The sequence below is a fragment of the Arachis stenosperma genome, chromosome 8 (assembly GCF_014773155.1).
Source record: "Arachis stenosperma cultivar V10309 chromosome 8, arast.V10309.gnm1.PFL2, whole genome shotgun sequence".
Lineage (NCBI taxonomy): Eukaryota > Viridiplantae > Streptophyta > Magnoliopsida > Fabales > Fabaceae > Arachis > Arachis stenosperma.
The window spans coordinates 34,422,692-34,490,009 of record NC_080384.1 but is presented as its reverse complement, the minus strand read 5'-3'; the positions used below and the strand labels follow the sequence as shown (position 1 = coordinate 34,490,009).

Here is a 67,318-nt window from a genome sequence, read left to right as displayed (position 1 = left end):
TTTATGTTAGATATAACAGTTATTTGTCTAAAAAAATAAAATAATAATAGTCACTATACCATCATTTTTTATGTCTTTTTAGATAAAAAAATAATAAATTTATTTATTAAATTCTTATGTATATATTTATAATATAAAAAGTATATATATATATATTTATATTAACTCAATAATAATAATAATAATAATAAAATTATTATTAGAGATTATTGTATAAAAAATTTAAGGTTAAAATTATTTGATATTTTTATATTTAATATAATCAAAAGATGTCCTATTTTAAAAAATATGTTTGTATTAAAAGAAAATATTTTAATTTAGATTTCAAAAAATCATTATTCACCTTACTTGTTTCTGACGAAAATAGTGTATTAATATGCTAGTGTTATCGTTCACATACACAAAGCTAAGTTAATAATAATAATAAAGGTCGACATACAGTAAAAGTAAAATGAACGGAGAACTGTTATTTCTGATAGAGAAAACGTTGGAGATTGATCTACGTATTAATTTTTTGGTGGATGAAAATGCCCACTTTTAAAATTTTTAGGAACTGATTTAGGTAATTATTTTGTCGAAAAATAAATTAGGGATTAATTTGTCTACCAGAATAAAACCTTAGAGATTAATCTGTATATTAATTTTTCTTAAAAACTAAAATATTCACTTTTAAAATTCTTAGAGATTGATTTGGGTAATTACTCAATTAATTATCATACATTAAATATCTAAAATTTTAAAAAAAATCTCATATTTAAACATGGTTTATAAGTTTATTACATAAAAAGTCTTGTACTTGTTTATTATTTAAAAAAAAATCTTATTATCTTTTTATTTAGAATTTAGATATAATCAATTAATCATTTTTTTTATTTATCGTAAAGTAAATAGTTTGCACCTAACTATCATTTTAATAAAAAATTTTGTTTTTGACTGAGATTGTATGAATGAGTATTTATAGTTTACTAACTTAAAATGAAAGTAAAATTGATTAGAGTGTATATTTATTTTTTTCGCCAAAAAAGAGTGTGTATTTATTTGCTAATATTTTTTACATCGAAATTATTTAATTTTGTTATTATAAACTATAAAGTGTTAATTCATCTTTTTTTTAACTCACATATAATTATTTTTATATAAAGATAATAATTAAAAATTATTAAATATATTAAATTATTTAATTATTCTCAATTATCAATTTTATATAAAAATAATTATATATGAATTTTTACTATTTTAAACTTGTATGCTCCAAGTTCTATATATTGAATGATTTAAGAAAAAGCAATGTTCAACAATGATATAGTGTCCGAGGAATAGTGGCATTTGAGTTGATATATAATGGGTCTGAAAAGGGAAGATGACATGATGAGTATGACCTCAATATTTAAAGAGAGCTTACAATCGAATTGAGGACGGTAGTAGAACCAAATTTCTATGTGAAGTCATTTTTGCTGGTAATTTACAAGAACCTGGACAAATATGGCGAGCAGAATATGTTTAGCCGAAATTTGGCGGGAAAAAATCAATCTATCCACTTTTGACCTTAGCCAAGTCTCCAATCCGAATGTACTTTTGAAAGATAAAGAATTTCACTATTTTTTTTAGTCATACAAACACACACACGCTCACTACTTGAACTATGGTCTTGCATGTTATTATTCTTTTTTTATTATGATGAAATTATTATTTTTGTTTTTGGTTTATCACGATATCTCCAATACTTATTTAAGATGATGAATGAGCTCACTACGGATTAACTCAAGTTAGCTAGCTATTATTCTTGTTGACAACTCCGTTGTATGTTGGACATAGCTTGGGTGCACTCTTGTTTGGTATATAAATGGGGCAAAAGCCCAAAAGAAATTGGGTGGATGGAGAATTTAGTTTGCGTGCACCTATTATTGATGTTATTTTCTTTTTGTCATACAAACACACACACATTAATGACAAAAAAGACCCACTCATACACTCATCTTAGTCATCTACTTACACGCACAACCTAGCCACTGCTAAAAATCGAATTTGATAAGGCTGTTTTTGAGGCAAATAGCTTGGCCACTTGAACACATGGCTCAGCCACATGATTATTCATTTATTCTTCTTAACAACTTCTTTGTATGTTGGGCCTAGCTTTTTTTATTTTATTTGTCCAAGTGAATGCTTGAAGAACAAAAAAATAAAAGGTAAAGCAGAGAAAATGTATATAGTATATGATCTGAATAGAATTGCTATTGTGTGCATAAGAGAGAGTTAGCAGTGCTTATCTAAGCACTATCTGAGGTAACACACAACACACATACACCCTCAAGTAGCTATGCATAGCCAAGCCAAAATAACTAATATAACTGCCAATATCAGTAATAACAAAATCTGACTAAGCTTTATCCTTTGAGCTAAAAAGCCTACGGGTATGCAAAAGGATACATTCATCAATTACATCTGTATATTACTATATTTATTGAATAAAGACTCAGGCCCAAAAAGACTAATATGAATGGAGAATTGGAGATATGCCACAGGAAACTTTTTTAAATGTTCGTGGAACGTATTTCAATCATTTTAATCTTTGATTTTAATTAATATATATCATATATATTTTTATAATTAATATTAATAATAAAAAATATTAAAATACTGATATTTTAAAAATATTTAAATTTTTTTTCATATCATATATCAAATAGTAAAATTATTTTCATTAAAAAAATCAAGTTTAATCAAGTGATTTAGAGTTACGCATCATTTATAACAAAATTTTAACATAAATTTTTTATTGTTCATTTTTCTTTAATGTAAACTTTTTCTTCTTTACTAATTTCTTTGTGTTTTCGTTTAATTATTATCTCTTTCTTTTTAAATTTTGGTTTTCTTTTTTATTTTCTTGTGTTCTCCTTGAATTTTATTTTTTTTCTCTTTAGATTTTCGATTTGCATTTTTTTTTAAATTGAATAGTGTAATTAAAATCGTTTAGGTTTTGCATGTTTCAAAATAAAGAATGATTCAAATTCAAATAAGTTGAATTAGGGCGATTTGGATTATTTTTCTAAATCGAATCAAGTAGACGAGATTTGAATCGTTCTTAATTTTATTTAGTTTCATTCTTCAACTATTTTAAATTGAATGGAATGAAATGAAATCTAATGCAATTAAATGAAGTGATAATGAATAATTTCATTCTTCTTTGTTAAAATCAGTGTTGTTTATGTTTGAATTTGAATAAAATGCAGGAGTTTATGAATTTATAGAATGCACAATTTTTTATTTATTTGTTATTATACAATGGTGTTATTAGAATAATATTTCGGTTCATTTGCAGTCCAGATGTGTTGTCAATGGACAATTTGTCCCAAATGTTGGGATGACTTTCAAGACAAATTGAATGGAATGGAATGGAATCTAATGCAATTGAATAAAGTGATAATGAATAATTTCATTCTTCTTTGCTAAAATTAGTATTGTTTATGAATTTGAATTTGGATAGAAGGTAAGAATTTTTGAATTTATAGAATACACAATTTTCAGTTCATTTGTTACTACACAATAGTGTTGTTATGATAGTATTTCGGTTCATTTGTGTGCACAAGATATGAATTATCCTGGAGGGAATATGACGCACTATGATAGAAATTTCAATGTTTAGTAAAATAAATTTCGGTTCATTTATATTTTACTCATATAATATTTTCTCCTTTGATAAAAATGAGGATTAATTTCTTATTAGTGTTATGTTTTATTGGATAGTCATTTTTTAGTTTTTTAAATTAGTTTCTACAATTGTGTTGTGGTAAACAATTTAGATGTTTGGGCAATTTACCTAAATAAATAGAATGGCAGAATCCTTTACCTAAATGTGCAAAACTGATTGTTGTTACGTGCATGTGCAAAAACGTACTCTATGTAATCCGTGGTAACTCACCACGGTTTACGAAACGTGCATAAACCGTGGCAGGTCACAACGGTTTAGGGACAAAAAATATTGAGTGTAAACCGTGGTAAGTCACCACGGTTTACGAAGGATGGATGGCATGCATAAACCGTGGTAAGTCACCACGGTTTATGAGGAAAGTGGCTTACACATAAAACCCGGTAACCCACCGCGGTTTATGTGTGTGTAGCTATATAAGTAACTTATACATAATAAACGCCTCACATTTCGTCGATATATTCTGTCACGTGAGCGACGCCATTTAGTCGGTACAAGCGATCCTCACCCTCCATTGGCTATTCAAGCAACAAAGTGGAAGTGTTCCTCTTCGATTGAAGGCCAAGCAACCGGTGAGAATTAAGTTTGGAAAGTTGAAGCTATTCAAGATCACCTTCAGGGTTAGGTGCTGGATTGTTGTGGATAATCTTAATGCTAATAACTCCATTAGAATCAAGAGCAGTTCAGGCTCAAGTTATATAGATCATAATTCTTTGGTGCTTATTATAACTATTGTTCATTATAATTACTAATAGTACAATATATGCCATATATATTGCTATGTATTACTATATACTATTTTTTTTTATATGGTCTCGGATTGAGATTATTATTTTATTTTTTTATGTTTACTTTACAGATGGAGATTTACATTTTAGGATTTTTCTTAGTTCTGTACTCTTGATTCTGTATTTTTCTGCCATTACTCATGCCCATATTATTTTTTGGTGATCATGCTATAGCTTATATTATATTGTTATATCCTTTATACTATTTTTGGTAACATGCTATCCTATATATATGTTTAATACCTTATTGTTAATTTTTTTTATTATTTTTGATGTAACATGATACAAAGTGTACTAACAAAATATTTAATTACAGGATTTTTGTAAAAAAATGTATATAGTAGTACTATCTTTGGAAAAAAAATAAATGTTCTGTTTGGATTTTCTATATTAAATAATTACCTTGTTAACAAAAATTTAGACAAGATTACTTATATAGCTACACACACATAAACCGCGGTGGGTTACCGGATTTTATGTGTAAGCCACTTTTCTCATAAACCGTGGTGACTTACCACGGTTTATGCATGCCATCCATCCTTCGTAAACCATGGTGACTTACCACGGTTTACACTCAATATTTTTTGCCCCTAAACTGTTGTGACCTGCCACGGTTTATGCAGGTTTCGTAAACCGTGGTGAGTTGCCACGGATTACATAGAGTACGTTTTTGCACATGCACGTAACAACAATCAGTTTTGCACATTTAGGTAAAGGATTCTTTATTTAAGTAAATTACCCTGGATGTTTATTAGAATAAATTTCAGTTTATTTGTGTTTTTGTCGTTGTTAAGATTTGATAAATATATTCAATCTATTCAGTGTGAACCTAAATTCATTCAAATTAATGTGATCTCAATATAGTCCAAATATTTCTAACAAATAAATAAAAAAATTAAGAAAAGATTTTCAAATATATATATATATATATTAACATTTACAAAGAGTCAAAAAAGTGTTTGTCTTTTTACAATTTCTTACAAAATAGTGTTCAAGAATATCAATAAAAATTCATTATAATTTAGAATATTGAACCTATTTATTTTCTATATCCCCGAATGATAATCTACAGAAAGGACTTGAGAAGGCAGCGGATGACTTTGAGATTCTTATGCCTTTAGATTTCTCAATGACTTTGTCTTTCAATTTATTTATCTTGTCCAAGAGAATGGTTGGACCATATGCATACCTGAAAGTATCAATTTGTTCGTACAATTGAAAGAAATTTGTTAATATATATTAATTTAGAAGTAGAGAAATAAAAAATTTGGTCAATACCCATCAAGTGAACATCATTTAATTTACAAATGAACCGAAATTAGTTTAAATTTAAATAAGTAGTCAAAAAGACTCAATCATCAACAAAAACACATCGAAATTACTTATGGATCTAAATAAATTACAAATAAACTAAAAAATGAACCAAAATTATTTAATGATGGCACAAAAAAAATCAAATTCAATAAAAATATTAACAAAATATTACGGTAAAAAAAAAGCTTTATATCCTAACCTTTATTAAAAAAGAGAACAAAAATAATTACCAAATCCTAAATATATCCCTCGACAAGAATTAAATGTGCATTGTACATAAATCATGTTTCTCTGCCATTATGTGAAATATAACAGGAATATAGTGAAAGATAAAGTTCACTAAGGCCAATACAGAAAAGTATAGTACTTAATTGACTATCAATATTAAGTATTTGTTTGAGTGAGTTTTTAAGAAAATATTTTTTTTGAGTTATTTTTTTAAAAAATTTTATGAAAAAGTAAAAGTAATTTTATGTTTGAGTATCTCATGTAAAAAAATTTTTTTATTTATTAATTATGTTTGGATATAATAATATAAAAGAACTTTTTTATTTATTTATTATATGAAAAACATCTTTTTTAAGAAAAAGATATTTTTTATTTTTTTAGTATTTTTACTTTTATTACTAAAAATTTGCCAAATACGCTAAAAAATAAAAAAAGATCTTTTTTATCAACATAATTATATATATTTGGGTGCCATTATTTCGTTAAAAAACATCTTTTTTCAATGAAAAAAAAATCTTTTTTATTTTTTAACGTGTTTGATAAATTTCTAGTAGTAAAAGTAAAAGCACTAGTAAAATAAAAAAAATATCTTTTTTGAAAAGCTATAATTTACATCTTTTTTTAAAAGATCTTTTTTCCTTAAAAAAAATATTTTTCATGTAATAAATAAATAAAAAATACTTTTATATTGTTATACCCATTACTCAAATATAATTGATAGATAAAAAAGATCTTTTTACATGAGATATCCAAACATAAAATTATTTTTACTATTCTATAAGATCTTTTAAAAAAAATAGCTAAAAAAAATCTTTTCTTAAAAATTCACCCAAATAAGTTCAATAGTACCCAAATAAATACTAAAATGTTCCCAAAGCTTTTACTAAAATATACTCACATAATTAGCAACTATTAGTAAATCCGATTGAAGATATCCAAATAGTACTTCTTGGTATGAAAATAATGTTCAAACTATTAGAGTAAAAAACTACTTTAATTTTTATAGCTAACAACAGAGTTTTTATGAACGAAGAAAATTTTTACAAAAAATAAAAAATAAAAACTCCTACCAAAAAACTTGATACATGATATTATTTTTCTTGAAATGAATCGAAATTATTTATTAGAATCAGTAAAAATATTAGCAAAATATTACAATGAAAAAAAACTTTATATTCTAACACTCATTAAAAAAGAGAATAAAAATAATTACTAAGTACTAAACAGACTGCTTGATAAAATACTATTACAATAAAATACTATTAGAGTAATGACTAATAAGTGATAAGAAAAAAAAATCACAACCAACACATATATTGTAAGGAAAATGACATCTTATTATAAATTATTTAAGTGTATATAATTGATAAATATCAGAACTATAACTAACTAAACAAGCACACATGAATAAGTTTAATAAATTCAAGCAAAATGAAACCAAATGAATCTTAATTATATTAAGAAATAAACAGAAATTACTTAATGAACTGAAATTACTTAATAGTAGCATTAAGTTAACCTCAGTTAATTCACAAATGAATCGAAATTAGTTCGTATTTAAACAAGCAGTAAAAAAGACTCAATTATCAACAAAAACACATTGAATTCATTTCTAGATCCAAATGAATCTCAAATAAATTAAGAAATGAACAGAAATTATTTAATGATGGCACCAAAAAATTCAAAACTAATTAAGATGTTAGCAAAAATGAAACAAAACCAAATGAATCTCAATTAAAATGTAGCACAACAACTACAGTTTCATTCGATGCCCTAGTTACAGAAAAAAATAAGAAAAAAATTGAATAAGAGAAACTCGATCTACTAAATGAACGAACTTGATCTACCAAACCACTAAACCATAAACCAAACTAGTAGAAATGTGAGAAATACAAGAAATCTAAAAGAGAAAATTGAACATAATGAACAAGTAGTTTTGTCAGTACCTTGAAGAATCTTTGTTGTTCTTTTTTTGTGTCTTTTGTTATTGATCTCAAACGCAGTATCTTTATTAGTCTCCAACTTTCTCAGCCCACCCTCAAGCGACAGCCAAGTAATTTTCCACCAATATATGTCTCCTCCAGCATATCCCAGTTCTTTATAATATCCTTTAACAAAAAACACATCAATAGTATCCCAATCAACCACATCAAAACTTTTGTATTATCTGGTTCGTAGATTCTACTTTCTTTCTCATCATTTTTAAAATTTTCACTATGATAAAATATGAATGTCATCGAAGGTCATCCATCTACATAATAGCAAACAACAATATTAAGAAAAAAAATCAATGTAACAAACCATCTAAGACTATCAATGCCTCCAAACCCTATAAAAAATTAACACAGAACATGTATAACACTAACTCATCACCAACACAACAAACAACAGATATTTCGAAGCCACAAAAATAGAGTCTTGTCATTGTTACCCATATAACCCATCATAAACTAAACCCTGGGATGAAACCCTAAATCCTATGCACTAACAGATTCTTCACCATGACTCAATCATAGAATGGGAAAACTAAGGGGTTATATAGTGTTACCAATTGTTTTTTACAAGATACAAAAATTTTACCTCTCACATCGAATACAGAAACAACGCTATGTCGTTGCCTTCAAGATTCCCACCAAACTCTAGAACTGACGCACGAACAATGCTTCATAACTACTCTAATGGTTGCGGGCGCAGTCTTCTTCGTCTTCGTGATGGTAGCTTATGGGTAAGAAAAACGGAGTGTAAAAAAGAACAAATGAGGATTTGTTCAGGAGACAAAGTGCACAACGTTACACTCTATTCTTAAAATAGTGGCGTTTTACAACTTGCATACTCTTAAAGTGTAAAACAACCTCGTTTGGTAGGATGGACTGTCAGCTCACGTTCCAGTTAATAGATTTTTAACGACAGCATCACGAAGTTAACAGAAAAATGAACGTGATTTAAAAATATTCATTCAGAGACTAATGTAATTAAAAAAGTAATTCGAAGACAAAAATAAAATACATGTGATTATTCTGAGATAATTTTAATTATTAACTCACAATAATATAGATATGATAGTAACATCAAGTCCAAAAAAAAAACATCGGATCCCTAGATGGGAAAGCAAAACTGCAAAATTACATGCAATAATTAACTTTTGCACTCACTTCATGAATCCGACTTCTAGCAAATTCAAAGTAACCGAATAGTATTGAAGGCATTACCATTATTGGTCAATTATAATTACGAAGTTGTATATAAATATATTTATTGTATTTTTAAAAGTAGGAGAAAGTAAAATTTCAGAGTTAGTTAATTGTTGAATCAATTAAAATTTTAAAATTTTTAAGGTGTGTTTGATTTATATTTATATTTTTTATTTATATTTTTAGTATTTTTTATTTTTTAAATTTTGTAAAAAAATAGAAATAATAAAATTTGTTTTTTATTTTTATCTTTTATTTTTATTTTTTTATAAAATTTAAAAAATAAAAAATACTAAATAGTAAATAAAAATACAAACCGAAGGCATGCATCCGTAGTTCTCATTTCATACTGCACTCCCACTATAGTCTTTCAGGGAAAAAAAAGCCAGAAATAATAGCAAGGTGAGAAGAATGGGTTCTGTGCTTATGCAAGGAAAGGAGAGGTGAAATAAAGTATTACAGAAGTTAAAAGACATAATAAATAATTTATCGCAGAAAAACCAAAAAAAAAATGTGACTAGAACTGTATTGTGACTTGTGACTGACAAGTCACCCGCCCCATATCATGTGGTCTCATTCAAGCACGGGTTTTTGCACTTTTCTAAATGAATAAAATGTGAATTATACGTGGCTAATGCTTGTAGACACAGAACTTTCTTGATTTTCGTATTCTTAGTTATATTAATTATTAAGGCATAAGTACTCTTTTGGTCTCTAACGCTAAAGGTTAAAATCAAAATCGTCCAAATGTAATTTTTTATTTAGAATTATTTTTAACGTTTTATTTTGTATTAAAATCATTTTTTTAATAAAATTTTTTATTTTATTCCTAAATTACCCATACTTTAATAAAAAATTATAAAATTAAAAAAAATAAAACAAAAAAACGCGCGTGTTGGGGGGAGAAAGGAAAGGGAAAGGACGCGGGGGAGCGGTGGGAGTAGGGGGAAGGGGAAGGGGAAGGGAGGGAGGGGGATGGCGGCGGCAAAGCTTGGAGCCACCGTTGCCGTCGTCATGGCCGTCGCCGTTGGGAATCGCGAGGGAGAGAGACGCGAGCCACTGCCGCAACTGACAACCTCGTCGCCTCGCCGCTTCATCTGCACCTCGTCCCCTCGCCGCCTTGCTGCTGTACCTTCCCATTTCTCCTTCTGTTTCTTGTTTCTTGGTTCTGTTTCTTGCTTTCTGCTTCTGCATCTTACTTCTGCTTTCTTGCTTTTCTTGATTTTACTTCTTGCTTCTGCTTCTTGCTTTCTTGTTTCTGCTTCTTGCTTTTTGCTTCTGCTGCTTCTACTTCTTGCTTCTTGCTTTCCAATTTTTTATTTTGCTTCTGTTTCTGCTTTCTTGCTTCTAATAAGAAATAAAATCAAGGAGCATTTGAGACATCCATTGCACAAGGAACGTGATAAGTTTTCTGATTCTGTGACTGTCTCTACTTTTTCTGCTTCTGTGATTGCCTCTCTGTTTCTATTTTTGTGATTGCCTCTGCTTCTGTGAATTTTGATTTGTCGTTTTTTGATTTTATTGTTGTTGTGTGTTGATTTGATAGTTGAATTTGTTGAATTTTTTATTCTTTAATTTGTTGAATTTGTGTTGATTTCATTGATATTATTTTTTTTGGTGGTGGAGGTAATGGTGTGGTGGTGGAAGTAAAGGTGCTGATGGTGGTGGTAGAAGTAAAGGTGCTGAAGGTAGGAGAGGGTATTTTTGTCCAGAAAAAATTAAAAGGACGATTTTAATACGAAATAAAACGTTAAGGATGATTCTGAGTCAAAAATTACGTTTGGACAATTTTGATTCTGACCCTCAATGTTAGAGACCAAAACAGTACTTATTCCTTATATTAACTAAAGTTATTTTATCGGTCCAAAAACTATTGGATTATGTTTGGGATTTTTTTAAATATAAAATAAAAAAATTATTATTTCTCTAAATTTAATATTTTAATTTTAATTTTAAAAATATGATTTTTCTTCGAGTAAGTTCGTTTAACTCTCAAAAAACTTCTATAACTTTAAGTTATTATTTTCGTCTCCAACAATATATAAGAATACACAAAAATATACCAACAATGGCTTTTTTAATATCTTTGGTATCAATAGCAATCATTATTATCGTCTCAAAAAATACACAGATACACAAGAATAAGTCATATCACTATTTTTCAAAAAAAAAGATTTATTCCGTACTCTTGTTTACTCCTATATACTCTAGAAACGATGATAATGGTTGTCATTGTTAACCTTCCAACTTTTCTTTCTCACCCATTCTAATATATTTATGAAGAAGCGTAGTGAAGTTCATCGGGATATAAGGCGAACTCTATAAAAATATAGAAGTTCGTCGGGGTGCGGTGAACTTGCCCTAAATACAAAAAAAAAATCGTATTTAAAAAATTAAAGTTAAAAAATCGGGTTTGAACAAATAAATTTTTTTAATTTCATTTCAAAAAAAAAATCGATTATGTTTAGTGTTATAAAATAAATAATAAAAAATATAAAAAAAAGTGTAAATAAATATTAATATTTACTAATATTATTATCTCAATATAATTGAGATAATTTATATATATTCACTAATATTATATATTGTAGCGTCTTTATAGAGAGAAAAATGTTTTATATTAATTTTGTGTGTGTCATGTCTCATACTATACTATTATATATATATATAAAAGGAATGTTATTTTCAAATCTCACTAAATACAATAGAAAAAAATTTTAGTAAAAAAAAAGAAAAAAAGTACAATATTCATTGTAATGGGACGGTCTCGTTAAAAAATTTTGTAAAAAAAATCCAATAGGGATAAAAATTTGATCAAGGAAAAAAGAGTATAACCTCTTCTTGTCGACATTATTTAATATCTCGAAATCGGTACATTTCAATCTAATGTATCAATCTTTCAAAGGAGAATTTTAGAAGTAATTTTGTAAATAAATCTACCAAATTATTGTTTGAGCTGATCTGTTAGACATCAATTGTTCCTCGATTTTGAAGATCATGAATGAAGAAGAATTTGGGAAAAATATGTTTTGTTCTATCACCTTTGATGTATCAACCCTTAAGTTGAGCAACGCATGCTGTATTATCTTCAAACAGAATAGTTAGGGTTATTTTATGATTAATTAGTCTATACGATGATAAAATATATTGGATTAAATTCCTGAGCCAAAAACACTTGTGGCTTACTTCGTGTATCGCTAGTATTTTAACATGATTAGAGGATGTGTTGCTATCGTCTGTTTTGTGGATCTCCATGATATAGTTGTATCACCATATGCGAATAAGTATTCTGTGGACCAGTCAAGTATCCTGTATCTGCATAGCAACTAATTGTCCCTTGGATTCATATAGATAAAATAGTTCCATATTAACTGTTCCATGAAGATATCAAAAAATTTGTTTGATCCCATTCCAATATCTTCTGGTTGGAAAGGAACTATATCTTGATAGTAAATTCACAGTAAATGATATGTCAGGTCGTGTATTATTAGCAAGATACATTAGTGCTCCAATGGCACTGAGATATGATACTTCAGAACCAAGGATATCTTCATTTTCTTCTTTAGGACGGAATTGATCATTTTCTACATCCAAAGATCTTATGATTATTGGAGTGCTTAATGGATGTAACATATCCATATAAAATCTCTTCAAGATCTTTTCTATGTATGTTGTTTGATGAATAAGGATCCCATTGTTCGTATGTTCGATCTGCAGATCGAGGCAAAATTTAGTCTTTCCAATATCTTTCATCTCAAACTATTCTTTTAGAGCTTTTATATTTGTTGAAAACTCTTCACGAGTTACAATAATATTCAAATCATCAACGCACATAGCAATTATAATGAATCCAGATGCAAATTTCTTTAATTTATGAAAACATATGGGTAGATACCATCATTTGAGAATTCTTTTTTGCCAGATATTCAGTAAAAAATTATACCACATTCATTCAGATTACTTTGGATCATATAAAGATCGTTGTAATTTGACTGGATATAACCCCTGTGAATATTCATTGGATGGTTTAGATATCTTTAGTCCTTCACGGATTTTCATATAGATATCACGATCTGTATAAATAAGCTGTCAACCTATCACTACATCTATTAGATGCATATGTAGTTTATGGTATGCGGATAAACTGATAAAATAATGCAACATTATTGCATCTACTACATGAGAATATGTTTTTTCATAATCTATATCGAGCCTTTGTAAAAAACCTTGTACCACAAGTCGAGCTTTGTAGCGTACAACTTCATTTTTCTTATTTTGTTTTCTCATAAATACCCATCTGTATCCAATAGGTTTTACATCTTCTAGTATTCACACTACATGTCCAAAGACTTCACGTTTTGTAAGTGAGTATAACTTTAGCCTTCATAGCTTATTTTCATTTTGGCCAATCATTTCTTTGTCGACATTCTTCGATTGTTCTTAGCTCAATATCCTTACTTTCATACGTGATGTGTAATGCCAAATTATATGCAAATATTTCATTAACAATTGTTTTATTTCGATTTTATTTTTCTCCTATAAAGACAGAATTTATCGAGATCTCATCATTTTCACAATTTTCAGAACTTTCAGGTACCTGAATGTCTTCTGGCGTCAAAACTATATCAGAATTTTAGATAACTGCAGGTATCTTTAGTATGTCTTTATCTTTTTCAATAGATATAGTATTTACCTCTTTTCTTTTTCGAGGATTTTTGTCTTTAGAACTTATAGGCCTACTATGCTTCTGACGTAAATTTGTTTCGGTGGCCATTTGTTCGACTGGACATCAATTCGAATTGAGACATTTTCAGTTGGTATATAGGATTTTGTTATCCTTTTCGTATCAAAAAATTTATAGGCAATTCATTTGCTATTATTTGCAAATGTATAATATTTTGAACTTTTAATTCACACTGCCTTAATCGAGGATTTAAATGCATTAAGGATGATGCATTCTAATTAAGTTCCTTTTCAAGAAGCGTATTCTCTCTCTCCTAATGTTAGAAATTTTGATTCATCAAAATGACAAACTATAAATTGGGCTTTAAATACATCTCCATTATGTATCTCAAGATACCTCACTATAGATGGAGAATCATATCTAGCACATATCCTCATTTTGGTGCGATAAGACGAGAAAATTAGAACATATATCGCACACCAAAATATTCTAAAATGAGAAATATTTGGCTATTGTCTAAAAGTTAATTGCAAAGGAGAGAATTGGTGGTAACTTATTGTCCTTAAACGAATAAATGCTATAGCATATAAAATGGTATGCCCCAAGTAGAGGTTGGGAGATTTGTTCTCATAAGTAAGGGGCATAGCACTCAATTGGAGTTGTTTAATAAGTGACTCTACTAGTCCATTTTGTATATAAATATGAGCTACTGGATGTTCAATACTTATACTATTAGCCATACAATAAGCATCGAAAGTTTGAGATGTGAATTCACTAGTATTATTAAACGAATTGTTTTGATTGGATCTTTTGGAAACTGCGCTTTTAATCGAATAATTTGAGTAAGTAATTTCGCAGACGCCTGGTTGTTGCGAGGTTGCAATAAGCACACATGTGACCATCTCAAAGATGTTTCTAATAAGACCATAAAATATCTAAAATATCTACATGGTGGATGAATAGGTTCATATATATCGTCTTGAATTCTTTCTATGAATTCAGGAGACTCAAATATAATTTTTACTAGTTATGACCTTACAATTAACTTTTCTTGAGAATATGCGGCACAACAGAATTCACTAGATTGAAAAACTCTCTGACTCTTTAGTGAATGTCCATAGGAGTTTTTAATAATTCCCCATATCATAGTTGTTCCAGGATGCCCCAATCGATCATGCAAAATTATGAATTTATTTGAGTTAGTAAACTTCTGTTTTACAATGTGATTCAATTGCACTGATTTTAGTATAATATAATCCTGAAAAAAATTATGATAACTTTTCTAATATAACATTTTTATTTAAAGAATGAGTTGTGATATACAAGTACTCATGACTTCCCTCATTCATGGTTTCAATATGATATCCATTTTAGCGAATATCTTTAAAACTCAACAAGTTCTTTAGAGACTTGGTAGACAATAGTGTATTATTCATTACGAATTTTGTTCTTTTGAAAAATAAAATTATAGCTCTTTTGAAACCTTTTATCACATTGTCTGAGTCAATAACTGTATTAACACATTCTTCTTTTAGTATAAGATGAGTAAATATATTACTTTTGAAAATAGTATGCAAACTTGTACTATTCGCAAGACAAATGTCTTCATTATATATCATTACCATTTTCTTTAAAGACAAATATAATAATAATAATAATAATAATAATAATAATAATAATAATAATAATAATAATAATAATAATAATAAGATCATATCATAAAATAAGTAAAAGTACATTTATAGTAAAATTGTATTTTTTATTAGGGCTATTTATCACTGTATATAAAAATATAAAATTATATTTTTGATTAGGGCTATTTATCACTGTATATAAAAATAGTATCGTACTATAAATTTTGAAATTTTGAAATTCTGAAATTCTGATTGGGCTACTATTATTATTATTATTATTTTAGAATTTGACATATTTAGTGATTTTGAAATTCTTAATCATAAACAATAATACTTTATTAAACATAATAATATTTTATTAAATATTATTTATATATATCATATTTGAAATTCAAATGCATAGAAGATAAAACGTAACAAATAGTTTCTTACATTATTTATTAATATCAATACTTAACGAACTCAAAATATTAAATTTTTTATTATTGATTAAATGACTAATATTTCTTTCACAATCCTCAAAGAAATCAGATACTTTATAATGAGTGGTGTAATTTTCAACAACATTCTTTGAAACAAAATTTGTCTCCTTTTCTTTGTCATCTTTTTCCAAGGAAGCTTGATAAAGATGAACTAAGTGCATTAAGGTGCGATAGGTACGTGATCAATAGCTCTTTCTACCACAACGAAAATATTTATCCTCTGTTGATTTATTTTGCCCATTATTTTTTTCTTTATCCCACTTTTAGTGAGATCCTTTCTTGTGAAAATAACTTTTCTTTCTTCCATAATTTTTCTTGTTATTAAAGCCTTGTCATTTACCTTTTCTGGAGTTATAATTTATCGCATTTGCTTTAGAAAATGGGGCGGCGCTAACAAGGCGCGATTCATGATTTCTTAAAAGTAATTCATTGTTATGTTCAGCAACAACAAGGCAAAAAATTAGCTCAAAATATTTTTAAATTCTTTTTCTCGATAATGCTGCTGCAGGAGCACATTCAAGGCATGTAAAGTCGATAAAATTTTCTCAAACATGTCATTACCAGTTATCTTTTACCCACATAATTTTATTCGTGAGGTAGTTTAGAATATTGTTGAATTGTATTTATTTATGGATTTAAAATAAATCCTGTTGATGTAAGTGTGTCCATTCATATCGGGTTTGAGGAAGTATCACTATCTTTTGATTGATGATTATACCTTTCATCAAAGTTCTTCCATAGATCTACAGGATCTTTTAGTGTGAGATATTCATTTTTCAATCCTTCGTCAAGATAACGATGAAGTAAGATTATGGCTTTGACTTTATCCTTTTGGGATGCTTTATTTTCAGCTTTAATGGTATCTCCAAGATCCATTGAATCAAAATAAATTTTGGCATCTAATATCCATGATAAGTATGTGTTTCCAGCAAGGTTGCGAGAACCGGACCGGTCATTGTATCGGTCGAGTGACTGGTTCAATGGTTTAATGGTTCAACCGGAGTCAAATCGTAGTTGAACTGGTTTAATTAAAAGGCTAGGAATTTGGTCTCAGAAGAGTTATCTTAATAGTAGATAGTCTCAGCTAGCATATGCAAATTGCCTCTCAAATATTGATCCAAAACATCATTAGTGAAACAAGTCTTAAGACACAGAATGCAGAAAAAAATGTTCTTCTTATTTCCAAACTTACGTAGCTCAACATAGGGATGCCCTTGGATTTCAACATTTCTCAGTATTTTCTTAGCCAATTGTTCTTTCAGCTCAATAATAGTAGCCTTCAAAAGCCCTTTTTTCTTCCATCTTATTTCAAATTTCCTCCAAAAACAACTAAACCTAAGATTCAATACTACAGACTTCAAGAAACATCACAAACACTCAGATACAACGAGAATTACTCTGAAATTATAAAAAATACATGCTTCTAACACTTCTTCCAGATCAAGATTCCACAAAAACTCATGCTAGATCAGCTTTAAATCCTAGGGATTCCAATTTCCACAACAGCAAGACAAAAAAGATTTCTCATACTGACTCAACAGCAAAAATTCAAAAATTGAACTTTGCATTAAAAAAAATAAACAAGTAGAAGAGCAGAAACCAGTACCTAACAGACAAATCGACAAAGTAGCGAGTGAACGAAAAGGAGAGGTAGATCTCAGATCTAGCGGCCGTGATAACGTTGGATCTCAGATTGGGAGAGTTGTAAACTTGCTGGCGACTGCTACTAATTAGAAGTTCAAATCAGGAGCTAGTGACATTGACGCCGATGTCGACGCAGGTACCAAACAACAGTGGAGAACGAGGGCACAAAGCAGAACAGAGACGCAATCTCTAGCGCAGAAATGGAGACACGAAGCAAAGCAAAGCAAAGCAAAGAGTTAGAGAGTCAGAGATCCATAGTTGAAGGCGTGAACTAGAGTAAAGGAAGGAGAAGTAGGCAAACGGTGGAGAATGGCAACGAATGGTGGAAGACAAAGGCGTAGAGCATTAGAGCAGTGAGAGAGTGAGAGTTGAAAGAGGAGAACAATGCAGAGAGTGAGAGTTGAGTGAGTGGCTTCGTTGAGTTAGATTAGGTTTGTGGGTGGGTTAGGTTCCGGCCTCAAAACGACGCGTTTTAGGGCATGTTAAAAATCGGGGCTTAAAAAAATCCGACCAGTTTGTTTGGTTCATCGGTTAACCATCGGTTCAGCCGATTTTTTTGTTAGTTTTTTACAAGCCGATTTTGGGTCAACCGAATTGGCTAGATGACTTGTTTTCGGTTAATCTGATCGAACTGGTTGGTTCGATCCAGTTTTTAGAATCTTAGTTTTCAGATATATCAAGAGTATTAAATTCAAGATGAAAGAGTTTTGACATAATGAAAATTTATTACCCGAGTCTTCTTAAATTTTAATTAGAATCTCGTATTGATAATGTATTGCAAAATAAATAAGTAAGAAAGAGAAAATAAATATAAAATAAAAAAGTATAAATAGAGAACTCTAATATTAATATTCATTAATATTATTATCTCAATATAACTGAGATAATTCATATATATTCACTAATATTATATGTTGCAGCATACATCTCTAGAAAGAGAAAAAAAAAAAATGTTTTATATTGATTTTGTATGTGTTATATCTCAAATTATGCTATTTTATTTATACACATATAAAACATTATTTTCAAACCTTATTAAATACAATCTCATTTGATAACATGAGCCTCTCAACTTTAAAAAATCCAATAGTCTATATTAAAAGTCATAAACATTCATATCACAATATTAAGTTGTTAACCCTTTGTTTTTAGCATAGAATTTTTCAGAAAACATATATAATGATATTGAATTTCATTTACAGCGTTGATATATATGTATTTTTATCCTCATTTATTTTTTAAAACGATCTTACTTTTATTTTGTTTAAATATCAAAATAAATATCGTCGTTTAAGTATCTGTCCAACCTAATAAATCAGAACCAGCTCAACGCTCTATAATATTTAGAACTAAATTTAGAAATCAGTATAATAAATTTTAAATTTAAAAACTAAAATAATAAAAATTATAAATTTCAGAGAGTATTGCGAGGATTTAATCCAATTTCTGGTACCAAAACCCAAAGGGACGAAGGTCAAGGGTGATGAATCACGAAGCATGATAATTGAAAGTTACGTACTTACGTAATTATATGAAATAAAATGCGTTAGAATATTGTTGGATCTAAACCACTTTCTCCGAAGCCACAAGTTAATTGACGGTGGGCCCGCAGCACTTTCTATGAAGGTGTGGATCAAATAATAATCATACGACACAAGACCAAAAATAAATAAATATACTAAGGAATCGTTGTGGGATAAGGATAATTAGTTTAATGTAAAACTTTATGATAAAAAGAAAATGTAAAAATGATTTTGTAAACAGAAAAGCTTTGGATAGGCTTGTATGATTTACAAGTTAATTAACGAATAAACCCTAAAAATGCGATACAAGGTTTACGTTCTTCTTCTTTTTCTTCTTTTCTTTCGTTTTTTGTCTTCTCTTTCTTTTTTTTCTTCTTCCTGCACGTTCTTCTTCCTCTTCCTCTTCTTCTTCTTCTTCTTCTTTTCTTTCGTTTCTTGTTTTTTCTTTCTCGTTCTTCTTCTTTTTGCACGTTCTTTTTCCTCTTCCTCTTCTTCTTCTTCTTTTTTTCTTTCGTTTCTTGCCTTCTCTTTCTCCTTCTTCTTCTTCTTACTGCACGTTCTTCTTCCTCTTTCTATTCTTCTTCTTCATTTACGTGCTTTTCTCTCTGTTTTCTTTCTTCGTTATTCTCAATTTTCATTGTTTTTTGACATCAAGCTCTGAAATCGTTTTTGAAGAAGAAGAAGCAGCAGAAGATGAGGAGGAGAATGAAAAAGAGTTCTGAAATATGCATAAAGTGTACTTCAACGAATTTGGGTGTATTTCTTAAATTCTTTGGGTGTATTTTTGTAATTCTTTGGGTGTATTTCTGTAATCCTTTGGGTGAATTTCTGTAACCGTTTGGGTGTATTTCTGTAATCCTTTGGGTGTATTTCTGTAATCGTTTGAGTGTATTTCTGAAGTTCCATTATCTTTAAATTTAACAAGAAAATTGTTTTCACGAAGGAAGAAGAAGAAGAGTCGTTCATAATGTATGGTGAGTAGCGCGCTTTGAAAACAGAAAGTTATTGAATAACGTACGTTTTATTTACTTTGAATGTAAAAGTGTGTAATGCGTTAATTAAGTGTAATGCGTGTGTTTTATTGGGCTTATAAGACTTGTAAACTAAAAAAACTTGTATTGTGCGTGTGTTTTATTGCGTGTGTAGCAAGCCTCTTTTGTAAATTATAATAAAGTTGATAAAGTGTTTAGGCCACGACATAAATTGAAACAAGATCTCCTCCGTGGAAAAAAAAAAAATGGTGGCACGATTTATTCATCAATATTCAATACAACGTGGCTTATGAGTTATGAACCCAAAAGAGAGTGTGAGACAAAACACTCCCTCACCAACTCACACTGGCTGACGTATCACGAATTATGTGATTGCAACTATTGCCTTGTTTATTATTCTCATCATTTTTGTTTCCTTTCATGTAATGATATGTTTCTATATTTATTTTTGGTAATCTTTTTTCGGGAAAAATTATATCATCCATAGTGTCGCTTCCACCATGCTTTCATTTTGTGTGGGCTGGGGGACTGCCTTGCTTGCTCCAATCAAAGAAACTAAAATAGAATTAGACAAGTCAAAATTATTTTATCTAATATTATATATGGTGTGTAGACTTTTTACCGTTAATTAATTTGATTATCTTTTCTACCACTAATAAAATTTATATTAGTTAAATTATGTAAAAAAGGTAGAAAGATAAGTTAGTTAGGAAGGTTAGGAATTGGTTAGCTTGAAATTGAATTTCACTGATTAACTCCATCTTTTGTAATTATCCAACACAAGAATAACAAAGACTCCTGCTTTTTAGTTTTAATTGTATCCATGAAATAGACACTTTTATTAATAATATACTAATATAATTACACACTGGTGTTAATAATGATAAAATGATAATAAACACTCATCCTTTATATTTTTTGATTTTTATCTACTACTCCTAAGTCCTAATATATAGAAATGACTAAGATAATGTAAAAAGTGTAATTCTATAGAACAAAAATAAGATAATTGCAAAATAAATAAACAACGGAAAGAGTGAGATAAAGTCGCATTAACTTGCGCACTTTAATTTAGCTTCCATCTCATGTAATGGGTCGGTCGATGTTCGACTCTTAGTCACTAATTAATATTTAAACAATTTGTTACATTCCCTTTATCATAATAATAGAAAAATAATTGACTATTGTCTATTGTCTATTGTAGTAGTTAATATCCCAGTTGCCAACTTGTCTTTACTGAATATATATAATCCTAAATTTAAAAAATATATTATATTTTCTTACAGAAAAAATAAAACTTTAATTCATAAAAAAAAATCAAAAGTCACTTACAGATAGTAGAAAAATCATAGAATTTATATCTAATAAAAAAATTAAGTATTATTTAAATAGAAAACGCAATATTTGATTATAAAAAATTTTAAAAGATAAAAATAAAGATAAATCCAAATCTATTGCATTTCTAAATCGACATAGACGTTCTGCACTATAATAAAATACTATTTCTCTTTTTTTTTGAATAAATCTAAATATTTTTTAAATCTTCATAAACTTTTATAAACAACAAACTTTTTTTTTAATAAGATATTCCTTCCAAACTTATAAAAATTATACTACCAAAATCGTAACACTTATAAAGATGAACTATTATCACCACAAATAACCACAAGAGGATTATATTAATTCTACTTGTTCAATTTTATTATTATTTTTTCCAACAAGGACAAGGGTCAATAGTCAATACGAAAAAACAGCACATGTTTTCTTGGTAAGCTTTGTACAAATTAAAGTACTAGAAAGTGAAGCAAAGAACCATCTTCTTCCTTTTTGATTGTCTTACCTTAACCATGAAGATGATGATGATGGTTCATGATATTCATACCTTGTTCTTCTTCATGGCCATTCTCAATCTTAACATAGCTCTTTTGAGTTGTGTGTCAGCAACTGAATTTGTGTATAACAGAAACTTCAACTCCACAAACACCAAGCTCTATGGAAATGCCACAATCCAAAACTCCATTCTCTCTCTCACTAACCAAACTTACTTTTCCATTGGCCGTGCCTTTTACCCTTTCAAGATACCAATGAAGAAACAATCAAATTCTACCCTTCTTCCCTTTTCAACCTCTTTCATATTCTCCATTGCTCCTATCAAGAACTTCCCCATTGCTCATGGCTTTGCTCTCTTCTTCACTCCTGTCATGGCCATCCATGGTGAACTCTCAGGGAACTACATGGGACTATTTAACCGTTCCACAGCAGGTAACGCCTCAAACCATGTATTTGCCATTGAGTTTGATGATTTTAGGAATGAGGAGTTCAATGAATTGAATGATAACCATGTTGGTGTTGATGTGAATTCAATGATGTCTGAGTATTCTGAACCTGCTGGGTTTTGGGGTGGGAAAGATGGTGAAACAATGGAGGAATTGAAGCTTGCTAGTGGTGAAAATTATCAGGTTTGGATTGAGTTTGATGGTTCACATATCAATGTTACTATGGCCATAGCAGGGCATAGGAAGCCTCAAAGGCCTTTGATTCATAATAAGCCTATTAACCTTTCTGGGGTTTTCTTGGATGAGATGTATGTGGGGTTTTCTGGGGCAACAGGGAGAATGGTTGATGAGTGTAGAATCTTGGCTTGGAGTTTTAGCAATTCGAATTTTTCGATCGGTGATGCCTTGCACACCAACCGTTTGCCTTTATTCGTGCATCCAAAGGCATTGATTTATAGATCAAAATATTTCATTTTGGGGGTCATTTTTGGTGGATTGATAGTTATTGGTTGTGGTACTTTGGTGTTTTTGAGTTTATTATTAAGATCCAAAGGAAAAAGAGGAGGGAAAGATGAACAGGTTGAAGATTGGGAATTGGAATATTGGCCTCACAGAATTAGCTATGAAGAGATTTGTGTTGCGACGAATGGATTCTCCGAGGAGAATGTGATTGGGAATGGGACAAGTGGGAGAGTTTACAAGGGAGTGTTGAAAGGTGTAGAAGTCGCGGTTAAGAGATTCAACCATGAAACTCAGCATGAGATGAGAGAGTTTCTGGCAGAGATCTCAAGCCTAGGGAGAATGAAACACAGGAATTTGGTTGGTTTCAGAGGGTGGAGCAAAAGAAAAGGAGGGAAATTGATCCTTGTATATGATTATATGGGGAATGAGAGCTTAGATAAGAGAATTTTTGAGTGTGAAGATGACACCATGATACTCAGCTGGGAACTCAGGCTCAGTGTGCTTCAAAATGTAGCTTGTGGAATTTTGTACCTACATGAAGGCTGGGAATTCGAGGTCTTGCATAGAGATATTAAAGCAAGTAATGTACTACTCGACAAGGATATGAACGCACGATTGGGAGATTTCGGCCTAGCCAGGCTGCACCGACAGGAAAACGTGTCTGACACAACAAGAGTGATTGGAACTCTGGGTTACATGGCACCAGAGCTAGTCCGAATCGGTCGACCATCAACCGCTACTGATGTGTACAGTTTTGGAATATTGGTCTTGGAAGTGGTGTGTGGAAGAAGGCCTATTGTGGTAGATAAACCTGCATTGGTTGATTGGGTATTTTCCCTTATGGAGAAAGGTCAATTGAGTTTTGCCGTTGATGAGAGGCTGAAGAATCAAAGTGGTTTCAGCACTGAGGAAGTTGAGAGAGTGTTGCATCTGGGTTTGTTATGTGCAAGTTCAGACCCTGGTATTAGGCCAGCAATGAGGCAAGTGGTGAAAATTTTGGAAGGAATAAGAAACTGTGATTGTAATGATTCATGCATCAATATGAGTCTTCTTGGGAAAATAAACTCAGCGGCATCATGGTCTAGGAGTTCAACAAGTTCTGCCACTGTGAATTATCCTACTTTTGATGAAATTTTGCAGACTAAGTTCTATTCCACAGCATCTCAAAGCTTCTCTTATCCAAGCCTACAACCAGATTCTGAGTCAATCTCAGAAGGAAGATGAGAATTGAAATTGAGTCTATCACCATGTAGAGTGCTAGAAGCACTTGCCGCTGCTTTGTAAGTCTTTTGTAACACTGAAGGATGATGCTTCTTGTCATCAATTTCTGTAACATAATTTTTTTTCCACTTTTGTTTAATTTTTTTTTAAATGTTCATTGCAACATTATAATTAATATATCTCATGGATTTGTCATTTCCATTCTTTATATGATCATAGTAAAACTACCTTATTTTAGTATTAGCATACCTATTGAATTTTTTAATTTGATTTTGATGTATTTTATTCTATGAATATTCTTTTGTCGACTTTTATTCAAGAGAAGGACTTACGTTTTTCCAACGACAGAGACACATTTTTGTACACTATAATAATATTCATATATACTAATTAATTCACAATGCGAAAGGTAGGTGCCATACATTTTTCTTTCAACCCATTTTTTCTACCTCTGTTTTGTTCCAAAGGAATACTCTATAACAAGAAGTTGCAACATGCTTCTAGTCAAAATTAAACTACCAAGTTCTCTAAATACCTCTTGTGGGACAGATGACATTTATGTTGACCTAAAATATTCTCAAATGTTTAAATCAGAAACAAATATGAGAATTGAGAAGGAAATGCTAATTTTCAGCAACCAAGGTTTGAGTTGATATGACTGATCTGCAATGACTTGTGTATGCCGGCAAGTACCTTTCAAAGAACATACCATTAACTTTCCTCCTCCTTATTATTTTTGACACTTCACTGGAGATAAAGAATCATATGCAGAGCCTTATTTCAAGTTTGAAAAGTTTGTGTACCATTCTCATTCCTCAGTTACATTCCAATGTCTCTATTTCATTTCCTTGTTATCCTTCTTCATATTGTAACCACTCTGAACTTAGCTTCAGCCACTGAATTTGTCTACAACACAAATTTCAGCCACAAAAACATCAATTTATTTGGAAATGCAAGTATTGAATCCTCCATTCTAACTCTAACTAATCAGAGTTTCTTCTCCATAGGCCGCGCTTTCTATCCTCATAAAATACCTACCAAACAAGCCAACTCTTCAACTCTTCTCCCATTTGCAACCTCCTTCATCTTCTCTGTTTCCCCCATTAAAAACTTTGTTATTACTGGTCATGGTCTTGCTTTCATATTTGCACCATCAAGAGGTGTAAACGGCAGATCCTCCGCCGAGTATCTTGGCCTTTTCAATCTCAGCAATGAAGGCAGTCCCCAGAACCATGTTTTTGGAGTTGAATTCGACACAATTATGAATGAAGAGTTCGACGATATCAATGGAAATCATGTTGGTGTTGACATAAACTCGCTTGCTTCGACAATTTCACATGAGGCTGGATATTGGTGTGGGAATGATGATAAGGAGTTCAAGGTGTTGAAGATAAGCAATGGAGAGAATTATCAGGTATGGATTGAGTTCAAGCATTCACAGCTTAATGTTACTATGGCTAAGGCGGGACAAAAGAGGCCTCGAGCGCCTCTTATCAGTATAAACCTTAATGTATCTGAGGTTCTTATGGATGAAATGTATGTTGGTTTCAGTGCATCAACAGGAAAAATATTAGACAGGGTTAATATTCTTGCTTGGAGTTTTAGCAATTCAAATTTTTCAATTGGTGATGCTTTAGTGACTGACAACTTGCCTTCATTCGTCCTTCATAAAAGATGGTTTTCCGGATTAAGAGCCTTACTTCTTGGAGTAATCAGTGTGCTAATCATTGGTTGTGGCTCTACAGTGTTGTTTGTGCTACGCAGGCGAAACAAGAAAGGTGAAGAACTTGAAGACTGGGAGTTAGAGTATTGGCCTCATAGGATTAGTTTCCATGAGATTGATGCAGCGACTAGGGGGTTCTCCGAAGAGAACGTGGTTGGTAATGGCGGAAATGGGAAGGTATATAAAGGAGTTCTGCAAGGTGAAGAAGTAGCAGTGAAGAGAATTCTTCAAGAAAGAGAACAAGGGATGAGAGAGTTCTTGGCTGAGGTCTCAAGTCTTGGTAGAATGAGGCACAAAAACTTGGTTGGATTGAGAGGTTGGTGCAAGAAAGAAAAGGGAAACTTGATTCTTGTTTATGACTTGATGAACAACGGAAGTTTAGACAAAAGGATCTATGACAGTGACGAAAACATGATGCTATGTTGGGAAGAGAGGATAAATATTTTGAAAAATGTGGCTGCAGGGATTCTATACCTGCATGAGGGTTGGGAAGTTAAGGTTTTGCATAGGGACATCAAAGCAAGCAATGTTCTACTGGACAAGGACATGAATGCAAGGTTGGGAGATTTCGGATTGGCGCAAATGCATGATCATCATGGACAAGTAGCCACCACAACACAAGTATTAGGCACAGTAGGATACATAGCTCCTGAAGTAATTAGAACTGGAAGAGCATCAACACAATCTGATGTGTATGGTTTCGGAATAATGATGTTGGAAGTGCTTTGTGGAAGAAGGCCAATTGAAGAACACAAGCCAGGGCTACTTGAATGGTTGGTCTCCCTAACGGTGAATGGCCAGTTGCTTAGTGCTGTTGATCAGAGATTGAAGGCTAAGGGTGGATACACCATTGAAGAAGCTAAGAGGTTGCTTCATTTGGGTCTGTTATGTTCAAATTCAGACCCTAATAAGAGGCCAATGATGAGGCAGATTTTGAAAATGCTAGAAGGTGATATGGAAGGAGTTGATTCTGATGAAGAAAATATGGAGATCAGTTTACTAGGAAAAATAAAATCAGCATCAATGTGGTCTGATAATGAATGTACTTTTCCACAACCTACTTTGGATGAAATTAGGATATACAGTTATAGTTCTATGATGATTCCTAGAAGTGGCTCAGGTACCATTCCTCCAGAATTCTCACAATCAGACATCATTAGAGAAGGTAGGTAACATTTTAGTTGTTGCAATTTTCAGATTATCTACCATGTTGAATAAAGAAAATTCAAAGGGTCTACCTTGTTAGAAGCTTGTGAAAAACTACCAGAAAAAGCAATTCAAAGTTTTTCAAGACTTTTCAATGCACGTGACCAATTGACGTCCAAAGAAGGACTCATATATTCCTGTGTAATTAAAAAAAAGTGAATTGATTTACTACTGCTATTTTTGAATTAGTTGTTTGCCTATCCTTCTTGTTTATTGACAGGTAAAATTTAGAGATTTTTTTTTTTGAAAATGTTATTTGAACATTTAAAACGGTGTCTACGACAGGCTTATAGATAAAAACAACGAATTTGGATAATAAAGTGCGGACCACACCAAAATCTAAAGGTGATGGAATGAGTGTCGATATCTATCTATTCTTAATATATAAAAGTAGATACATAAGCATGCACCACATTATTTTTGAGACATTTCTTTTTTCCTACTAATGTCATTTGACAATATTACTTACTTGGCACAATTTTAGAATCAACTACTCAATTCTTGCCAAATCAACTATTATTTTCAAATCAGCAAAAAAATAAAATATACAAATAAAAAACTAAAAAATAGAATCCAATAAATTTGTAACCTCCAAATATATTGAATTCATATTCCTATATTTATTATATCTTACTGTTATAAACAATACAATAAATTTATAACCGCAACAATTAATTTATAAATTAAAAGTTTAAAAAATAAAAATTATATTTTATTATTATAATTATGTTTATTATAATCATTTTAATTTTTGCCAATGAGTTATACCTCAAATGACATAATCTCCTATATTGATCGCGAGTTATACCTCAAAGTCTAAACAAAATTATGGTATCCAATTCCTTCTTCCCATTTTACCCTCTTTCTTTTTTCAAAAAAAAGGGTTTACCCACTTCACTTTTAATTAAAAAAAACTGTTACTACGTATTTAATTTTTTATTTTTTAAAAAAAAAATTGTTTTTACCCATGACAAAGTTTAAAACTAATTTATTTTATTTCAAGTAATAACATAATTTATTGATATTCTATAACAAAATTAATTAAATTACAATACACGGTTTAAATATTTTTCTGATATCTATTGTTTATCTTAAAAAAATTACATATAAATGTGTATTCTTAATTAAATCTATACCAATTAATTAAATTACAATACACGGTTTATATATTTTTTTGATGTCTATTGTTTATATTTTAAAAAAATTACATACAGAAGAGTACTCCTTAATCAAATCTATACCAATATATAATGAATTATACCAATGTATAATGGGATAGGAAAATTTGATATCTAATTTCTTCTCTCTATTTTACCCCTATTTTTTTATGTTCATTAAACACTGAATTCAATATAATAAACTGTTACTACGTCCTCCATTTTTTTATTTTTTATAAAAAAAAGAATTTATTCCACGACAGAGTATCAAACTAATTCACTTTCAACCCACGACATATTTTAAAACTGATTTACTTCCAATAAAAAAACTGCTACCACTACGTACTCAATTTAAAAACTGACCCACTTTCAATAAAAAACTGATCCACCTTCAGTCGTACTTAACTCCCAAGAGAATTAAATTACTCTTTCACTTTCAATTTTGGTCTCGCAAACATTTTTCTTCTCTGCATCTCGCTATCACGAAATCAACAATCACGTCAACATCAACTACTTGGACAGAATCTGTTAGGCGAAGAAGACAGAAAATGACAGAAGAACAAAGACAGCAACACCTAACTAGAAGACGTGTAACTTATTGGGAGATAATTCGACAACAAAACAAGTTGCCATATCAACTAATACAACTACATAAGTGGAGGTACCACAAACACAGGAGAGCAAGTTCTTCAATTCTTTATTCCAATAATTTATCCTTTTATTAATTTTATCCGTTTTCAATTTTTCTTATTTCTCTTTCTAATTCTGAATGTGCTTCTCTGTATGTAACAATTATTTGGATGAGTTTCTGTGATTTTCTGAACTAGACAGTGACTATGCTAAATGTTGATTTTGGACGCCATGTATGAAAGGAGAAAAAAATAATTAGGGATGATAAATAATTTTTTATCAATTTTATCGTTTTATTTTGGGTATATTCTTTATGTGAGTACTTTATACCAATAGTTGATCTCATTATTCAATTTTTAGTACTTCTCCTCTCACCATTAGGTGCACTTTTCTGTATTATTACTGTTGTCATCATTCTCCTTCCTTTAATATCGTGATTGTATCGCCTTCATTTTTTCCTCGCTTCCATTCACTACAATTGCAAATTTTATACCGTTTTACTGCAGTTATTAATTTCACGCATAACTTTCACCTTCATTTTCCTTTCTCTTCAGTTTACTTATCAAACTGTATTAATTTTTATATATTTTTAATCTATCTTTTACATCCAAAGTTTTATTTCATCAATTTAATTTTAAAAAAATTATTATTTTTTTATCTGATATTTGTTTTTAAATTTTTTTTGACATATATATACCTATCAATAATGAACCGAACAACTCTCATAAATTATTTTGTTAATTTTTTTTTTATTTTTTAAATGGTTTTGTACAGGATAAAATTATTTTTAAAATTTTTTAAAGTATTAATTATGTAAAATATTCTTTTAAATTTTAAGTGCATCAATATTTACCCTTTAGTTAAATCTCAATTTTTTTAAACTGCTTTGTATTTAATAATGTTATTTTTTTAATTTTTTAAATTATTGATTATATAGAGTATTGGAATTAAAATTTGAGTACATAAATATTTATTTTTAAATTAAATTAAATAAATTATACAGCAAGAAATTTAACTATTTTATATTTCACAATATTATTTGTTTGGCATATAGTCCTGATTATTTTATGAGTTTAATTTTGATGGTGATTAGATGCACGTGTAAAACTATTTTACACTAATAGCACATCAAAATTAAATTCTTATTTGATTAGCATAAAAAGACGAAAAAAATTGCAACTACCAATGATTTGTTAAAATATTGATATGTTTATTTCTTAAACTATTAACGATGTAGAGTTCTGACATTTAAGTACATGAAAATTTGTTTATAATTTAATTAAAATAAATAATTTATTTTTCAAAAAAATTAATTAATTAAATATTATTTGTTTGGCATATAGTATTGATTATTTGATTGGCATATAAAAGATGCAAAAAAAATATATATGTATCTATCAATAGTAAAGTGAAAAAATTCTCATAGATATTTTGCTAATTATTTTTTTAATTTTAATCAGTTTTATGTTGGTTAATATTTTTTTTTATTAAATATTAGATTGACATATAACATTAAAGATATGGTAGGATAATAACACCTATGAATTAGTTTTTTTAAATAACCTGATAACACAACAAATATCTAAATTTTTTGTTATATATTTTTTAACAGTTTCAACCTTTACAATATTATACAAGCTAATTTAGATAGCCAATATAAAGTAAAATAAGTAACAACAAGAAGATATAGAATTTCACTTTTTGTTATATAGTACAAAAATAATATAATAATATAATAAATTATAATAAAAATAAAGTAAAATAAGTAACAGGAAAAAGATATAGAATTTTATTTTTTGTTTTGTAGTACAAAGATAATATAATAATCTAATAAATTATAATATTCTGGTACAAAAGAACATAAAATTTAATCAATAATACTATTTGTACACCAAAATCAGCCACCAATATATTTGTGTATAATAAAATGTGTAGTTTAATTTATTTTCAATGTGTATTTGTATTCTAGCATGTATTTTATACTGGTGGCGGACTTTGGTGTACACATAGCATAACTCAAACTTAATATTATTCTTTTCGGTAGCTTTTTATCTTTTTATTTTAATTTTATTAAAAAATACTAATATAATTTACTTTTAACTTTTAAGATAAATGTAAGGATGTGACATTTTATGTATTAGATAATGTAAAAAATTTATTATAGAAGAAGTTAAGAATATAATAGAGAGAGAGAGAATTTTTTAACCTATTAAATATGAGTTATATCAAGTGATGATTAAGAAATATATTAGAACTTTTAATTCAAAAAAAAAATTTTTTACTCTCTTTATACAGTGTTTTACTTTAACTAACTATATTTTTTATGAATAGTATTTAAGTGACAAACAAAATAGTAAGAATGTTCGTATTAGATTATGAAAATTAATATCATCCTTATAGTAGGATCGCATTATTTTAAAACATACAAAATAAAATAATAAAATATAGTTTAATTAATTTACACAATAAAACAAACGTACAACTTATATAATAGTAGTCAAATGTAAGAAGTAATGACAGTCTTTTATTCTAAGGGCCTATATTAAATTGCAACTTAATTTTATAATTATTAGTTAAAAACTTACAATAATGTACTATTTTTATTATATTAGTTAAAATAATATATTTTAAAATTATTTTTTAAGGATTACTGACATCAAATTTTGATAATTTGAGCAAAAATTTCGAATGTTTTATGTGGGTACATTTTTTTAATAGAATAATAAGACAACTTAAAATTCACATCAAGAAAAAACTATTGTTTTTATACATTTAAATATTCAAAAGACATAAAAACCAATTCTTTTAACAACACTTCAACGACTCATAAAATTAACATAATAAATGATTATAGATCAAAGTGATAAACAAGATTGAAAGTTGTGATAACAGTACTTGGTGATAATTAATTACGATTGGGTGAAGAGAAAGTGTGAGGAGAAGAAAAAATGAGAAAGGAGAATAAGGCAGTAATAGTGTGCGATAGAAATAATAGTAAGAGAAAATAATAGTGTGTGGTACAATAAGAAGATATAATAAAAGTATACATTAATAATTCAAAAAAAATCTTAAAATTAAAGATAATTTAATAAATTGAATATAAAATTTATAAAATAAAATATTTTTTATCTATTAGAATTATGAATATAAAATTAAAAAATAAATATTTTTTATTTATTAGAATTATTAATAAAAATAAAAAAATACTTTAAATATAAATTTTTATATTTACTTCAAATTAAATACTGTTAAAAAAATAAATAAATAAACTTTATAATATTTATAAATAATTACTTTATAAATATTTATCTTAATTTTATTACACATAATAGCAACATAATAAATTTTTTAATATCTTATTTAATTTAAATTTATAATTTTTGAACGTCTAAAAGTTAAATAACTTATAAAATTTTTATATTTATTTTTAAATATATTTTTTAATTTTTAAATTATTTTATCAAATCTATAATTAATTGAATTAATTGAATTTGTCCCTACTATATTAAGGAATCAATTTAATTGAATAATCTTGAAGTGTTTATATAGTTATTTTTGTAGTAAATAAATCTGATAGTTGTTCAAGACTCAAAAAGTTATTAATAAGGATATGTATGATGAACTACGAAGATTTTTTTCAAGTACACAATTTTTATATTCTCCTATTTTGTTATTAATTATTCTTATAGTTTAATATTTAAAAATAAAAAAAATAAACATTCTCATTTTTTCTTTTTTTTTTCATTACTTATAAGAAAATGAAGACCTCTTCAGATTCATATTTTGGCCTACCACTTAAAAAATATGAACACAAATATAAATATCTGTGATATTTAAGTAAAAATTATCTTTTGTAAATAACTAATATGTATTTTGATTTATATATAATTTTTTTGAATCAGGATAATATTATTATCATTATTTTTTGAACTATATATATATATATACCTCTTTATTGTGTGTTTTTATAATTTAATATTTTAAAATTTTTTTATAATAGTTTTAATTTTAATAAAATATTATATAAATAAAGTCATGTTAATATTAAAATAATAAAAAAATATTTATCTAATAAATTTAAAAAATAAATAATATATTAGCAAAAAATAAATTTTAATTTAAAAAAAACAATAGAAAAGCGGCTGAACAGGCACGATAGTGCCTGTTGAGCCGCTAGTTTTTTATAAAAGCAAAATAATCATTTTAATTTTTAGAAATAACATTAGGTACAAAGAACTATTATTGTAGTTTTTACTTGTTAATAAAAACAAATTCTATTTTATTTTACCAATATAAATTTTGAAAAGAATATTTAAAAACTAAAAAAAACAAATTTATTAAAAGAGTATCAGAATGAAACCAAAAATTATATGATATTAGACATACATTTTCATATTAGATACATTCGTAGTATATAAGATGCATCATGCATGCATGTTTACCTCAAAACACTAATTAACTATTTTCTTTAAATCAGCAATACATAACACTAATTAACTATTTTCTTTAAATCAACAATATATATATATATATACAAATAAAAAAATTAAAAAGTAGAATTCAATAAATTTGTAACCTCCAAATACATTGAATTCATATTCCTATATTAATTATATCTTACCATTATAAATAATACAATAAATTTATAACCGCAACAATTAATTTATTAATTTTTATAAATTACTCAATAAAGGTAATAAACATCCATATTACAAATGTCATAATAATATTATTAATCATAATAAATGATACGTTATAAGTATTTAAATTCCATATATAAGTCTCTTATAACTATTCCTTCATATAACATCAAATTTAGCACAAAAAATTTATTTTCGAACTGCACATCTCAAACTTACTCAATAGAGCATCATTTTTTCAAAGCAGAACGATTAGAAATCGAATAACTATCCAAGATCTAATGGTCATGCAATGAGAATCTGATGATCAGCTATGATAAAAAAATCACAACATGCATCATACATTCATACTTACTCAAATACCATATACATAATGATAACATAAATTGAATATTGGAATAGGAAAAGATCTTCACAATTTTAGCAACTATAAACAAAATTGATGACAAATTAGTATGGAACTATATTAAATGTAAAAAGTGTCAGAAGAAAGCATATAAAAAAAAGAAACAACTACATTTGCGACACATGTAATCAAACACCACAATATCCAACAATAAGGTAACTCTATATACTTTTCATAATCTTATCTATCAAATTATTAGTTGCTAGCCCAATACTTATTTTAGGTTCAGAATTCAATTAAATGTTTTAGATCAAAGTGTTACAATAACTTTTGTACTATTTGATGGCGACGCAAAAAACTTATTGAGTACAACTGCTTCAAATCTAATGACATTTCAAAAAAATAATGACATTGAAGTATCACCCCATCAAGAGATTAAGGAGAAAGAAAACCATACAAATTCAAGACACATCTTCGAAAGAAGAACATACATATAAAGATGGAACCAAATAATACAATAGAAAGTGTATCAAACTCAACAATTCATAAAAAGCATGTCTTCGCAAGAATCTACGACAAAAAAGAAGAAAAAAGAGGAAAACACCAACTCTAACAACCAACAAAAAAAAGGAGGACGAGCGCCACATAAGATGACTAAGTTCATCAACTAAAATAAATACAAAAATCAAACCATCAAATAAAAATGTTACTTTGTACAACTCCAACATCCAAATCTTTTGTACTACAAATTATTTTAAATAAAACACCTTTTAAATTTAACTTCAATTTACACATATTTAATTTATTTCTACAAAAATAATAATTTTTAATATTTATTATATACTATCATTAATTTACTGTCTCGCGCATTGCGTGGGTCTCATTCTAGTAAAATATTATGTTTAGATATTCAAAATGCATTTCGCACTCAGAAATTAGTATCAATTAATTCAGCATGCAAACTTATAAGATTTATGTACCTCTGAGCACAAGTAGTGTTCGCTAAAACAGTAACTGAAAATTTGTTAGAATGAGCTTTTTATAAAGAACTTAATACAAATAATTTGAAGCCATATATGGAGTGGCCCAAAGAAGTAATTTTCCATTTCATTAATATCATCTAAATAAATTTATGATATATGTTGAGATGAAAAAGAGACATAAGTACAGAAGCTGAGCCTTTTTTGGTTTTTTTTTTTTTCTACGGTATCCTCAATTTAGTAGATCAAAGATTAATGTGTTACGAATCTGAACTTCATTTAAAAATTTGCTGTATGTATATAGCGAAACTTGAACTCTCTAACACTTGTTTAAGCGAACGAAAGTGATTGGACCAACCCAAGTTTATTTTTTTTTTTGGGACTATTTAGGGTGCATTTGGTTTCATTTTCAGTTTCTGTTTTTATTTTCAGTGTTTTTTGTTCTTTTAATTTTGTGAAGAAAAAAGTGAAAACAGGAGGTGAAAACAGAAAACAATATTTTATTGTTTTTACTTTTTCCTTCACAAAAATTTAAAAATAGAAAACACTAAAAATGAAAACAGAAAATAAAAACGCAAAGCAAACACACCATTAATTGCTCAAATTAGCTAGGTTACCCTCTAGAAACTTGGCATAGTTAGATTAATGACTCCGCAAGATATTCATATCACTTTCTCTGATGGAATAGCTACCTTCATCATAGGTGAATAATGTCTAAAATCTTGATAAATTGTATTACATTTGAATGCCAAGTATACCTAAAGATGAGTACTTCACGTGCATGCCAAATTGCCAAAAGACAATTTAATTTATGCAACGACTTCTGTGGTGAATTGATGAGGATTGACCTGCAAAGACTTGAATGTGTCAGCAAATACTTTTCGAAGTATTAGATACGATACTTGATATATCTTTGCTGCTCTACACTCTTTTGGAGGATTCATAAGACAAAAATCATATGCATCAACCTGTTTCAGTTTGGAAAAGTTTTTTCATAATGTCTCTACTATACCTCGTTCTAATTCTTCACACTTTAACCACTTTGAGCTCAGCTTCAGCCACTGAATTTGTCTACAACACAAACTTCAGCAACAAAAATATCACCTTATTTGGAAATGCCAGTATTCAGTCCTCCATTCTCACTCTTACAAACCAGAGTTTCTTCACCATTGGCCGTGCTTTTTACCCTCACAGAATACGAACCAAACGAGCCAACTCGTCCACCCTTCTCCCCTTTGCAACCTCCTTTATATTCTCTCTTGCCCCCTTCAAAAACTTTGATGCTGGCCCTGGTTTTGCTTTCTTGTTCACACCATCAAGAGGTCTAAATGGCACAACCTCAAGTCAGTATCTTGGTCTCTTCAATCTCAGCAATGAAGGCAATCCACAGAACCATGTTCTTGGAGTTGAGTTTGACACTATTAGAAATGGAGAAGTATTTCAAGACATAAATGACAACCATGTTGGTGTTGACATAAACTCACTTGTTTCCTCGGTTGCACATGAAGCAGGCTATTGGGGTGGGAAAGATGATAAGGAATTCAAGGTGTTGAAGATAAGCAGTGGGGAGAATTATCAAGTATGGATTGAGTTCAACCACTCACAGTTCAATATTACTATGGCTAAGGCAGGAGAAACGCGGCCTCGAGTGCCTCTAATCAGTTCGAATGTTAATCTTTCTGAGGTTCTTGTGGAAGAAATGTATGTTGGTTTCAGTGCTTCAACAGGGAGGGCAATAGATAGTACTAAAATACTTGCTTGGAGTTTTAGCAATTCAAATTTTTCAATTGGTGATGCTTTAGTCACTGATAATTTGCCTTCATTTGTCTTTCATAAAAAGTGGTTTTCTGGATCAGGAGCTATAATTGTTGGAGTCTTCATTACTACAATTATTGGTGCTGGGTTTGTGTTGTTGATTTTCTGTAGGGAAAACAAGGCAGATGAAGAACTTGAAGAATGGGAATTGGAGTACTGGCCCCATAGGATTAGTTTCCATGAGATTGATGCAGCAACAAGGGGGTTCTCTGAACAGAATGTTGTTGGTAATGGAGCGAACGGGAAGGTATATAAAGGGATCTTGCAAGGTGAAGAAGTTGCAGTGAAGAGAATCCCTCAAGAAGGAGAAGGGATGAGAGAGTTCTTGGCTGAGCTCTCAAGTCTAGGAAGAATGAGGCATAAAAATTTGGTGGGGTTGAAAGGCTGGTGCAAGAAAGAGAAGGGAAACTTGATTCTTGTTTACGACTTCATGAACAATGGAAGTTTAGACCAAAGAATCTTCGAGTGCGAAGAGAGAATGATGCTAGGGTGGAAAGAGAGGATTGAGGTTTTGAAAGATGTGGCCGCAGGGATTCTTTACCTGCATGAGGGTTGGGAAGTTAAGGTCTTGCACAGGGACATCAAAGCGAGCAATGTTCTACTGGACAAGGACATGAATGCTAGGTTGGGAGATTTCGGATTGGCACGAATGCACAATCATCAAGGAGAAGTCGCCGCGACAACTAGAGTGTTAGGCACAGTAGGATACATAGCTCCTGAAGTAATTAGAACAGGAAGGGTATCAACTCAATCTGATGTGTATGGTTTCGGAATCTTGGCATTGGAAGTGCTTTGTGGCAGAAGGCCTATTGAAGAACACAAGCCAGGGTTACTTGAATGGTTGATGTCCCTATCAGTGGCTGATCAGTTGCACAGTGCTGTAGATGAGAGGTTAAAAGCTAAAGGGGGATACTCTATTGAGGAAGCTGAGAAATTGCTTCATTTGGGTTTGCTTTGTTCAAATTCAGACCCTAATATGAGACCAATGATGAGGCAAGTTGTGAAAATGCTGGAGGGGGAAATGGAAGGTGTTGAGTCTAATGAAGAAAGTGCAGAGATGGGTTTACTTGCAAAAATAAAATCAGCAGCAATGTGGTCTAGAAGTGAGTGTACCTTTCCTCATAATGATTATCCAACCATGGATGAGGTAAGGATGTTCAATTCTAGTTCTATGATGTTCAGTTCTAGTTCTATGATACAACATACAAGTGACAACAGTGCCATTCTAGAAGGCAGATAAAGTTTAGGTTCAAAGTTGTTGCCGTCTTTAGAAGTGTCTCAATGCATGTGATTAGATAACCTCCAAAGGAGGACTCTTTATTAAGTCCTATTTATAAAAGTAGCTTTTTCTATTATTCATTTGCCAATCCTTATTATTGTTCATTGACTTAGAAGAAGGGAAGGAATATTCAAATCAAATTCTTTTTATAAAATGCCACAACTTACATTATTGTTTATATAATTACAAATTGTGCTTGCTTGAACATACTTTTTCAGATTCTGCAATGTTTAGATATAAATAATATTGCCATTAAAGGAGAATGCTACTATGCATAAAATTGAATTCAATTTATCATACACTAGGTAAACCTAAAGGTGAGATGGACGGTTGAATAATTTGAAGTACATATAAACATCACAATCTCACCTTTAAATGTACCTAATGCATGTTAATGATTCTTGTGTTGAATGTAGGATGCGTAATAATTATATATAAACAGAAATGAAGTATGTGATTGACTAATGACTAATCATCTAACTTTCACTTTGCATGAATCTTGTCACCTTTGGACCTATCATTTCTTAATCGCCTTGAATATTCTTGGATCTTTCTATCATGTTCTTTGAGGATCTGATCTACATTGTTTGATGAAACCACCAATGGGCCAGAGAGATACATTTTGTTTCCCATGGACTCACGTCCATCCTGAAATAGCGACATTATTGTTCAGCAAAACCACAGGATCAAAAGCAAATTTATAGAAAATAATGACAAATATTGGCATTTTTTATGATACAAGGATATAATAAAAAAAATGAGTTCTTACCAAAGATAAAAATTAGTAAAATGAGTTCTTACCAAAGATGGGAATTAGTAAAATGAGTTCTTACCAAAGGAAAAAGACTTGTACGAAAAAGTAACTGTAAGCAAATTATTTTGTCTAGTGTTTATTTTAGTTTGTGAAGTAAAACCTAGATATTTTAACTTTCAGAAAGTACTTAATTGTACAGCCAATTTGGTTCAAACAGAACACACCCCATAAGACAGAAGAGAAATCTAAAAAACTAACCTGAATTAAATTTTCAGTGGGGATTTTTCCTTCTTGAAGTTGACTGATATCGATTCTCTGAGACAAGCGAGACCTATCATGCCTCCTCCTTGTTCCTGAACCACCATTAGTCGAAACAAAAGATTGTTGTAGTTGACTTGTTTTCTTCGACTTCAAGGGAACTGGCTTTTGTTCTTGATCCTGAGACACCGTAGTCCTAGATGCCACTAAACCAGACACTTTTGAAAGATTGGCTTTGTTTGATCCAGAAATCTGGTCACCAACTTCGTTTCTAGCCTTTTCCCAGGCAAAGACCGGAACTAATGGACCTGAATGTGAAGGCCTCCGATAAAGAGGTCCAGAGAAGTCATTTTCCATTTCTTTAGTGTCATTTGACTGGTTATGTGGAAACACTAAATATCCAGACACTGCTTCGCCGTGAGAGTTTAACAATCCACTCTGGCTCTTTGAGCTTGAACAATGTTGCCCTTGCTGCATCCAATAAACTTGTCATATATCGAGATGAAAATTGAAAGAATATTTTGCAGTTCAGAGGGCAAAAGGAAAAAGAATAAATAGACATTTTTTCTCCCTTTTGGCATATTTTAACTAGTTCTTCTAATTTGAAGAGTATATACATAGCATAGTGTCTCATTGTATCTGTTTATACTTAGCAAAGCAAGCAATTAAATTGGAACTCTCAAAACATAATTTTCACTTGCCATTATCATCCTATGAAGAACAATCATGAGAAATCCTATAACTGGATGTATTCAACAGAGGCAGGTCATAAAAATTGATTTCAACTAGGAAACGTAACAAGGAGAAATGATGAAGCTTGTTTGAATTACCTGCACTGACTTGCGGGAGTTAACATTGCCTTTTGATTGGACAAAAGAATGTTGTTCGTTATCCTGTCTGACTCTCCATCCAGATTTTTGCTGCTTTCCCCCAGCAGCTCCTTGCCTAAGATGATAAACAAAAATGTATATCAACAATATTACTAGGTAACAAGTATAGCTCCCATATATGTACAAATGATGAATCATGTCATGCACAATACAAAGTCGACATAGGCCAAGAAACAAAAGCTGCAGTTGATTGAATTGCTAAAAAGCTTTAAGAGGAAACATATTACTATTTTTTCCAGACTTCAAACACCAATGATATGCATATTTCTTTGTGTTATATGTATTTGATTGACATATGATGTTGCTTTTGTTCATGTTGAATATCTCATAGGCTATAATTTATTTCCGAATGATAGTTTATGTTCTAATGATGGAATATAATTTTCCACTTACAGTTAATAGAAAATGCATCTCAATTTGTCTTTGTTCTACTTAAAAAGAGAATAATGATAATCTTATAGCAGGTACCTTCTTGTTGCCTCATCCAAGATTTTAGAGTCAATCTCTTTGCTAGGAGGATATTTTGGTAAACTTGATGGATCACAAGCAAGGGGTTCCAATTTAAAGAACTGCCGATAAAAGGGGGTAAATATCAAAATGGAGAATTACTGCCTCCAAAGAGTCTTAGAAAGGAAAAGGTTCCTTCAATATCTTGTAATACAGTATTACATGAGAGATATAGCACTATCTTACACACAGTATGCAGAGAACATAGTCTATGAATCTCACAAAACGCATTACAGATAGATGAAAATCAAAATCAATCTAAACCATATTAACTGCACTTGCTGAAAACATAAATCCACTTACATCACTCTTTAGAGCATCGGCTGCTGTTCCTCGATTTGTAGGATCAACAGAAAGTAGGGTCTCTATAAGCCTCACGGCAGCAGATGGGCATTCCTTAAATGTGTCTGTAATACATCGCCTATAATGGTGCGGAGGCCTGAATACCGTTGAATGTGGCAACCGCAATTTGCGCCAGTAGTCCTCGGATGGTGATCCGCAAAGTTTAAAAATCTTATGCAATTGCTCAACCTACAAGGAACTAAAAGTAAGCTAATGTAAAATATCAATTCAAAATTGTGCACGAGATTCTGAAAAATCATACCTCTGTTTTTCCAGGCAATATGGGCCTGCCAGAATATAATTCTCCAAGTATGCAACCAGTGCTCCACAAATCCACTGCAACTCCATAACGAGATGCTCCAAGTAAAAGTTCTGGGGGTCTATACCATAGAGTTACAACACGGCTGGTCAATGGAACATTATGATGGGGATCTAAAAAATTTGCCAAGCCAAAATCTGCAATCTTTAAGATGCCGTTATTGTCAATGAGAAGATTTGAGCCCTTTATGTCACGGTGGAGGACACCATGACCATGACAATGATCTAATCCACTAAGGAGCTGCTTCATGTAGCATTTAACCTGAAATAAAAAGGAAAATTACTTAGATAAGTTAGACCATCAGACTAACGAGTTACACAATAAAAAGGTTAATATCAAATAACAAAATGCTTCTATCATTATATCTGATAGGAATATGCATAATTATTGATAACCAGACACTGCAAAAGCTTAAACTATTAGGTAAAGACTTGTGAAAATTTTTAGTAATTGGTACCTGTGGTTCAGAAAACTTAATGGCAGGATTTGCTGCAAGTCCAGTAAGATCATGTTCCATATATTCAAAAACAAGGTACAAGCTGCGAGATGTTGGCGCTGTTATCAAACCCTCCAACTTTATTACATTTGGATGGTCAAGCCTGCGCAGAATGAGGATTTCCCTTGCCATAAACTTGACACTCTCAGGATCGAGATTATCAAAACGTACTCTCTTCAGGGCAACAATCTTTTGGTGAGTTATGTCACGTGCTTTATATACAGTACTATAAGTTCCTTGGCCAATCTGCACCATATGATACCATCACATCAATCATTTAGAAAGTGCAAGTGAGGAATGTCATCAAATTAACAAGTTCACACACACAAAAATAAAAGAACAGTCAAATCGTCTTAACTTGCATTCTTTCTCTTGCCTCCCCCCACCCTCCCCCCTTCCCTTTATTAACCATAATAAAAATAATGGAATGATGCAGTATTAACTCCATTTTATAAAACATTCAAGTATAGAAAACAATGCAAAATGAATTACACACAAAATCCAGTCATCTAAATAAGTGTATACCAGCTAGCAGCCACATTTATTGCCATGTATGCTTCAAATGTAAAAACATGATTCATGCGCATGTAAAGTATCAATGAAGTTAGTTATCTTCTGAAATTTAATTCCCTTCAAATCTTCAGTATACTCTACATGGATTCATTCACACACCATAAGACACACAATTACCAGAAATGAAAATGTAATTAATCTAGTAACCCTCTTTAAATAAGGAAAACTGTAGATACTAATTGAAGTTAAAATTTCCCAATAGTAAATTAAGCAAAGCATGTATTAAGTAATTAGTAATTGAGATGTGAGAGCAGTAGAGCACATAGTCATACAAAATTAGAGCCTTACTTTATAGAACTTCTCAAAAGTATTAGCACTCCTAGGTATCCACCCTCTGATAGCTTCACCAGCAACAGAAGAAAGCCATGTGGGCCACCCTGCTGCAACTTGCTCTCCCTGTGAAGCCTTTGGAACTCTTCCAATTCCATGATGATAATTATGATGATGATGATCAACCACACCACTCAATTCATGCTTCTCTATTTTATTCTTTAACTCAACACCATCCAAAACCTTATTATCCTCAACTCTTCTAGAAGAATTCAGCCTTGGAACACTGATATTTGATGATACCCTTTTGCTTGATGATGATGATGATGCCAATTTCCTTTTCATACCTTCCCTACTGTCATCAACAGCTGCAGAACTCTTGGAAGTTATGCAACCCATTATTGAAGCAGCGACAATAAGCTAATCTAATATATGCAACAACTTCAAATCTTCAACAACTGTAAATATTGCTACCCTAGGATAATATCAACAACCCCTTCATGTAAATTCATGCATATCACCAACTAATCGGGGAAAGAATGAAAGATAGGAACTTTTCCCTATATGCATGCTCATATAACCATTGCCATCTAACAATCGTGTTTCAAAGTTGAGACCATGAATAGTATGAATTTGAAACTTTCAAATTGACCCCATTTTTGGCCCAATTCTAAAGTCAGCAACTTCGAATAACTACGCAATTGAGAACCCTCCACTAACACAAAAGAAACACCGATCGTTAAAATTCAAAAAGGAAGCGTTTTTCCATCAAAAGATGGGAAACAGGATCGTGTATGTTATGTGGAGCTTGAAAAATTAAAATGGGATTCAAGGGTTTTTGGGTGAATGGTGGATCTTATGCTTAGTGATTAAGAAGTGTTGGTTGGGCCGTTGGGGAATGGTAATTAAGGATTAAAAGTTGAACGCGTATGCATAGTTCATAATTCGTAAATCATTAATAAAATTATTGAAAATGATACGCGTATTCAGTCAAAGATCTCATTTTTTTTTCTATCTTTCTGAAAAGTTGACTCCATCTTTTCCTATTTGCTTTTCCATGCTCACGCAGTCACAATAGTGATAACCAGAAAACTACGGAGTATAGTTCCGTAAATTTATTTATTTATTCATTGAAAAAATAATTTTTAAAGGATTAAAATAATAAAAAATAGTTTAAAAAATTTTATATTATGATACAAATTTAATATTAACTATATATCTTTTAAAACATTTTAAAAATGAAATTTTCATGCGACTATTTGATAGTATAATTGGAAAAAAATATTTTTTATCTTTAAAATTTTATAATTTTACATTAATTTTTTGTTTTTATAATTTTTTTTGTAAATGACAAAAACTTTAAAAAATTAAAAAGAGTTTAGACATTGAATTTTATTCTAATATTTTGCATGGATCTTTTAAATAATTATCTGAATTCTCACCAAAATTTAGAGTAAATTTATAATTTATTGATTAAATGCAAAAATAATTTAAAATTTTGCTATTCTATACCGTAAGAGTATATCATAAAAAAATATTTTAATGTTATTTAAAAGTAATTTTTTTTACGCTTTCAACATATAGAAGTAATAAATAATATTAACATATTTTTTTATCGTATACTTAATTTATATCTTTAGGACATAGGATAGCAAAGCCTAATAATTTATTATTTATAAATAAATAATATTTTTATTAAAATTTTAAAATATTTATTTAAAAATTTAATCATTTTAACCTTTCAATAATATTTTTATTAATATCTAAATCTTTTAAAAATATTTCTTGTCCAAACCAATATTTTGCATGTTATAATTTAAATGGATAAAATTTATAATAATAACTTATTATGTAATCAGGGATTCAGGGTTGTTAGTAATGTTAGTGGTTTTAACGTTAATTCTTCTTTTACGTGTTAACTTTGTAACCACGGAGAATTTGGTTAGTCAAAATTAATATTATGGTCAAAGATAATAACAGCAGGTCTAATAATCCCAGAAGACGTTGAAGCACAGGAGCCAGAAATGACGTCACCAATCACTTTCTTAGAACTTGTCTTAAGTCGGCAACGCCACCAACTCACGAACCTACATCTGTCCTTATGATCCAAAGTCCAAATAAATACTAATATTTTTTGAGCCACAAAATATTATTAGCTTTAAATTAAAAATAAGATCTATACTAAAAATAATAAAAAAATATAAACATTGGTAATAAATAGGTTTCTAAAATAATCCAGCTACACATCTAAATTTTTTAATAACTAAATTTAATTAAGTTGGTCCAAACTTAATAAAAATTACTTTTATTACACAAATGTGTACACATACGCGTTTCAATAACATAAATATATCTTTCTTCATCTTTGCGTTCCTTTTTTTCCACATTCTTCTTTTTTCTTTTCTTTCCTCCTTTTTTGTCTTCACATTTCTTCTTCTTATTATTCGCATTTTTCCTTCTTTTTTGCTTTTCTCTTTCTTTCTTCTTTTTCTTTACGTTCTTCCTTCTTCTTGTTCGCCTTCCTTCTCCTTCTTCTTCGCATTCCTTCTTTTTCTTCGCATGTTTTCTCTCAATCGTCATTCTTTCATTGCTATTGTTATTGTTGCGTTTTTTTCTTTTCCTCCTATTAATTGAGATTCATTTGGATTCAGAAATGAATTCGATGTATTTTTTTTAATGATTGAATTTTTTTGACTGCTTGTTCAAAATTGAACTAATTTCGATTCATTTGTGAATTAATTGAGGTTCACTTAATGCTGCTGATAAGTATTGACCAAATTTTTTATTCCTTAAATAATTTCGGTTCATTTCTTAGTTTAATTGAGATATGTTTTTTATTGATGATTGAGCCTTTTTAATTGTTTGTTCAAAACTGAACTAATTTCGATTTATTTGTGTATTAATTGAGGTTCACCTGATGCTGCTGATAAGTATTGACTAAATTTTTTATTCTTTAAGTAATTTCGATTATTTTTTAGTTTAATTAAGGTTCATTTGGATCCAGAAATAAATTAGATGTGTTTTTGTTGATGATTGAGTCTTTTTTACTGTTTGTTCAAAATTGAACTAATTTCGGTACATCTGTGAATTAATTGAGGTTCACTTGATGCTGCTGTAAGTATGGACTAAGTTTTTTATTCCTTAAGTAATTTCAGTTTATTTCTTAGTTTATTTGAGGTTCATTGGATCCAGAAATGAATTCGATATATTTTTATTGATGATTAAGTATTTTTTACTGTTTGTTCAAAATTGAACTAATTGAATGGAATGGGGTGAAATCTAATGCAATTGAATAAAGTGATAATGAATAATTTCATTTTTCTTTGCTAAAAAATTTGGTCAATACTTCTCGACAGCATCAAATGAATTTCAATTAGCACACAAATAAACTGAAATTAGTTCAGATTTAAACAAACAGTCAAAAAGACTCAATCATTAACAAAACACATTAAATTCATTTTTGGATTCAAATGAACTTCAATTAAACTAAGAAATGAACCAAAATTACTTAAGAAATAAAAAAATTGGTCAATACTTATCAGCAGTATTAAGTGAACCTCAAATAACACACAAATGAACTGAAATAAATTAAGAAATGAACTGAAATTATTTAATGATGGCATCAGAAAAAAATCAAAACCAATAAAAATAGGTTTATTACTCTGTTAGTCTCTATAGTTTTATCAAATTTTCAATTAGATCCTTATACTTTTTTCTTTTCAATTGAGTCCCTAGTCCCTACACTGTTTTTAATTTTGTAATTACGTCATTTTCATGTTAAAAAGTTAAAATTAATATAATATTTTTATCAAAATACATGTGGTCAAAGATTTAATTAAGTTTTTAATTATAAATATCTTCAATTTGCGAAGAAATATTTAATTAACTCTAATATTTTTTATAGTAGGAAGGATTTAATTATAAAATTAAAGCAATGTAAGGATCTAATTGAAAAAAAAAGTATAGGGACCTAATTAAAAATTTAGTGAAACTATAAAGACCAAAAGAATAATTAAAGTATAAAAATATTAGCAAAATGTTGGTCTTTTTGGTAATGACCAAGGTTGCGAAAACCGAACCGGTCATTAAACCGGTCAAGTAACTGGTTTAATGGTTCAATGGTTCAACCGGGATCGAACCGTAGTTGGACCGGTTTAATTAAATATACAATGAAATTATTAAAAATTTAATATATAATTAAAATAATTAACATAAATAATAATTAGCATAAATAATTAAATATTAAAAAAATTTAATTTCTAATTAATTCTCAGATTCTAATAAAATGATTAATATAAATACCCAGAATAATCACTCCCAATCCAAATACATACAACTATACAAGCCAGAAAATCCAAAAGCATAAGAAAATTCAGCAACTCAACCATAACAAATTGAAATTCAGATACACTCGCAATCCAAGGACACTCACAATTCAAGTTCAGCAAATCACACCCCCAATAACCCTAACTTAGAAAAAAAACACAAAAGAACAGCAACTCAATCATCAGAGAACAGCAACTCAATAATCACAGTAACTCAGAATCAATAAAACAAAATGAACAAACATAAATGGAAGCAAACATAGATTTCAGTCGTGCATACTCATAATCATAAACATTATTCGGTTCCAGAATCATACAAAAACAAAAACTCAGAATAATAAAACCCAGAGATAGAGACAGAGAGGTTGGAACAAAACTCAACTACTAGCAAAGGAGAAACGGTGAGACAAAAACAGAGACGAGGGAGGAATGGCGAGACAGAGACAGAGACCAAGACGATGGAGGAACGAAACTCATTTGCCGGGGAGGGTAGAACAGCGAGATAGAGACGAGGACATGATTCAAACTGACAGCTCCTCAATCTGCAAGTCTACAACCACGACGACGATGTAGAGAAGAGTAGAAGACGGCAACGAGCTTCGACATGCAAGTACAGAGGCGACGGCGTGGAGGAGAAGAAGATCGACGGCCAAGGACTTCGATTTGACCCTCTGTCCGTCACTGCTGGCGCGACGGCACCCTTTGGCTGACGAGAAGAGTTCGGCGGCGACGGAGGCGGTGGCTACTGCTGCTGCTGGTTGCTGAGAGATAGAGGGATAGTGGGTTAGGGTTCCGTTTAAGTGCGAGGGAAGGTAAGAATGGTGGTCAGCTTTCCGGACGATGGGTCGCCGGAGACTGCTGTTGTTGGCTGAGAGCGAGACGAGGAGGCAGGGGCTGCTGGCGCCTGGCTGAGAGAGAGAGGGGGAAGTAGCACCGTAGTGGGTTAGGGATTTGGGTGAGTGAGACTGATGAGAGGGAGGGAGAAGGGATGCTGTGGTGGTTGCTGGGAGCTGATGTTGGCGGCGGTATTTCTCTCAAAGGTTAGGCTGAGGCAAATTAGGGATTTGGTTGGAATGTGAGAGTGAGACAGAAGGGAGAGGGTCAGGTGTTTTGGGGGGGTAGGGTTTTTACGTTTTTTTTTTTTTTTTTTTTTGTGAGAGAACCGGTTTTTGACCCAGCCGGTTCATCTGGTTCACCGGTTAACCACCGGTTCGGCCGATTTTTAAACCGGTTTTTTGCAAGACGGTTTTGCGTGTCAACCGGACCGGCTATAAGACCGGTTCCCGGTTAATCCGGTTGAACCGGCCGGTCCGGTCCGGTTTTCAGAACCATGGTAATGACGATCGAAAGAGAAAGATAACGAAAAAAGAAAAAAAGGAGAAGACGCAACATCGAGAGAGAAATAGGAGGAGGAGGAAAAAGAGAAAGAAAGAGAAAAGACGCATAATTTAAAAAGCGGTTATAATAATTTAGTTATGCTTGATTAAGTATTTTGCTTAGATATAGAGTTTTATTTTTATAAAAAATAACACTTGAAATTACAATATTTGTAAAATATGAAATGAAATGAAATATCACATTTTTATATTTTTTTTTAGAACATAATTGGTATACAATATGATAAGGTTTTTTTTTTTGTATTCAAAAAATTTTGCTATCATTTTTAAGTTTTAAATATATTTTATTTCTTCGTCATCTAAGAGCCGGCCCCTTCAATTCATGCTCCCCTTTTCTTATGATATCTGATAAAAGAAAAATGAGAATGAAGAATTGGTATTAGATAGAATAGATTAATAAACATATTTCATTTGAGTATGATATAAAATATTTAATGAGAAATAATAAACAAACCATACGAAAATAAATTATGAATATCAGAACAAAAATTACACATCACCATAAGTTTAGTGGGTGACATGTTGATGATTTCACTTAATAAATATTTATAGTTTCATATATACTTTTGTAATAGGAATTCAAAGTTCTTTATCTTAAATACAATTTATTATTTTATTTTTCTCTTTAAACATGTGTTTATCAACATCTAATTATATTAACTATATTAAGTATACATTAAAATTAATAAAAAATTAATTATCAATATAAAATATATATTAAAATATAAAATACATATTAAAAATAATTAACTATATATATTTATACAAAAATATATTAATTAAAATAAAATCATTTAATAAAATAACTTAATTCATGTATAATAAACATAAAACAATTAACATATAATTACATCGCTCAGGTATACATTTTGTTAATTTTTTATATTTGATAGACTAAGTATTAATTTACTTTGAATTAAAATTCTATTTAATAATATGAGTTGTTATATAAATAAAGTAGAATTCGAATCATCAACATTTATTTGTATATAAAATTAAAATTATTTAAAATAAAAAAGTATTTATAACATAAATTTAGATCCAACGAGTTTTGTGCTGCCTTCCTTGAGGAGAATTACGCTAAGGGTTGCCCTAAGTCAGATTAATTGCTTAATAATGATAACTAACCTCATTTGTTTTCTAAGAACTCGACTACGTTAAAGTGAGAGATATTACAATATTCAAATTTTTGTCCTTCTCTTATCATATTTTCGGCTTTACACCATATTATAGTAAAAAATTGTCACCATAGAAAGTCAGGACAAAAATTAAAACAAAGGACAAATGATTATAACGAACTTAGAAGGAGTAGTAACATGCATTTGGTGTGATGTGAGTGAGTGTGAGACTACATGAAATTGAATTTGGGATGTGGAACAAAGAAAAAATTAATTAAAGAGAAGGCCATCCAAGTGCTCTCTTGAGCCTTGACCTAAATGAAAGTAGTGCATGGTGCAGAAGTGCAAACTTTAGAGTAGAGAGATTATGATCATATAGGCACAACTTTAACCATTTAAATTTACTTATTTAAATTCATTTTGTGATTGTTTTAAAACCATAATTTCTGTATTCCAGTGTATTCAACTACTATACCTTCACATACAAGAATTGATTTGGTTCCCCGGCCCCACTATCAAAAGGTCAGAATAAGCTGCATGGTATATATAATATATTGTCGGTAATACTTTTTTATTTTTGCGAAAAAAAAAAGCTTCTATTTTCAACCACTTGAGAGAAGAGCATTTTCAACCAATGCTGAAAGCTTACCATAATACCATCTTTTACTCAAATATAAACTCTTTTGGACAAGTTAGTTTTTGTTTGGATGTTATTATTTTGATTAAATTTTTTTTAATAAATTTTTTTATTTTTAATATATTTAGTAAATTTTTAATAATAAAAATAAAAATATTAGAAAAAAATATATTTTTTGAGAAATTATAATTTATATTTAAAAAAAATATTTTTTATGTAATAAATAAATAAAAAAGTATTTTTATATTGTTATATCCGAACATAATTGATAAATAAAAAGATTTTTTTACATGAGATACCCAAACATAAAATTACTTTTACTTTTTCATAAAATCTTTTAAAAAAATAACTCAAAAAAAATCTTTTCTTAAAAATTCACTCAAATAAACTCATAATAAATGTACATGTCTTATATATCATGTAATAATTATATAGAACAAGATGCATGCACCATTTTCTTTAATGTTTATTATTGACTAATAAATTACTACATACATAAGATAAAATTCAAATTTTTCATGCTTACTTAATTACTCACTCAATCAATCTAAATGATTTCTAGCTTGGATATACTTATAGAAGAATTATTTGGTTGATTTCTTCTTTGGTAGGTGGAAAATGATTTTCCAACTCTATTTGTCATTTTGGATTGGAAAGAGAAAGACATAATTAATCATCTAAATCCATTAAAGGTTCAAAGCATTAACGTTTGGTTGTAACGAGAAATCTTAATTATACACCTTTAGCTCACACTCATTGAAGGTCCCACACACTCGATCTCACTCAAAATCATATATGACTGACAATAAAATAAACCTACAAAAAACAAAAAAGATTGAGAGTGATTTCCTAGCTTCCCATAGAAGAGTTAAGACCCTTTTATGGCAATCTTTCTTATTAAATGGTTCATTTAACTTGCCACTACTTTAGTATTTAGCTTTTGCATGGCTTGTTTCTAGTTTCTTGTTCATTTTAGGTAAAACATTGGTAAAATTGGTAACTATAAACGTAATCATGATTCCAAAATGATTAAAATCAAGGTTGATAGTTTAGGAGTTAGATTATATATTATTTTGTCAGGTACTTCCGAGTTTGAAAGGGACAAATTCTGAATCAAGATTCAAGAAGATGGTTCCTCCATGTTTAGGTCAATTGCTTCGCTTACATGGATGAAAAAAGTAAGATTAATTAACATTTAGGTTTCGTATAGATCTACATTTTAAATATGGTAAATGCTATCCTACGCTCTCTAAAGTAACATGTAAGTTACTATATCTGATGTGTCACATTTTAATTGGATGTTTATTTTAACATGAGTTACCTTCTCCACTCTTTCGTCGTTGTTGCGCCTCCCAAGCATCACTGTCTCATTGGAATTTCGTTTTCTCTTCTCAAATCATTGTTCCAGAAAAAGGTATTCCAACTCTCTCTAATTGCGTTTACTCCCCCACTCCTTCGTCGTCCTCATTAGGCCTCCCAAGTATCACGGTCTCATTGGCTATCTTATTTTATCTTCTCAAATTATTGTTCCAGAAAAGGTACTCCAACTCTCTCTAATTGCGTTTATTCCTCCCCATTGTACTCCTTCATCGTCGTCATTACGCCTCCCAAGCATTACCGTCTCATTAGGTGTCTTGTTTTCTCTTCCCAAATTATTCTTCCAGAAAAGATATTCCAACTCTCTCTAATTGCGTTTATTCCTCCCCACTCTTTTGTCATCGTTGTTGTGTCTCCTAATAACTCTCATGAGATTAAAGTAACTCAGGTTAAAATAAACACCTAATTAAAATATAACATATTAGAGAGGACAACTTACATGTTACTTTAGAAAGAGTAGGGTAGCATTCACATTAAAGTAACAGAATTTTAAGTAAACTATTCATCCAAATTTAGATATTTATTCATAAATTAATGGAATTAGCTTTTTAATTACAAAAAATAATCTTTATATAATAAAAATAACCTAATATTAGTTTCATTTATCAATAAGTCGTCAGTATTTTAAACATTCATAAATAAAAATAATAGTATATTCATTTTTTATAAATACAAAGTTAATATAAAATTAATTTTGTTTATTTATAAATAAATTTATTAATATTTTAAGTTTTATAAGCAAAAATAGTAATGTGTTTTTTATTTATTTTTTTCATTACTTTTCCTCTTTTCTACAAGTAGTAATATAACTAAGGTATGGTTTTACCTGAAAAAAAAATAAATTAATAGGGTTATCATTGAAAATTATTTTCTAAACAACCAATATAAATTTCAATAAAAGATATATAGTACTAGACTTACAAGTGTACTTTCAGAAGATTTGGTAATTAGCAAATACTGACCCACAAATGCACGAGAGTAAATTGAATAGTGGCATGATGTTCCTAATCCTTAGAAAAAGGGTTCTTCTGGTACAATGGGGCATATGCCAAATTAATTCTCGCTTCATGACTTCATAGTTCCAATTTCCCTTTCCCAGCACATCCAAGTTATAGCCTAATTAATTAATTTAGATTAGCTAAGTAGTTAATTTACTTATTTTATAAAATAAGTATTGGAGATTTAAATTATATTTTATGTATATAATAATTTATTAATTAATAATATTAATAAATTATAGTTTAAATGATATAATTTTTCTATTTTTGTCCAAAAATTTTGAATTCTAAATCTCGATGTTAACTATAAAAAAAATTATTAACCAATAATAAATTTTTAAATAAAAACTTAAATTAGTCACCAAAAAAAATAAAAACTTAAATTAACAACAAATTAATGCTTAACGTATAGAATTTCGCGAGAAACGAAAAGAAGTTACAGCAGAAATTACCAGTTACCGAACCACACTATCACAGTTCACATCGACACTAACTGACTAACATTTCACCGCACACACACTCCATCATCATCATCATCCTCATCCCCACTTGACAATTTTTGACTGGTTTTGAAGATAGATAAAAGTATAAAACCCCAAAGCATAGCCATGTGATTCTATCTCAGCTCAATTTCAATGCATGAGCAGAAATTGGAAGCTGCAACCTTAAGCAATTCCTCATAATTTATGCACATTCATCGCCCTCTGCTCATCTCATTATACCATTTACATTCCCCAAGTTGCTGCAACTTACAAACTTGTCAAAACTCAAAATTCCCCAAAATGCATTATTGTTGGGGTCACTAGATTTTCTTTCTTTTTTTCTTTTCCATTTTGTTGGTACTCAATAAAGTCGATGCCTTTCAAGGCCGTCCATACTATTTCTCAATCTTGAAAGAGAGAGATCCAGACACTTCAACCAATTGGGGTGTTAAGAACCGCAAAATTCAATTCTGGGTTAGCTTCAGCAATCTTCAATAAAGTGCGACTAATTCACTATAAATTTTTGGCCTTTCCGAAGAAAGGGCCAAAAGGGTACTCGAGAATCCCCACAATTCGTTAAATTTCTTCGGTTTAACCCACCCCTCAGATAATGGTCTCAGGAAATGGCTTGTGTTTCCCTATTTTGGGTTTTGCATCCTTTTTGCTTTTCTTTTATATGTCTTTCGGAAGCTTAAGGTTCAGCTTTCTATTTGAGGAAGATGGAAAACCGTTGTCGTTTGTGGAGAGGAACGGGACGCAGTTCGTGTTGGATGGAAAAGCCTTATATGTGAATGGTTGGAACTCTTACTGGTTAATGGGGCAATCAGTGGAAGTGTATAATAGGCCAAAGGTGCGTGAAATGCTGCAAAATGGTGCAAAGATGGGTTTCACAGTTTGTAGAACTTGGGCGTTCAATGATGGTGACTACAATGCCCTTCAAATTTCACCTGGCCATTTTGATGAGCAAACATTCAAGGTATTTCTTGCATTATAGCACATGATTTTCAGGGAATTTTGCAGTAATATTGGATGTTATTGTTCCTAGATTACAGTATCATAATTGTGTTTTGGTCCGTCTGTTCCGTGTTTCACGCTGGGCACCGACAATTTTTTCCCCTTTATTTTTTATTCTGTATTTCTATTTGTTTATTTATTTATTTAATGAATGTAATGGTGATGCCGAATTTTTTTATTCTTGTCCTTTTGTTTTGTTTTGTTTGTTAATCTATTTTAGGCTCAATTCGTTTTGCCTATGCTGCAACTTGTTTAAGGTTTAGCATGATTTGCAATGAATGGAAACTGTGTTGAGGATTGGTGCTTTGCAGGCCTTGGATTATGTCATAGCAGAAGCGAGGCAAAATGGAATTAGGCTGCTTCTTAGCTTGGTGAATAACTTGCAAGCTTATGGTGGGAAGACTCAGTATGTAAAATGGGCATGGGAAGAAGGGGTAGGGCTAAGCTCATCTAACGATTCTTTCTTCTTCGATCCGTCAATCCGTAGTTACTTCAAGAATTATGTCAAGGTATGATAAGCCTGTCTTTCTATTCTGTGAATACTCTCTGTTTTCTGTTTCCTTATCTATGCTAAATTTCAAACATAGATGAACGGTGTACACTTTTCTACACCATGCTAATACTCACGATGCTTAGTTAAGTTTATGGAAGTTTTAACATATAGGGTTAAGTAGGTAATTGCAAGATTACTGGTATTGCCACTACTTTTACCTATGCTGATGCATGATTGCTTATTTATTGCCGCTAATTGCATGGGAATTCGTTTTACCTATGTTGATGCATGATTGCTTTAATCCTTCTTCAAGGACCTGATTCTTGATTTGTTGTCCTCGTTGCTTTCATTTTTTCCCCCTTATATATGAATATGAAGCTTGCATCTCTTGCCCTTCCAAAAAAGATTATTATCTGTAGTTCTCTTTGAAATCTAAATTGTATGATGACAGTGTTGTTTTGCTGACTTTTCAATTTTAGCTGCATGTTTACATGAGGCTGGTTTTATTTCAATTAATACTTTTGTCTCAATTTTTCTGCAGACTGTTTTGACAAGGAAAAATACTATCACCAAAATTGAATATCGAAATGACCCCACCATTTTTGGGTGGGAATTGATTAATGAACCCCGTTGCATGTATGATCCTTCTGGTGACACTCTCCAAGTAAGTCCTATACCTTATATTTAAATATGCTAATTAAAAGTTTGAATGACTACTTGAACTTACGATTGAGCCTACAATAAGAAGATTAAAAGGTTCAAATTTCTGCAGAAACTTGACAACTCACTATTTCATTGTCAGATTTGATATTATAGATTGCTCAATATCCATCTTGTGGCCATTAGATAATTGTGATACTCTGAAGTTTTGATTCTGCAAAACGCATTAAAACAGGGCACCTGTTTGAAGGTTTTAACTCAAGTAACTAAAATGTAGCAAGAATCTTATTGCTTCTTAGTTCTTACATTGATATCTTAGTGTGCACTTATTGACATATTGCAGGAGTGGCTTGAAGAAATGTCAAGTTTTGTCAAATCAATTGACAAGAACCATTTGCTGACTATCGGTCATGAAGGTTTTTATGGTCCTAATGACCTGAAAGACTCAACTGTTAACCCCGAGTATTGGGCATCCCGACTTGGAATTGATTTCATCCGGAACTCCAACATCTCGAATATTGATTTCACCTCGGTCCATATCTATGCTGACCATTGGTATGCATCGCATGAATGCTGTTTTTGTAATGTGTAGTTTTAGATTTTCTTAGCTTCACCTAAATTTATAAGAGCCAGAGGGCAAAATCTACAAAAAAGTAAGGCTTGTGTCTTAAGTCTTCAAATTTTGCCACAACCAACAATAGTTCTTTTGAAACTTGCATTTTAAATTTTTAATGCCTTTTAAAATCAGGATTCTGATTATATACATAAGTAAAAGGCAATATTCATTTACCTACGTATTTATTTTTGCCTAGGTTTCATGATCAATCATTTGAAGACCAACTGAAATTTGTTTCCAAGTGGATGCTTTCCCACATTGAAGATGGTGACAATGTACTGAATAAACCCGTCGTGTTCTCCGAATATGGATATTCAGAATTCAACAAGAACTTTTCATTTTCAGATAGAGAAAAGATGTATAGAAGAGTTACAGACATAATCTACAAATCTGCTAAGAAGAACAAGTCAGGAGCAGGTGCTTTGGTTTGGCAATTCTTAGTTGGGGGAATGAATGAGTTTTCTGATGAATATGGTATGGTCCCATGGGAAAGTTCATCAACCCACTCACTCTTTATTGAGCAATCATGCAGATTGGCCAAACTCAAACAATTACCCCAACAGTATCCAAGTTTCAAAGACCTCTGTTAGCAAAAAAACATGGAGGTAATTTGTATAGCAAGTTTTCATCATAAGACATGGATCCTTGGGGCTGCTTCATGAGAGGGTTCATCGCCAAAATTACACCGTATTGATTTGATTCGTTGAGTATAAATTACAGTTTGATAGCATAGACTAGAGACTATTATAAAACATGGCATTGTTTCAGATTGTTTTATACTGTTCTAAACAAAATGTACAAGTCAAGAATCTTAATAAATATGATGCAAATTTTTGTGCTAGAATCATCGAAAATTCTTTACTTTTCCGCAGATCAGAGAAGCTTCCAGAATAAGAAGGGCGAAAGAAAAATTGAAAACAAACGAACAAAATTTGAAAAATGCTAGCCCTGTTTCTCCCTAAAACCCTAAAAGATTAAGAACAAAGAACACAACAGTGTAGCTAATTACATAAGATAGAGTCTAATTGGATCTACTCTTAGACAACCTCGGTGAAGTTCTAACCGCATTCGAAGAATTAGATCTCTTTTCAACTTCACTACTCTTTTTCTCCTTTGGATCCGATGATTTATTGGACTCATCAACCACCTTGTTCGTCACAGCTTCACCACCCTTCATCAACCTCCGGCGACTTCTCTTTGTGCTCGCTGACACCGAATCCAATACATCATTTGGAACCGCATTTAAATCCAGATTGTCAGCCACGTCAGCACCTCCGTTCTCCGAAGCCACGCGATCAAAATCGTCGCCGAGTTTCTTCACCAACCGCCTTCCAACGCAGCGCTTTGAATCCTTAGCCTTGGACTTAGCCTTAACCCTAACCTCCTCCTCCTTCCCCTCTTCATTCTCTTCGTCCTCTTCGATCAGCGCTGTGAGCCTTCGGCGCTTGGGTGCAATAGGAGCGGGAGGCGGGGGAGGAGAATCCACAGCGGGCCTCTTGGATCCGCGGGAGAGCGTGGGCTTGAAGTGAGGTGGCGGGCTTTGGGATTGGGCCCCGGAGTGAGAGAGAGACTCGAGTTGAGCGCGGAGCCTGTCGACGTTGCCTTCGATTTTGCCCTGAAGGTGGAGGCGCTTGAAGGAGAGACCGCCCATGGACCAGTGGGCCTCTCTGGCCCAAGACATGAGTGGGTCGGCGACGGAGACAGGGGGGTCAACGCGGTGGTCGTTGAACTTGACGTCGGTGTAGATGCGAGGGCGGGGGAGGCTTGTGCCGTAGAACTTGCCTGGGCCAAGGGACACTACCATCTTAATCTTGCTACTGAATGAATGGCGAAGATCTACAGAGAGAGGAGTGAGTGAGTGAATTGGTGAGTGTGGATTGGGGATGGTGTGATTGTTGTTGTTGTTTGTGTTAAATAGAAAGAAATAAAGAAGGATGAAGTGTGGAAGGAGAGGGAGCGAGTGATGGCGGGAACGTCACCTTGGCGGGACGGGTTTGGCGCCTGCGGGAAAAAGGGGTGAAGTTGGCGCCTCTGCTGAATTATGTGAAAATTTTGGCGGCTTTTCTCTTTGGGATGTGTTAAATACTGGATACCGGATTCAGATTACCTAATGATGCCTAGGCCAGGAGGAGAATGTCACAATGATAGTTAAAAACTTAAAATTTGAAAAGTAATTATTCAAATCAATCCTTAACAATTTTAAATATACAGATCAATTTTTAATATTTTTTTCTGTCAAATATAACAGTTTTATCCATTTTATTTTTACTATATATCAATTTTTATTATTATTAATGATAGAACTGTTAAAATTTGAGAAAGAAAGTTGAATCAAGTTAACTCAGAAATGACGTTCTTTGTTCTATTTTCGTGGAAACTAATTATGTAGGAAATTTTTTTTGTTTTGTCTCTAAAACCAAATAGAAATAGAGAAGGGAAGAAGAGAATGAAGTCAGCATGTATTCTGGTTCGATTTTCAAGTGTATGAAACCTACATCAAATCTCCACCACAACCATGATAGAATTTTCACTATAATAAAACAAATTACAAATATCAATACTAATGAATTACAACCTAATTCATCTAGTATCTTTCGCTAAACTTTCTATCCCAAAGTCTAGATACCCAAGTGTTGTCCCAACTTGGAAGCAAAACCTAACCAGATTCAGACCCACCAAGTGTTATCTTAATTTGGCAAGAGAAACTAATTTTAGTTTAACAAAATCAAATACACAGAAACAATTCTTTAGCTTTTTCATGCATCTCTCTTACCTCTTCTCTCATGACTTTTTCAACTCACATTCATAAGCCTTTTTCTCAAATACAAAAAAATGATAATAGATATCTATAACAAAAAAAATCTAAAATAAAGTATAGATTAAAGAAAAATGATTTCAACTCAAGTGTTTTGAGATGATACTCTTGTATCACTTTCTTTTCCTTAACTTTAATTGATGTTGTGACTTGTGAGGCCAGCTTTATAGGATAAAGCTTGCCCCTCAAAGTTCAACACTGTCTCTTCCAATTCCTTTCTTGATTCTGCCCGTTGAAGCTGTCTCTATTGACATGCAATACTTTTTTCATTATGCTCCACTAACTCTGCTTCTTTGAGGAGCTGCTCCACCACCTTTTGCTGTCTTTGAATCTTATGTCTTCCTTGGCATGCATAGCATTTTTATTTATGAGCCATTCTAATTGCTGTTCATTTCTCTGTATTTTTGTTTTGCTCTACCCAACTTTGTGAATATTACTTTACTGATGTCCTTTGTGTAATGATATTGTCCTTGTGTCTTTGTTGCTTTCCTAGAGTCATAACTGTCTCTTAATAGTACCAAATGTCCTTCTTGTTTTTTTTCTTTTTTGTTCCAACCATGATCATTCGAAACTCTCTCTCTTGGCTCATAGGAACTGATTTGTTACTCATTAAAATGTAATGGGCTGAAATTTTGGAGTCGTGACATTTTAAGTTGCTGGAGCAACATGAACTTGGGTTGAGAAGTGAATAAATAGGTCTGTATCACTTAGCACACACGTTAAATAAACTTGGACTTTTAACCCAAAAAATGTTTATCATCATTATATAAAACCCAAAATCAAACTTAACTCAACAATCTCTCCCTTGATGACAAACATGATTAAAACGATAAATAGATTGAAAAGTTAATTTAAATAAGTTAAGAACACTTCCCTTTGATGATCAACCGAATTGTGTAGTGCTCCCCCTTAATGTTAGTATTCCCCCCCCCCCCTCTTAATCAAGGCTTGCTTTTGAAATGGAGATAACTTAAAACAACCAAAAACAAATACCAAAGCAATGTATCACAGCAATAATAACATATAACAAATAAAATTAAGCATTAACTACAAAGCAATGTATCACAGTGTCTAAAGTTAAGCATTAACACATAAGGCAGTTTATATCCTAAGCCAAATCTAACTTTTCTTTTCTTTTCTTTTTCTTTTGTCATCAAGGAGGAAAATGAAAGATCCTGCAACAAAATTTGTTAGTGGCTTAACACAGATAGTCTGAAGTAGCAGTCAATGCAAAATGTTAAAGTGTCTATAGTCATCCAAGATAAACAAAATAAACTAAAAAATTTCAAAACAAAAATAGAGATTGTTTGAAAATGTCCAAATCAGAGATGAGATAAGTCAGGCATTAGAATTGGAGTCATCGGAGCCTTCATCCTCATCCTCATTGTCAGTTATGGTTCACCCAACTTCAATTTCCTCAACATAATTTCTGAGAATGCGAATGCAGCCTTCAGTCTTCTTGAATGCAGTTTCCTCGATGCCTTCAGCTCTTTTCCTTTCGGCCCCAAAGTTGATGAGAAGATCCGTCAGATTCACGAATTTTTGGAGCACATCCTTCATGATACCAGTCATGATTCGGATTTTGGTTGAGTTAGACTTAGGAATCAATGGATTATGACCTTGAGATGGAGCTTCAGTATCCTCATCAGTGCTTCTACGCTTGGTCGCTGTTTTTTTTACTGCACCACCCCCTTTAATGTAAGAGTTAAACTCTCTAGAAATTTTAGCCCTAAAATCAACACTATAATACTGAAATTTTTTTGTGAGCAGCATAGCATAAGGCAAAGCATTTTTTGAACTAACACATGCATGCATATGTCTCAACAATAAATAAGCAAATAAAATAGAAATTTTGGAAAGGAGAGCAAACATAACTAGTGTATCACAGAATGAGACTCATTGAAAAGTGCCACTTTGAGGCAAAATAGTGTGATTCACAATCCTGTGCAAACTGGCACAGACTGGACCAAGAGACTTATGAGTAGAAGTGGTACCTTCAAAGAGAGGAATGTTGACACAGACAGTCTCTAAGGCTTCAAAGTAAGACACATTCAAAGACTCATCCCACTTACCAGATGTGAACACATTGATTCATTTTTCTTGGTAATCTAGGGCTTTACTGAGATAGTATTTGTCTAGAATAATAGTGCAGCCCTTGACAAGAGAAGCAATCCTCTCTTCTTTGTAGGACATGTTACTGAAGAACTGTCTCACAAGATCTAGGTAGACTTTTTCACGAATGGAAAGGATGGGATCCATCCTTAAAATGCAAATAGAGGCATAAAGTTTAGACCTTTCTTACAAAAACTCTCTAGGTTGACAAGCTTAGGAGGGCAGATAGGGCGTTGAATGATATCTTTGCAGAAAAACATATGGTTCATGAACAAATTGTAGCAAAGGGAATCATAGAAAACTTTTGAAAAATCAGTATAGAAAAATTTATAGGCAATGTGATTTGAACGTTTAGGTTTAGAAACTGGGCGAAGTAGAAAATCAATGACCATACTGCGACTAGGGTGAGTAGAAGACTGAGGGAGCTTAGCTTCTTCTTCGCTAATGGGTCTCTTCCCTCGAGAGGAACTTGGCTAAGAGGAATTTAGCTGAGACGGAGTTGGCGTTGGAGCCACTCCTAGACGATGAGCGATGGTTTTGGTGCGAGCTATTTCTTCAGGGACAGTGGTAAGAGGAGGAGATGGAGGAGAAAAGTTGGTTGGAGAAGGAGAAGGAGACGAATAAGAGTTTAAGGAGATGAGGGTAAAGGGATTTAAACGGAAAGTATGAACACCGCTATGATAGCCTCTGCGGACAGCTCTCTTCTTACAAGCCATTCTTATAGATCATTGGTAAGCTGCAAAATATGAAGAGTGGGGTGAAGAAGTGGAAAGTGATGTGTGTGAAACGGTGCATGAAGAGGAGCACTAATATAGACCCAGAGAAGTGTAAAGGTCTCAACTTGAAAGCATTTGAAAAGATTTTGAAAATAATTAAATTTCATAGCTGTAACCAATTGAACCAAATTTTCAGAAGATGAAAAAGTTAATTGTTGAAAAAAAAAATTAAGACCAAGTTAAAATTAAAAACAATTGTTTTAAATTCCAAGTCCAAAGTAGGCCCAATACTTTCGGACACAAGTGGCCCATCTGAGAGTGTGCAAGCAAACACCCTAGACCCACCAAATCCGAAAAGTCTCCAACAATTCTAGGTTGTGGCAATCTAATAAATGAAGTCCACTCATCATCTGCCCAGAATAATCTCATCTCGACCTGTGAGATAAAACGTTAAATCAGAGTATGAGAAAAATCAAGAAATATTAGATGAATCAATGATGTCCAATGAAGTTTGCAACTTGCAGAACCTCTCTTCAATTAGTGGTTTAGTGAAAATATCAAGTTGATCTTATGATTTAACAAACTGAGTATCTAAATTTTTATTTTGCACATGTTCTTTTATGGAATGAAATCTAATTTCAATGTGCTTTGTTCTTGAGTGTAAAACAGGAATTTTTGAAATATTTATGGCACTCATATTGTCATAAAATAAAGAAGTATTAGATGCATTCAGTTTGTAATCAGCCAATTGTGTTTTCAACCACAATAATTGATAGCAACAAGAAGATGCTGCAATGTACTCAGTTTCGGCAATGGACAATGCTACTGTTACTTGCTTCTTGCTTGACCAAACATTGAGTGATTTTTTAAGAAAGCAACAACTGCCATTGGTACTTCTTCTATCAACCCTATTACCAGCAAAATCTGCATCATAATAACCCACTAATTGAAAGAAATCAGTTTTAGGATACCATAAGCCATAATTAGTGGTACCAAGCATATATCGAATAATTCTTTTTACAGCTAAGAGATGGAATTTCTTGGACTTTGATTGGAATCTTGAGCACACACCAACACTTTGAATAACATCAGGACTTGAAGAAGTAAGATACATTAAGAAACCAATCATTCCTCTGTATCTTGTTTCATCTACATCTCTAGCATGTTCATCCTTGACTAGCTTGATGTTGGGATGCATGGGAGTTCTCATTGGCTTAGCACATTCCAGCCGAAATTTCTTGACAAGTTTCTTGGCATATTTTTCTTGATGAACAAAATACCCTCTGTAGTTTGCTTAATTTGTAAGCCTAGAAAGGAAGTGAGCTCTCCCATCATGCTTATATCAAATTCACTTGTCATAAACTTAGCAAACTCTGTACACAAAGTCTCATTAGCAGAACCAAAAATGATATCATCAACATATATTTGCACAAGAATAAAATAATCATTAGAGTTTTTAATAAATAGAGTGGTGTCAGTGGCTCGTCTTTGAAAATCATTTTTCAACAAAAATGAGCTAAACCTCTCATACCAAGTTCTAGGAGCTTGTTTCAAACTATACAAGGCTTTAGCTAGTTTAAAAACATGATTTAAAAATTTTTTGTTTTCAAATCCAGGAGGTTGAGTCACATAAACATCTTTATCTATTATTCCATTTAGAAAAGTACACTTTACATCCATTTGGAATAACTTGAAGACACAATGAGCTGCATAGGCTAAGAACAATCTAATGCTTTCCATTTGAGCTATGGGAACGAATGATTCATCAAAATCAATACATTCCTCTTGATCATGGCCTTGAGCAACTAATCTTACTTTATTTCGGACAATAGTTCTGTCTTCACCCAATTTATTTTTGAAAATTTATTTTGTACCCGTGACTTTCCTCCCATTTGAACGAGGCACAAGGGTTCAGACTTGATTCTATTCAAGCTACTTTCATTCTTCCTTCATAACTAACACCCAAGATGGATCAGCAAGTGCTTCTTGGATTGATTACGAGTGAGCACGGATGAACGTAAATGTTGCTGCCCAAGAAAGATTATGCACAATAACTAAAAGAGTAAATGCCCAAAATGTCCCTAAATTTCAAATCGCTATTCAATTTAGTCCTCGACACTTTAAAATGACCAATTAAATCCCTGAAATTCGAAAAAGTGTATCTCCATTAGTCCCTTACAGAAGTGCTGTCTAAACATTGATGATATGGCATTCCAGCTGTATGCTGATGTGTACCAAACTTGAATTTGATTCAAATTGGTACCTAAAATTGTTTAATAATATCCAAATTAATCAATTTTCAATTATAAAACCCTAATCCATAAATTATTGTCTTCTCTTCTTCAATCTCTCTGATGTTTTCTTCTCTTCTTCGTTATCTCCGCTATCTTCCAGTTCATATTCATTTTGAACTACAACATCAGTACACTTACATAAAAACTATTTTAATTACAAGTTAATGTGGTTGGATTAAGAAAAAACTACCATTTGTACCCATAAATTTTGTGAACGCTGACAAAAGTACCCATCGAACAAGAAAACTAACGTTGTACCCAGGAAAGATGGTTCCGTGTGACAATAGTACCAAAACCGTAATTTTTCGTTGATTTTTTAATAAAATTTCCAAATTACCCCTTCTATCTTCTTTCCCAAATTCCAAATTTCACAACCCTCATCCTTTGTCTTCCTCTATTGCTGCCAGCCACCAAAAAATTAAAAAATATTAAAAACTATGGATTATTAATTATCTGAGGTTATTGTTCAAATATTATGGATTTGTAGATCTGGTGTAGAAAAAGAAAAAGAAGTTTGAAATTAACAAAAAAAACATACACTTTGGTTTCTTGGTGTCACTATGGGAACAAGAGGCGCAGAACTAAGAGCCTTTGGGAACGGAAGGAAGGATAGGTCGGAGATAGAAGATGTGATAGCCTCGGTCGCATTTGTTGCAGAAGAGAAGCTTCGCTGGGAACTCACCGGAGGAGCAGCACTTGCTGATGATGTCGTTGTCGAAGGTGGGCTTGGGAGTGTGGGTCCTTCTTCACCCTGCATTCTCCTGGCCATGTCTTCGATCATACTCGGCATATTTAGAAGCTCATCCTCATCAATGTACCCCGCCACCATCATCCCTCCTTGTTCTCCAGTACTCAAAGTGAAACAAGATCCTTCAACAATAACGTTACTACCACCACAACCTTCTAGAGGGTTTTGCGGTGGCCTCGAAAGCCTAGCCTGAGCAGCGGCGGCGGCTACGATGTGAATATCAGTCCACCAAATGGCATGAAGATACTCTAACAACGGCCCTTTTTTCTACAGATCGACTGTGCTGAGTAGTGTTTAGAGTCACCATTGGAAAGAGAACGTGGCCACCGGCCTCTTGTTGACTCTGGTTGCTGAATTCTGCTACTTATTGCTTTGGAATAAAAAGAACAACAATATTCAGGTTGAAAAGGTTGAAGAGTTTGACAAGGGTGTTCTTTCTTAGTGTTGTTGTTGCATCCGAAAAAGAAATAAACAACAAAGGTAATGATGTTAAAGTTGATTTGGATTTAGATTTGGAGAACAAATTAGGATTGGAATAAAGAGAGATGGTGGTTGAGGATAAAGGTTGGAGGAAGACATCAGGTGCTTGGGTCTTGAGGAATTTGAAATTTGGGGAAGAAGATAAAAGGGGTAATTTGGGAATTTTATTAAAAAGTCAACGAAAAATAACGGTTTGGGTACTATTGTCACACGGAACCTATATTTTATGGGTACAACGTTAGTTTTCTTGTTTGATAGGTACTTTTGTCAGCGTTCGCAAAATTTATGGGTACAAATGGTAGTTTTTCCGTTGGATTAATTTTAAGTTCAACACAGATTTAAATTATATGTATCATTGCATGTTCGTCCATTAAGCTAAAATATATTTTCCACTTTTAAGAAGGCAATCATTGTCATCATCTTCAAAGTCTTAACATCACTTTCTAAGTTTGTCATTTTTCAATTGAACTCATGCAAATTTTTTTGTGAAATGGGTGTTGCACAAACTGGTTCTTCACCTCCATCAACCCAACAGAAAAAATTACAATGGATTCCATACTGCAAAGTAAAAAACGCAGGTGAATCCAAACTCAAAGTGAAACTATCTTAACATTTTCTTTAAAATCATAACCTTACCTCATAGTTTGGACAACCATAAAATAGTCTATCAGGATTCTCTATCATCGTTGAGTACTTCATCACCATTTGAAGTATGCAATTACAAAAAACGACATTCTTACCTCCCCTGTTGCACATTCTTTTGCTTCCATAAGGTCTCCCTACAGAGTTAGTTGTTCTTACTTGAGCTACTTTGGCTTCTCTCCCCACCACTCATCATCACTCATGCGGACGAGAAAACAAGATGAACTGGAAGATAGTGGAGAGGTCGAAGAAGAGAAGAAGACAGCGGAGAGATCGAAGAAGAGAAGACAATAATTTGGGGATTAGGATTTTATAATTGAAAATGGACTAATTTGGATGTTATTAAGCAATTTCAGATACCAATTTGAATCAAATTCAAGTTTGATACACATCAGCATACAGCTGGAATGCCACATTATCAATATTTAGACGGTACTTCTACAAGGGACTAATGGAGATGCACTTTTTCAAATTTCAGGAATTTAATTGGTCATTTTAAAAAGTCAATGACTAAATTGAATAGCGATTTGAAATTCAGGGATCATTTTGAGCATTTACTCATAACTAAAATGCAAAAACAACTTTAGGTTATCGGGATTATAAAAAAGTTTAGTGATGTAGCTTGCAATGGATTACGTATTGAATATGTTTTTTGGATAAATTAAATTTTTAAATTAAATAATTTTATAATTTTATATTAAATTTTTTATAATAATAATCCAATGAGTAATAGTTCAAATGGCATAGTCTCTCCATACTCAATTAAGAGGTTGCGGGTTCGAGTCTCCTATCTTTGGTAAAAAAAAAAAATTTATAATAAAAAGTTTAAAATTTAATTTTTGTTATCTAAATAAAATTTAAGATAAGTAAAAATAAAAAATTTATACATAATTTACCTAGAATATATATATATATATATATATATATATATATATATATATATATATATATATATATATATATATGTGTGTACTAACTATTGAAATATATAAACCAGGTTGAATAAGCTATAAATCCTATTTAGATCGCTTGATGTAAATAATCAAAAAATCCATACACATGTTTTATCCATTTTAAAAAAATGTTAGGATCATTCCTTAAAAATAATTGTGACTTATTTTTTATATAATTATTTAAAGTGACAATTATTATTATATTATATCATTTTTTATTTTTGTAGAATACTTTAAATCTTATACGAGTTGGAGTACGTTACTATATTCTATTAAGGGAAAGTTTTAGGCAGTATTTTCCAATTTCTCACTTATAATTAGAAGACGACTCCAAATATTTATAAGAATATTTATCGTACACTTAAAAATTTGATAGTTGTATAATGCATTTTAAAAAAAACAAAGAATAATATAATACAATAATAATTTTATAACATTAAATAATTATATCTAAATAAGTCATTAAATAATTATTTTTTAAGAATCATCTTAACATTTTTTTAAAAAATGGATAAGACATGTGTATGATATTTAGATTAAATAAATTTAAATCAAGTTATCTAAATAAGATTTATGGCTAATTCAACATGATTTATATATATTTCAATAGTTAGTAAATAATATATATCAAAATTACATGTTATTCTACATAAATTATGTATAAATTTTTTATTTTTATTTTTATTTATCTTAAATTTTATTTAGATAACAAAAATTAAAGTTTAACTTTTTCCTATAAAAATTTAATATAAAATGATGAAATTATTTAACTTAAAATATTTAATTTATCCAAAAAATATTCAATACGTAATTCACTACAGGTTACAGCAGATTACGTAACGATTTCTGTAACCTATAACGGTTTCTGTACTTCAATTCTCATGCTTAATCCTCCTTAGGCTGCAGCTGTTAACTAGTGCTCACGCATAATCTGCGGTAGGATCGTTTACATGAAAATTGTAATAACTCTCTAGCTTATAGCGATTTACATAGATTAAAGTTACAACCAAACTATAAACTATTTAAAAATGTTGTATTTGTGTAAATTTAAGCTCCAATTATTTTAAAGGTGTAAATTGCCCAAGAATTGAGATATAATATGTAATGCACA

At 31.0% G+C, this 67,318-nt stretch overlaps 6 protein-coding genes across 6 annotated transcripts; 4 read left to right on the top strand and 2 right to left on the bottom strand.

Moving 5' to 3' along the window:
• Positions 1 to 21,937: 21,937 nt before the first annotated feature.
• LOC130943715 (probable L-type lectin-domain containing receptor kinase VII.2) lies at positions 21,938 to 24,353 on the top strand. The gene has a single exon (XM_057871718.1). It carries the CDS (start codon positions 22,034 to 22,036, stop codon positions 24,146 to 24,148), a length of 2,115 nt encoding a protein of 704 aa, XP_057727701.1. The 5' UTR covers positions 21,938 to 22,033; the 3' UTR covers positions 24,149 to 24,353.
• Positions 24,354 to 24,784: 431 nt separating this feature from the next.
• Positions 24,785 to 27,286, top strand: LOC130944178 (L-type lectin-domain containing receptor kinase VII.1-like). The gene has a single exon (XM_057872367.1). It carries the CDS (start codon positions 24,975 to 24,977, stop codon positions 27,039 to 27,041), a length of 2,067 nt encoding a protein of 688 aa, XP_057728350.1. The 5' UTR covers positions 24,785 to 24,974; the 3' UTR covers positions 27,042 to 27,286.
• Positions 27,287 to 35,785: 8,499 nt separating this feature from the next.
• LOC130943799 (probable L-type lectin-domain containing receptor kinase VII.2) lies at positions 35,786 to 38,039 on the top strand. The gene has a single exon (XM_057871822.1). It carries the CDS (start codon positions 35,786 to 35,788, stop codon positions 37,880 to 37,882), a length of 2,097 nt encoding a protein of 698 aa, XP_057727805.1. The 3' UTR covers positions 37,883 to 38,039.
• Positions 38,040 to 38,048: 9 nt separating this feature from the next.
• On the bottom strand, positions 38,049 to 43,246 carry LOC130943801 (probable serine/threonine-protein kinase At1g54610). The gene is made up of 8 exons (XM_057871823.1): positions 42,349 to 43,246; positions 41,449 to 41,733; positions 40,935 to 41,252; positions 40,634 to 40,861; positions 40,292 to 40,392; positions 39,764 to 39,878; positions 38,934 to 39,404; positions 38,049 to 38,569 (listed from the first exon to the last, which is right to left on the bottom strand). Exons 1-8 carry the CDS (start codon positions 42,727 to 42,729, stop codon positions 38,405 to 38,407), a joined length of 2,064 nt encoding a protein of 687 aa, XP_057727806.1. The 5' UTR covers positions 42,730 to 43,246; the 3' UTR covers positions 38,049 to 38,404.
• A 9,413-nt stretch (positions 43,247 to 52,659) lies between these two features.
• LOC130946669 (mannan endo-1,4-beta-mannosidase 2-like) lies at positions 52,660 to 56,291 on the top strand. Its single transcript, XM_057875500.1, has 5 exons — positions 52,660 to 53,640; positions 53,990 to 54,187; positions 54,713 to 54,835; positions 55,175 to 55,386; positions 55,644 to 56,291. The coding sequence occupies exons 1-5, from the start codon at positions 53,275 to 53,277 to the stop codon at positions 56,035 to 56,037; spliced, it is 1,293 nt and encodes a 430-aa protein (XP_057731483.1). The 5' UTR covers positions 52,660 to 53,274; the 3' UTR covers positions 56,038 to 56,291.
• On the bottom strand, positions 56,259 to 57,485 carry LOC130946670 (uncharacterized). The gene has a single exon (XM_057875501.1). It carries the CDS (start codon positions 57,249 to 57,251, stop codon positions 56,469 to 56,471), a length of 783 nt encoding a protein of 260 aa, XP_057731484.1. The 5' UTR covers positions 57,252 to 57,485; the 3' UTR covers positions 56,259 to 56,468.
• Between the last annotated feature and the right edge of the window lie 9,833 nt (positions 57,486 to 67,318).

Bases quoted from the DNA above. Each gene is read 5' to 3' on its own strand.
- LOC130944178 (XM_057872367.1), top strand. From the start codon at position 24,975: ATGTCTCTATTTCATTTCCTTGTTATCCTTCTTCATATTGTAACCACT.
- LOC130943799 (XM_057871822.1), top strand. From the start codon at position 35,786: ATGCATCAACCTGTTTCAGTTTGGAAAAGTTTTTTCATAATGTCTCTA.
- LOC130946669 (XM_057875500.1), top strand. From the start codon at position 53,275: ATGGTCTCAGGAAATGGCTTGTGTTTCCCTATTTTGGGTTTTGCATCC. The intron at 53,641-53,989 runs GTATTTCTTGCA...GGTGCTTTGCAG, and splicing joins TTGATGAGCAAACATTCAAG to GCCTTGGATTATGTCATAGC. The intron at 54,836-55,174 runs GTAAGTCCTATA...GACATATTGCAG, and splicing joins CTTCTGGTGACACTCTCCAA to GAGTGGCTTGAAGAAATGTC.
- LOC130943801 (XM_057871823.1), bottom strand. From the start codon at position 42,729: ATGGGTTGCATAACTTCCAAGAGTTCTGCAGCTGTTGATGACAGTAGG. The intron at 41,253-41,448 runs GTACCAATTACT...TTTTTATTTCAG, and splicing joins TTAAGTTTTCTGAACCACAG to GTTAAATGCTACATGAAGCA. The intron at 40,862-40,934 runs GTATGATTTTTC...AGTTCCTTGTAG, and splicing joins TATTGCCTGGAAAAACAGAG to GTTGAGCAATTGCATAAGAT.
- LOC130946670 (XM_057875501.1), bottom strand. From the start codon at position 57,251: ATGGTAGTGTCCCTTGGCCCAGGCAAGTTCTACGGCACAAGCCTCCCC.
- LOC130943715 (XM_057871718.1), top strand. From the start codon at position 22,034: ATGAAGATGATGATGATGGTTCATGATATTCATACCTTGTTCTTCTTC.